The 72,089-nt window shown below is 41.8% G+C and overlaps 1 protein-coding gene across 3 annotated transcripts; it reads left to right on the top strand.

Moving 5' to 3' along the window:
- The first annotated feature begins 24,444 nt into the window (after nt 1-24,444).
- Nucleotides 24,445-52,980, top strand: IRS2 (insulin receptor substrate 2). Of its 3 annotated transcripts, none has more exons than XM_054655058.2 (2): nt 24,445-27,946; nt 50,451-52,980. In XM_054655058.2, exons 1-2 carry the CDS (start codon nt 24,451-24,453, stop codon nt 50,453-50,455), a joined length of 3,501 nt encoding a protein of 1,166 aa, XP_054511033.1. In that variant the 5' UTR covers nt 24,445-24,450; the 3' UTR covers nt 50,456-52,980. The 3 variants fall into 3 exon arrangements, with proteins under 3 accessions (XP_054511033.1, XP_054511030.1, XP_054511032.1); XM_054655055.2 differs by lacking the exon at nt 50,451-52,980 and adding an exon at nt 29,894-33,155; XM_054655057.2 differs by lacking the exon at nt 50,451-52,980 and adding an exon at nt 29,194-33,155.
- Nucleotides 52,981-72,089: the final 19,109 nt, after the last annotated feature.

Here is a 72,089-nt window from a genome sequence, read left to right as displayed (position 1 = left end):
CTACTTGATAGTTTTAGAGAATATTTCTGATTTCTGTTAAGCAACATCTGGCTACAAACTTTCACCTTTCCTAAATGTGAAGAGAAGAAAATATATGATGTTCCTATCCAGGGAACTGGGTGGGAGCACTCAGTCTTCAACTTGAAGAAGGGATGAAACTCCTGAAATATGTTAAATACACCAGCTCAGCAGTGGCCACCATCTAGGCAACGCAGTAATTACAGATGGCCTACCAAAACCAAGTGTTTTCCTAGTGCTTCTCAGTCAAAACATACTGTGTAATGGACATAAGGCTTGTACTTCAGCTTATACCCCTGACTCCTAGGGAAGAAGATATTAAGATACCTTGTGCTGTGTCTCAGATGCACAGCTTCTCACTGCTATGGTGATGCTGGGAGCAGAGCAGCAGACCTGTGCCATTCACATTCTCTGAACATGATTCCTTCGCCCAGGGTTTTTCTCCTGGGAAGATGAAAGGCAGTGAGAGGCCTCAGAGAAAAGAAAAACAATTCTTATCTCATTTGCTTCTCCTGTGTTGTGCTCATGTGGAATATGGTTGGAGACTGTTTACCCATAGGTGATTGTTTCATTGGATTCTAGTGAGTTGTTTTGATTCATTGGCCAGTTGGGGCCAAGCTGTGTCGGGACTCTGGAAAGAGTCACTTGTTTTCATTATTATCTTTGTAGCATTCAGTAAGTATCTTTTCTGTATCCTTTAGTATAGTATAGTATTTTTTCATATAATATAGGATAATAAAGTAATAAATTAGCCTTCTGACAACATGGAATCAGATCATTGTTCTTCCCTGCCACGGGGCTCGCTGTGCATTTACAATACAGACCCACCTTCTGCCTTGGGTATGGCCGCACCACCGGGAGGAGCAGCAACAGAGATTACACAGATCACTTGGGAAAGGTAAGGGGTAGCAGCTGAAAATGCAGAATAACAACAAACAAAAGAAAAGCTGTACTTTAAAAAGAGCATAGCTAGGACAATCTAGAATCGTTTATAGCTCCTGCTGGCTGCTCTTCTTTTCTGGAAGAAACTGGAAAACCCCTTTGTAAACTTGAGAGAACAGACACTGGGTCTGCTCTTCAGCTGCCACTGCCTCAAGCTTGGCAGGCTGGCTTAAATGGCCATCAATCCCAGTTAAACCTAAAGTGCTGGACTGTGGGCTGGCGTGGCTGGGAAGCAAACACACTGGTTTTGCTTTGGGCGTGGTGATGTCCCCAGAGAGGTGCAGCAGATCCTGGGGGCACTACATGCTGAACTGTTCCAGCGGGAATCAACACAGGCTTACTGGTGTCACTCTAAGGCACCCTTATGCAGTTGGATTGCTATTGTTCATGGAGAAAAGAGCCTTTTTCTTAACTATTTTCTAAGGATTAAGTTAGCATTATAGAGCCTGAGGCTTGGTCTTGGGTGTTTCATGTGGGAAATGGTGTGTCTGGTGACCTGGACTAAAGATTTGCCTTCAGACAGTAATCTCATTTATTTTCTTGCCTCCACTGTCTTCTTCAGGGCCAGTAGCTCTATAGACTCTTTATGAGAAGGCTGCAATGTTTTCATAAGAACAGTCTTGTAAAAAGTCTATTTCTTAGTAAATGGATGAAAAATAAGACACAGAACAAAATTATCATTAACATTTTCTAGAGGCTGCCATCTAGTTCATCTTCCCTGTCAATTTAATCCATCCTGTTCATATATTACCTTTTCCAATAAGAAGTATTACCTGAGTTGCCAATTTACTCTTAATTCTAGGCTGCAGAAATCCATTCTGACTTGTCTAAAGTTACACTTAGAACCAAAATGTATACTTATTAAATTCAGGAAAAAAAATCTCAGTGGGTCTCAGCCTTTAGGCAAAGATATTTTATTTTCCAGAAATAAACCAAAGATGGTTTATTTTCAGCTGTATAACTATGTCCTATGTACAAGTTCCACTCTCCATTGAAAGCAGAGGGTGGATCTTCCACACTTACTGTGTAGTGTAAATTAGGACTCCTACACAGTCACATGATGTCCATTTGATCCTGCTCTTGCTATTGAAAATTTATAAAGAAGACAAGTGAATCCTAGCATCTAAAGAGATTGTCACCTGCAGCTATCTGCCTCTCTACTCCCCCTTTTCTCCCTGACCAAGGTTCCAACTGCCTCAGGCAAACAGCCATTCCCAACAGTGAGGGATCCTCAGCCACCCTACAGCAGAGTCTGGGAGCTCAGCATAAACTTTTAGTATAGGTGAACATAAACTGTCAGATTTTGGACCAACATGGTAACACATGTATTTGATCCACCTGGCTCCCAGCTAGGAGGTGATTTTCTGGCTGAACACAGGTCCTGACACTGTTTATAAGGGATTACTTGGAAACAGCAGCATACTCTGATAATGTTTTAATATCCTAGATTCTCAGTATCCTCTCAGGACAGACACCTCCCTCTTTCCCCCTATTACCTCTTTTAATCTTTCTTGGGTAAAACTGGCTCAGTTTTACCCAAGCACAACAATGATGGTTGTGTTAGCCATCTACAGATGGCAGTAATTTCAGATACCATGGGCAGCCCTTGAAGAGGATGCATGTCCTCAAGCTAATGTCTTAAAATGGTCACTAAAATGTGACCAACACTGGGCAAGAGAGAGCAATTCCCAGGTGCAGTTCTCCATCCCCACCTTTCATGCAGGGTGACTAAGTCATGAATGAAGCTGCTAATGGCCATGAATTAAAGAAGCACATATCAGTGCTGGTTTATTTTGACAAGCCTAAAATCTTTGGGGCTATTATGGCTGCTTCCCAAAGAGACTAGCCCATCTTGCAGTAGACTGAGTAAACTCAAAAAAGGGGAGAAAGCTAGACCAAAATAGATGACTATGAGCAGGGAATATTACAGCCACACAAGCATAAGCCATTCTAGCTCCTGAGTCAGAGTCCTGTGTGAGCATGAGTCAAGTCCCTTAATTGTATCAGCACAACCACAAGAAATTTCTAGCTATGGCACCTTGTTGGGGCCCCTAAGCCAAGCCTAAAGTAGGAAAAAGCCCTATGTTTTAAAATTAAATGGCTAACAGAACTAAACCATTTCAAACAAGATTAAGCCCAGGTTAACATCGAGAAAAACTGTTACCTGACAAGTATGCTTTAGCGAGGAAAAGTATCACAAAATGTTTGTTTGAAAACAGTCACTTTCCTGTATGCAACCTTTTTTTACTTTGCTGCTTTACTTTACTTTGTGCTGCTGGAAAATTCCTAAAGTTCCTGGCTTGTCCTTCAGTATTAGTAGTAATTTCAGACATACTCAGTGCACACAGTGAATTGCATACGTCAAACCTACTCAGTACTCAAACTAATATGATGAGCAGAAAACAAAAAAGAATAGTGTGGGGGGAAAATGGGATGGAAGAAATGTAGTAAATTTAGTAGGCACGCAAGAAATGTAGTAAATTTAATAGGCATGCAAGAAATGTAGTAAATTTAGTAGGCATGACTATATTTTCTGTAAAATATCAGGGACAAACACCCAGGGTTTTTTTTGTGGCTGTGGGTCACCCAAACCTGAATGAGTTTTTCATATTCTTGTGATTGTCTTTTGCATATGCAAACCCAACAGTTCTTAAAACATATGTAAATGAGTGTTATTTACAAAGTCAGTCCAGTCATAGATGTAAAGAACCCAAATAGATTTCCCCTTAACTCAGTTCAGTGTTATTTTCCAAGCTCCTCTCTCCACACATGCAAGAGTCTTGCATTTAGCACAGGCTGCCTGAGGTCACAGACAGGATTTAACAAGTGCAAGCCTGCTTAAGGAGGCCGATTTGAACTGAGTGGATACAGAGCCTTATTTATGACACAATCATAATCTGAATGAAATTGGTTTATGTCTTGTTCGTGTTTAAGAGTACTGTGCTACCCTTATGCAATATTTGCATTGGAAAATAAGAGATTTGCATGGGAGTGTATAACTAACATTATTCACAAGGCATTAGAGGATTTTACAGTGGATCTTTAAGAAGGAAATCAGGATGATACAGTGGCATTGATTTAAAAGTAAAATCTGGATGCTATGTGTGAAATCCTGTTGATTTCTTTTAGTGAAAAAGACTGTCTCACCATCACTTCAAATTTAAAATGCAAAATCTCTTACCTTTTAAATAATACCTTTTGCTCCAGAGCACTTGCAACCTATCTATCTGCATCATGGTGTTAATGCAGGCATGTTGAACATGGAGAAGTGACTTAGTCAGAATGAGAAAGCCCTGTTTGGAGCACATAAGGTCATCTCTTGAATAGGAGGATTTTCTGCTAGCAGCTGCCACTGCTGAATCTGACCAGACACTGGAAGGCATCATGCCAGAAGCTAGGAGATAAATAGATCTCCAGGCTGGGAAGCACAAAACTGAAATGGAGAGGAGCTGATCAGCTCTTTTTTCTAGTTTTAAAGATGAGTGTCAGGAAGGTGAGTGAAGCAATGACTGATGGGGTTGGCACCTGTGGGTTTGTCTATGGGGGAAAGATACACTAAGGTAAATTTAATTAGCTTTGAAGCCAGCATAGTTATTGCAGTGCCTGTCCCTGATATGCACCTCTTGGTATAGGAGGGCATTTTTCATTTTCAACCTGTCATTAATGGATTCAAAGTAAATGGGAAAAATCATGTTTACTCTGTCATAAAAATGCACATGTGAAACTTTACTCTGATAAAAAAAGTAGAGACAAATCCATGTCAGGAAAGGTTAATCAGAATAGCCTTTCCAGAAAGCTCTCTTAAGACGGGGACATCCTGTAGGGGCAGCGAAAGGCTTTGCCTGTGTAACATGCATAAAAACATGTGCAAAAGGGCCAAATAAGCTGTACCACTTCTGTGCAACAAGGAGTGGGTTTCACTTGGGGTCTTAGCAGTATAAAAAGGATGTAAGACAAAGCACCTTGCTGGCCACGTGTATGGCTACCAAGGCTACTTGTTATATCAACCTCTTCTTCTGTTGAAACTCACATCTATCTTATTTTATACCACATCTTATGTCATTTTTAAGACTGGTCTGGTTATGCATAAAGACACCACCAGACAGACTATTGTTCCATCCATACCAGGCTACTAATCAAGTTCTAATGCACTAGTGATCACATTGAAGAACATATTTAACACCTGATAACATATAACACACAGGTAATAACACATTGGTTTTGCAGAGGCACACATGGAAGATGACTGTATTGATTAGGACTTTACTGCTGAAAAGATTAACTACCTTTTTTTTAACCTTAGAGAAACATGTGCCAGCTCTCCTGTCATAAGAACATAGTCAAGATAAGGTGCTTTAATTTTGCACTGAGGGGAATTTTCCAAGGTCAGACCCAGCCTAAGAAGACAGGGCAGATCTTGCTAAACTAAACTTATGGTAAAGTATCCAGCACTTGGCTGTGTTTCCAGTTTGGCATATCATATATATCCAAGTGATTTTAGTGGAAAAACATTGGACTTTTTTTTTTTTTTTTCAGCAAATAACTAGTCTTTGTTCTCATGTTACTTCATGCAGCAGTTCTCTCCACATACCACAAAGCTTATAAAGGAGACCTAAATTCTACATGCAACTGAAATTTGCTGTGGACATCTATGTGTCTATGACAAGTCTCTGAAACAGGGAGCAGTATGTCCAGGGTGTTTCATTATCTTTGGTGATGCAATTTGTGTTTGGAATAGTCATGTCCACACACATGGAATTGCTATGCCTACACAGCTGTTGCAACACTGCTGCTTTGCATTCTTGGGAGATTCCATGGTTTATTGCCTTACCCTTCTGTTTTTTTCCATGCTTGCTCACTCTGAATACTCCAGTACAGAAAGTAGTGGAGTATTTTGTATGATTTTCTCTCATTTCATCAAAAGTTTGGAAATGAGCTCTGTTTTTAAAGGACTATTGATCATCAGACAAGAAGCACTGAAGACCACTGAGAGGCTCTTGGGCTACTTGCATACCTTTAGGGACAGGTGCACAGCTGAAGCTGAGAAGGGAACTGACTAAGAACTAATTCATGAAATGGTGAGGCTCAGTAGTGATGACATTTCAAAAGGTATGGGAATATTAACCTTCAAGAGCCTTAAATGGAGAAATTGCTCCACAACTGTAAGAAAGGAACATTTCATAAGGGTTTATCTTGGCTTGGTGAAATATACTCATCCATTTTCATCTGTAGAGTCACCATTCTCATTCGGTAACCATTTCTGCAGGCAGAAATCCACAGAAAATATGGTCAGGTTTATTGTGAATGGGAGTTCTTATTGTATGCAAGAACTGAAATCCTGGTTGTCATATATGAGTTGGCAACACACAAGAATTTATTGATGAGACTAAATATTTGAAACGAGTTAATTTTGTTTAGGTCATTAGGTAATTCTACCATTAATGTGACAGATAAGGTTATTCTCACTTCAGGTTGTACCTCATAGAAGGTGGCATTTTCCTATGATATAGCAGATGATCACTATGGGAAACTTATTAATGACATGGTGAGTAAGTCCAAGAAAGTTATATTTTTAGAAATACTAGATTATTTCATGCTATTTTTGCATTAAGGGCAAATATAGAAAATAATAATACTATGATTATTTTTGTCTGTTCTAAAGACTGAGCATACCCACACATCAATGCTTCCCCTGTTTTTGGAGACTTTCAAAGGATGCTTTATTCTCGACCAAGTGGGGAGATTTTAGATTGTGCATTAATAATACTCAAAAGCTGTATGCTTGATTGGAGAAATCTGCCTCATGAAAATCAATTTATCTGTAGAAAGAAAACCTGTAGATTCTTTCACAGCAAAGTAAACAGGAACACTGAGAAAATTTGAGAAGTAAATAAAACAGTGATGGTAAGCTCCTCTGTCTGATCAGAAAGACTAGAGTCAGTGATGCCCCACAATAAAGTTGTGAAATGAGTGCACATTTGTGAACAAAATGCCTGCCCTCTTGGGGCAGAAGTAGGGAAATTTTTATATATGGAGTTTTTTAATATATCACACAACAGGGATTTTATGGAATTCTGTAAAGCTTTTAATATAATCAAGCAAGGTTAGGAAAATAATTTCAGAAAGTATAAGTTAGGGCAAGAGAGCAGCAGAAATTATTCTTTGGAACTTCAGAAACACATTACCCCTTTGGGCAGATGAGTAAGTTTATGGGGTCCACCACAATCACATTTTATTTGCTGCTTTGCAATGCGGAAGGTGGCAGAACAAACCTGTATCTGCAAACTGCTACCTCAGTAGACACACTATTAGTGAGCGAGTTTTATCTCTGAAAAAAGAACATATTTAGATTTATCTGCTGTCTTCTGCAAAAGCTGTTTCTAAAGGATCAGACCATTCTCCTCTACTCTCCTCTTAATCATGCTAAATTTAACCTTTTTTCCCATTTCTCCATATTTTTTTCACTTTTTTTTCTGTACAGAGAATCAGTAAATATGCTACACTTTGATTTCTTTTCCTTTTTGTGTAGATTGGACAGGTGTTCATCCAGTGTAGGCACCTGTGGCTGTGGTTGCTGCAATGTAGCATGTATGAGAAAGATAAAAAGGAACAGGTAGTCATTACCAAGAAATGGCCTTTGTGCCAAAAATAATAAAATATAGCTCTTTCCTTAATTGCACAATATCCTTGCCAAAACAGGGAACTGTGTTTGCCTGAAGATTTCTTTTTTAATACCCAAGGGTCAGTATAAAGTAATCTGTTAAATAACTATGATTCTGCTGTCACTAAAGATATAAAATACTGAGAATCTCTGTAGTTATAATATTTGTGTAGTCAGAGTTGGGTGATCTGTAACAACTCAGTCTAAAGCTGAAGGTATAATAAAAAAAAGTCAGAATATTTATTCTATCCTCTTTTTTTCTGTTGTTATCCTTTTGTTTCTGCTCTTACAATTAACTTACCTTCTACTTATTAGGCCACACAATGTTGCCCTGTTACACATGCATGTCTCTGATGGAAATGGTAGAATGGGAAAGAACAGTAACCACGATGAAAGGCTGTTCAGCAGACTTAATCTAAAAGTTGTTTTACATAAGTGGGACTGAGGTCTTGCACCTTGAGGCACTTCAGTGTTCAACTCCAAAGCTGGTATAGAAAATTAATGGTTTAAAATGATTTTTGTATCTTGAAGATTTTGAGGCTCACTTGCTTCTTTTCCTCATGATTATATAACATTTTTTTAATTTTTTTTTTTTTAATCTCAGTGAGAAAAGAAAAATCCTGCATGGATGTCCAGATGTAGAAGTCTGCTCTGCAAAAGAACTGGATCAGGACTAATCACCACAGGCTTCTTTTACTGTCTGTGGGGGGAAAAATGGAGAAAGAAGAAACACTATAAGTCATGATTCATACCATCCTAATGTAGACATCTAAAATAGGTCAGGTTCATTGAGCTCTAAAATGTCTGCTTTTCTCTATGGACAGAAGCATGGTCACCCTGGGGAATCACTAGCTTAGATGTGGATATCTATGTTATCAAGTAAGGTGAGATGATTTCCACCCCATGTAACTTTTGTGACCAAGAATAAATATCTATAAAGAAAGAAACATTGCCTCTATAAAAAAAGGGCTTCTAATAGAATGATATGTGCTAAAGCTCTTGTTCCACATTGCCTACAATGACCTAGATCCTATAAAACTTAAAGATTGAAATCTCATCCCAGAGAAAAGCATGTTATAATACTGCATTATCCTTCATTCTGACTTGTGAAACTGATTTCTCACTCAGCTTAAAACACATGCCAAGAAGTACACAGCAATGATCTAATTAAAGATGTGCACACAGAATTCAGAGCTGATTATTACGTGTATTATAATTACTGCATACAGCAGTACATCAATATATTACTGTATACACACATATATATGTGTATATACATGCTAATAGAACACTTAAAAGACAATTATAGATAATGGTTGCAATTTCATACATTAATAAATGCACTATATTGGTATGCAAACTAAATAGATCTATGAAAATTTAGGGATAAAGACAACAAGAATATGTCCTTATTTTATTCTGAATTTCTGAAAGACTATTTAGCACAATAGAAATCTTAGTGCTGACATAGTTCCATCATTAATTGGGGAAAAGAAAAGCATTCATTGAATATTTCTGTTTTGCATTTAGAAAGAAAAGCAGTTTCTGCATCGCCAAACTATCATCTATTCTGACATTTTCTAAAGCAGATGGTAAAGAATGTCTATTAATTTTTTGAAATTGGCAGGTCCACATAACTTGATTGAAAGATTTTAAAAACAATTTGTACTGCTCTGCATTGGCAAAAAGCTTTGGCATACTGGAGAAGTCCAAGAGGCCTGGAAAAATCGAATGCTGTGTTTCAACAATATAAACAGGATGACCAGGGTAACTCTAGATGAGGTAACGTGACCTTGGTTCCGTGTGAAAGAATGGAACAGCTGATATGGGACTCTGTCCATAAGGAAATATAAAATGGTAACATAATTACTGCCAGTCAAAGGGACTTAATGCAAAACAGGTTAAGTTAAACAAACTGCATAGTACTTTTATGAGATAAGAATTTTGATTATTTGATTTGTTTAATAAAGGTAACTATGTTGACAAAACAATGCCTTTCAGACTTCTGTTAAGCATTGATACCACATGACACTCTGATTAAATGTTACACCAGAATACAACCAAGACAACATATAATAAATGAGACTAAACTGTAGAACTCAGAATTTCAATGTGTAATTGTTAACTAAAATTTACCAAGTATTACCAGTGCGTTGCTACAAAGATTCTTCCATGCCTTAGACAATTATTCAGTCCTATAGGATGACAAAAAAAAAAAAAAGGACATAAACTGTAATAATATCTCTAAATTCTGAAAATGACAAGAGGAGAGAAATTTTGAGGACAGATTACAAACAGGAAGTGATTTATACAATGGTAGCTCAGTAAAAATTATATGGGTATAAATTTTGCCAATTAAAAGCTGTTTTGGGAGGAGAACATAGAGATTACACTTGCAGGACTGAGTGGAGTGGGTTTAAAAAATGGGTAGGCGATGGTTGATGGTTAATTTTTTAGTGCAAAAGAGCACTAAGTTGGTTAATGTGATCCATGGTTTTACACTGGAAGGGGTGAGAACTGGTCTTTTTATGGCTGTTGTAGTCAGACCAAATTGAGCTCTCCATAGAGAAAGACAGAAGCAATGAAAGCTACCACCCTACAGACACATATTACTCTGTTTTGAACTATAAAACCAAGCAGTTTCCTTGGGATATATTGCAAACGAAGCAGATGAAGAAATAGTTAGCAGGGGTTATGTACATCTGCATAAATAAGGCACAAGAAGAACAGCAGGGAGTTTTTCCTTGTTGTGTTTGGGGAAACCAGACTTTGGCTACATTATTTGTAAATAAAGTTGCACAACTTTGCTAGCCTTTGTGGTGTTTGTGGTTTTGTTTTGGGTTTTTTTGATTTCAGTACGTACAAAACAAGTCTCAGAGTGAATCAAGAAGCTTGAGGCTGTGATGAAATTTTCAAGAATTTTACAGGGAAACTTATCCTGACCATGTCCTGCTTATTTTCCTGTATTCTGGTCCCCAGGGATTTGCTGTGTAAGCGCTGGAATTCTTTCCTGGTCCCTCCCTGGGGCAGCCATCACTGGCATGGAAGGACAGAGCTGTCTGTGACACACACACACACACACACCATCCACAGTTACCCTGCTTCCTCCAGTCTCTCTTTTCCAGGAACACCAGAGAAAGACACTGATTTTCCACTCTTTGTTTTCCTTCCTGGCATGTTTTTTTTAAAGGGAAAGGTGATAAAGACAGATTCTCTGCAGGTCTCACCTCACTCTTGCAGTTCAGAAAGGAGAGAGCATGTATAAAAGAAGTTTGATGGGGATTTGAGGAGCTGTATGAGATTGCATGCAGCCAGCCAAGGGGCCCTGATCTCTTAGTCCTCTCCAGTCTCCAGGGCCAGGGTTTTGGGTGGAAACCATGGAGCAGGAAAAGGGGACACTCAATATTTAAGTTCCATTTGTGTATGGTGTCAAACCTGAAGTTTGAAGAAACTGCTTGGGATTTGGTAATCTGGTAGAGTTCAGTAGGCTGCTGAAGGGAAGCAGAGGTGAAGCTGCAGAGAAAAAAGGTGGGGAGAGGTGAAGCTGAAGAGAAAAAAAAACAACTGGGGACATGCATATCTCTTGGTATTAGTCAGTGTCTGTGGATAAGACAGAAATAATGGCTGATAATGTGATGGGGAATCAGACTGGTGCATCAGGCCATGTGAGGGAGCAGCCCTGCAGCACAGGCATACCCCACACACCTCAGGGTGCAGAGTACCTTTGGTGACTCAATACCTTGCAGTCCTGCAGCCTTTCTCTCTGATCTGACACATAACCCTCCAATACATCAGTTCATGGAACAGAAGAGCTTGCAGCAAAAATAAGCACAAAGTGGGCCAAATGGGGAGAAGTTTGGCAGGAGCAAGGGTACAAATCTCATTGTTAATGCATGAAATTCAACAGATTGGGAACCAAGAGGCAAATGGGGGGCAGGACTGAGAGTGGTGCTGGGACACTGTAGGAGTCAAAAAAATCACCTAATCTAATCTAATCATTGCTGATATTCATATGGGATGTGAAGATCAATAATGATGAAAAGGGATAAAATTGATAGGTTATAAATAAAGCACTGATGAACAACATCCCTGCCCCTCAGCATCTTCACCATCAAGGATATTATGGGCTTCTGTCTTTAATCCCTCTTCTAAATAGCCTGTAATTCTACCCTTTCTAAAACAATGACCCAACAGCTGGTGTCTTCCTTCTTTCTTTACCATCATCAACAAACCATCTGTGAGAAGAGAGAGGGAAAAAATGAAATGTCTATATTTTGCTCTCACTGGCCTCCCTTGCTGGCTAAGCATCTGTCCCACAGCTGTCACACAGCACTTAGAGAGCAATGAGTAACCTTAAAGTCCAAATGTCTTCCCATTTCCTGGTTTTCAGGAAAATCATCTGTGTTGTGCTCTGTAATGCCTAAAATGTTTTCTGAAAATTTCCAATAAATTCCAAAGTGGTCATATTGTATCCAGGCAGGCAAGCAATCAAATATATTCGTCTTGGCCTTGTAAAAGAGAGGGGGCAAGTGTTAGCTAGTTCTCTAGAGTCCCTTTACAGCAAATGGAGGAAAATTATTCTCTAATGGAAATACATCACACTTTTTTTAATGCATTGTTTTCTGATTGCTGACACCAAAACTGTATACAACTAAACATAAGGGTCTTTCAAATTAATGCTTTTATTAAGTGAGCCGAGCACACAATGTTGAGTCCATCAGGGTTTTATGCTACAGAAGCTCTAAAAATGCCCTAACTGGCAAGAAGATGAAGTGTGGCATGGTAAGAGGGGATGATATCTGTCAGGACATAAACTTCCTGCTACAAAGTTAATGCCTTAATTCTTTTTAAAAATTTGAATTAGTAGTTGCAATTGTAGGAATCAACACCTACATAATCTGGCTACACATTATCTCCTTCATTATTAAAACACATTAACCAGATTCACTATGCTTAATGTTAAACTTCAGAACTACCCGAAGAAAGGATTAATAACCTTCCCTTCATTACTTTGGAGGAACTCTAGAGGCTAAAATGCATTAGTCATTGAACTTTTAGATAGCTGTGGTTAGCTGAGATGAAACCACCTCACCAAACATGCAGGCACAGCCAATCCAGCCAAGTTTACAGCATGTCTTCACTCACCCCATCACTTATGGATATAACCTAATGGCCCCTCAAGGCCTGTACAGGAAGACTTAAATATCATAATTGAGTTTGATCACAAGTTGTTTGCCTGCAGAGGACATCAGATCTGAAACCTCCATAGCTGGCTTTAAAATTCATGCTGCTATAATAAATACAACTTAAATTGTGGATATCTATTCTTAAGTGACTTGTTAAACCTGCAAAAAAGTACAAAAATTATCCAAGAAAAAACAACAAAGTAGAATAAGGTTGTTGAGAGAAAATATGTCTTGTGGATTGTGATGGCTTTCTTCAGATATGACATCTCTTCTGGAAATGCAGAGTACAGCTGCTGCACTTCTGTAATACACCCCGGTCTACTGTGGTGGTTTAAAACCAGGCGGAATTAAACTCCAAATAATTTGTTCCTTTTCCCCCTGCCTCTACTTCAGTGAGAGAGAAACAAAGGAAGAGACTGTGTTGAGACAATTTATTAAAACCAAACAGCCATGGAGTAAGAAATGCACAATAATAGCAACGGCATTAACAACAGAAGTGTACAAAGGAGAAAGTGCTTACACACAGAGGTGTTCGCCACCTTGGCCCTGTTCTGCATGGCTGCTGAGACAAAGACAAGATGGCAAGCGCTCTCCACAGCTGCCATTCCCTGTCCCAGAGCCCAAGACAACAAAAAACAGTGATGGACAAACACCCAAAGAGCTGGATGGCCTGCACTGTGCCACCCACTTCCCAGGCTGCTGGCTCGGTTGCTGTTGGCAGTCTTCAGCTCAGCTCCTCTGCACTCGGCTTGGGATTGGCTGGGCTTGGGCTCAGCTCAGGCTCAGCCCAGGCTCGGCTCAGGCTCAGCCCAGGCTCGGCTCACCTCTGCTGCTCTGTTCCTGTGGCTGCTTCCTACACCAGCCCCACAGCCTGTGCACTCTGCTGGGCTCAGCTGTGTTTGCCACCTGGAGTTGTATTCTTCCTGAGGGATGGGAAGGGATGGGCAACAATGAGAGAGGGACAAAGTCTGCAGGTCCCAGCGACTTCCCCAGGAAGAAATGGAACAAAATGGCCCCACTTCCAGAGTGTGCTCCCCTTTTCTTCCCCCCAAGCCACTCTCCCCAGAGAGGATGCACAAGGTATAGAATAGCAGCCTAGCTCCACCCCTTTATCAGCAGCTGCAAGAAAATCTAAGACATCTATTCAGCACTTAAAGTTTAAAACGAGGGACAGGAATTAATTTATTGAAACTATTGAACTTGAGATAAAATATTGTCAGTTCTGTGAGGTCATTTTCGAATAGAAGGGAGCCTTGTCAATTGATGTGTGCTCCTCATTCTTGCTGAAACAATTTAGAGGGAACAGAAACACAGGAGTTCCACATGAAGATAGACAAGAACTTCTTAACTGTGCAGGTGACAAAGTACTGGAACAGGCTTCCCAGAGAGATTGTGGAGTCTCCTTTCCAGCAGATATTCATGAGACATCTGGACACAATCTTAAGTAGCATTCTCTAGGGTACCCTATTTGAAGGGGGAGATTTGTGTAGATAACCTCAAGTGATCCCTTCCAACCTTACTCACATTGTGATTCTCAGTCAGTGACTGGTTTGTAAGATTTTCAGGTTTTTCTGAATATTAAAATCCAAGTGAAGGCAACGTTTACAGTAGTGTATCAATTTGATTTGTGTGTGCAGTGTGGTTACAAAGTTGTACTTGCACTTGGAAAAAGAAAATAAAAATTAATTAATTACAGAGAGCCTTCAAAAATGAGAAATATGAAAACTCGCTAGTTTTTTTCAATCTGAAAGTAAAAAAACCCAAAACACTAAATCAACAAGTCATTAAATGGTGTAGTAAGATTACTTCAGTATTACCTGCCTAAAGGATTGGTAAGGTAAGGATGTCTCAAAGCATGAATATTTCGGGGACTGTGATTTTTACCTTGTAAGTATTTCTTTAAACATAGACAACAACCGTTGTTTTTAAACTTGATTATCCTGCAAGAATAACAAGATCAGTTCCCCACAGGCATTTTTCAGCAAATGTTCAATTAACAACTTTACAGCCAACTACTGACTTTAAAACTATTTGATCTTTCCACAAGCTATAAATTGTACCAGTGGAATAGTTACAGTTTTAGAACACTGGTTGCGTTTATCCATTCCTGAACAAAGCAAAAACATCATTTTATGACAAAGAAGGACACCTTCTCAGGAAATAGTTGCAGAGGAGAGCTCTGTAAATAAGTGCTGGCAAGGGAAACCCAAAGGCCAAACTGCAGTGCAGCCCAGGGATCTTTCACTACGTTCAATTTAGTTGGGACAGAGGTTTCTGTTAGCAAACAAACTCAGAACACTTTGTACCAGAAATGCAAGGTCCTTTCAGCTCACTGGAAGGTATAAGAAAAAGATACCCCTAGGAAGCTTCATTTCCAAGGCATCTTTCAGGTCCTTACACAACATCAGCTGAAGAGAGGGTTTGCTTTGGTTTGGTCACTTCAAGGTAGTGAACTGAATCTCAGCTCACTGATCCACTTCCATACCAGCTGCATCCAGGAGGCAACAGCAGCTCTTGCAATGTCTGCATTTGGAATTATTCTTCTTTAAAAAAATCTACTTCTGTAACCTTGAAAATTTTTACAAGTCGGGAAAGAGTCTCTCAAAAAAGAAGTGTGTAGGAATGAAGCGAGGCACCCAGAAGCATTCCCTTATTGTATGATTAAATGCAATAGATGAAATTAAAAACATGTTCATGTGCCATGATTACCTCATTCTCTTCTGTTACATATGCTGTTCCTTTGCTTAATCAGCAGTTTAACTGAAAGCACACTCTTCACTTGTATTTCATCTTGTGGTCTCACACTTTAGTAATGAACATGTCACATTCACGTGAATATTTAAAAAATATTTAGTGACCATTTCATTTTGCATCCATGCCCACATAGCAGAACGGGCAAGAATCTTTTCTTTTTCCTTCCTGTGAAATTTACTTGACAGCAACTTTTTAATCAAGTTATTATTATTAGACATGCAGATTGCCTCCAACCATGGTAGTGCTAGATACAACAAGTATCTTGGACATGCTGCCTCCTCCTTCTTATGCCCCACAATCCATGAGAGAGTCTCTAGCATGGGTGGGGTGTTTGAGCCCGTATGCCCAAGAACTGGGAGCAGGTTTCATTCAACCTTTTTCATAAACACATGAAACTGCATGTATTTCTGGTGCCAAGAGTTTTGTACTCATCTTGTTGTGATGCTTAACTTTCCTGAAATTAATAGTTGCACTTAATCTGCATACCCGAAAAAACATGTTTCCAAAAATATATTTTAAAAAGATCCTCCACCTCTTCCCTCAGGACATATGTTGCCTTTGTGCTTCCCCCATGCATATAAGCCCATCAAAATATGGAAGACTGACACTTTTTAGTTCTTTACATGCTGAGCGTGCCTGAAGTGTCCATTTGTTAGGAAATGGTTGAGCTGAAGCTGCTGCTTGTCAGTCAGCCACAGCATTCACGGGACTGCAGAACTGCATTTGCCTCCCCACACTGGCAATACTCCTCAAGTCACTGCATATGTACAACATATACATTAAACAAAACAGAAGGAGGCCCACTATTAATTACCCATCTACACAGTGTCTAACACAATGGAAGCCTGAGGCTTCAGTGAGTTTCCCAGACACTGCCTAAATAATGCAGATAGATGATAATTTTCCTTGAAAGCAGTCAGCCTACTCTGAGCACAAGCCTTCCTCACCTTACTCACATAAAACTTCCACTGAAGGGGTACACTGAGAAAAGCAGGCAAGATTTTCCTCTGCAGTGTCTCTATTTCCCCAAATGTCTCTCCATATTGCCAGTGGTCCTGTGCATGCACAAATGAGATCAGCAAATGTCCTGCACAAGTAAGAATTGCAGCAAAAGTGTATCCCAAACAATAAGAGATGATTCATAATCACAGTTTTACACTCTTTATTTTGCGCAGTTAAATTAGCAGACAGAAAAAGAAAAGAAAAAAATTAATAGAGAGAGAGAGAGAGAAAGTGAAGATTGTTTTTTTCTCTTTCAACAGTAATAATCCTGGAGCTATTTATAGGTATATATATCACAGAAATCCAACAAAATAGCACTTGAAGTAAACATGAGATCATCTAGACTATCACACTGCCCTGAGTCAGGACAACTGTACTTGTGTCATTCCTGAGTAATATTTGCACATCTTAAAATGCTCTAGTGATAGGGACTCTATAAAAATCCCTTGACAGTCTACTCCAGAATTGCATTACCCCTGCTGTTAGGAAAATTATCTTGATGTCAAGATAAATGATGGAGGAAGTTAGGCTACCTTCTGAAGTTTGTTTTTTTTTGTAAAGGCTAGAGGAAAAAAAGCTACTACCTAAAGCAGATGCAAAGGCCAGATGCAAATAGGCAAATGAATTGTAAGGCAGAGGGGAAAGCTGAATGACTGGAATGATTTTGCTGGGGAACAGCCTTCAAGAGCATTCAGAAAAGAACAGAAAAAGTGGCTAGAGTAACCTGCCTTGGGAAGAAAAAGTAAACAAATAGACTTTCAAACAGAATACTACTAGTAAGAAAGAGAATTGAAAAAGCAGAAAACAGACAAACAAACAAGCCCTCTCCTGTTCAAGTCCTATGGTGTTTGGGCAAATGAGGCTTTGCAAATTTTCTGTAAACATTGCATCAAAGAAATATTGAATTATATCATTCATTCTCATATTGGAGAGAAAAATACCCTAAAGGACTGTAGATCTTGACTATCTATACAGGTCAGAAAAGTACATTACAAAATCTCTTAAAAAAAACCAAAACAAAGCAAAAAAGGGCTGTATGTTCTCAGAGGCAAGAGGGGTATTGACTTCAATTACTGCTTAAAAATAACTGCTTAAAAATATTTGTCTCTGTTGCTTCACGATCACTTTGTTTTTTCCCCTAGGATAGAACTGGTTATATTCTATCAGGCACTTTTCTTTAAATAACAATATTTTTTAAAATCAGTGATCAATCCAGTAGGAATGAAAGACAGCATTTCCCCCGCAGGGGGAGGGGGGGGAAAATGCTGTCTTTCATCCCTACTGGATTGATTGGAATCCGAACTAACAGAAACCAGCAAACCATCAACAACAACAACATAAGGTGTTTGGGAGCCCGTGCGTTGCTGCTCCGGCAGCGCGCCCGCGGCCCCAGCGCGGTGCCCCCACCGGGAACGGCCCCGGAGCGGTGCCACCACCGGGTACGGCCCCGGCGCGGTGCCCCCACCGGGAGCGGCCCCAGCGCGGTGCCCCCACGGGTACGGCCCCAGCGCGGTGCCCCCACCGGGTACGACCCCAGCGCGGTGCCCCCACCGGGAGCGGCCCCAGCGCGGTGCCCCCACCGGGAGCGGCCCCGGCGCGGTGCCCCCACCGGGAGCGGCCCCGGAGTGGTGCCACCACCGGGGGCGGCGCGGGCGCGTCCCGAGGCTGCCCCGCGGCCCTGCTGCTCCGCCATCTCCGCCCACCACGCATAAAGGAAAAAAAAATAAAAAAAAACATTAAAAAACGCAAACCAAACGCGAACCAAAATAAAACCCGCAACCAACAAAAATAGATGTTCCAGGAAGAAAATCCTGGTGATTGCGAAGCGCTGACGCATATCAGCCCCCAGTGCGTAATTTTCGCACCGGCAGCGGAGGGGCGGGAGCGGGGCCGGAGCTGATCCACACCCCCCGCACGCCCCCAGCCCTTCCCCAGGCTCGCCCCGGGAGCTTTACCAAAAGCGGCCATTTCCGCGGGACGCGCGCAGCCCCCGCACCGGGCGGCGCTACCGAGCGGCGGAGCCCCGCGGCGGGAGGGGCCGGGGCCGGCCCGAGGAGCCCCCGCCGGGCCCGGGACAGGCTGCTGAGACCTGGTCCCGAATCGGCCTTTTGCGGGTTCACCTGTCACAGGAAGAGGGACTGACTCCTTGTTCGGACCCCGGGAGCTTGCGCAGGGCTTTCCCCAAACACCACCAGCGTATCGGCCAGCCCGGGGACTCCGGGGTTCTGAATCTGCCCCTTGAGATATAAATTTGAGGAAGAAATGATCCAAATGGAGAAAAATATCCAAATCGTAGCAAAAAAAAAAAAAAAAAACCAAACCAAAGCAAAAAAAACCAGTAAATAAGGATGCTCCAGATTTTCCTCAGCTTAATCTCCCCTCCCATATAAGGTAGTGGCATCAACAATATTTCTGTGTATATTTCAAAGAATTAATAAAAATATTATTGCTTCAAGAATTACTGAATATGCACAAAGTTGCATAACTGTAACCCCTATTTATTTAACCTGGAATTCTCTGGAAAACTGTGGGTGCTATATTCACTGAAGCAAGTAACCCTTACTTAAGAAAGAAGTATTTTTAGAATCTGTGATTTCTGAATATCTTTCCCTCTTGTACAAAACCACCCATAGTTGTTTACACAGGACCGGGGGAAAAAAATTGACAGCCTCTATTTAAGGGTAAGGGCAACTGTATCATTTAGCATTAGTCTCGCTATAAAGGAATAAACCCTGCTGTTAGGAGTTACTAAATGAGTAGTATCAACAAAGTCTTTTGTAAAACTATCTGGAAAGATGACCTGTCCTTCCTCCCAAATAACACAGACTTCTTAACTGGATAGTAGCACAGTCATGGTACATTAGCACTCAAAGGAGTTGAGAAAGGTTAGAGAGAAACAAGTTCATCAGAGTTCATGTCCTCTTACACTCAGGTTATGAAATGTATAACCAGAATGACACTGTATCAGGAATATGCAAATAAATGTACCAGGGAATAAACTGACTTCACCTGTTTATGTAGAAGTTCAAGGACATCAAAATATAAATCACTCTGTTTTGTTGGAACAGATAACTGTACTCTTGATAGTATAAGAAAATGTTGCTGACGCACATAATCTTTCTCTGCACCTTTTTCCCATGGCTTCACTACCATCAGCTCTGTGAACCTGGCAACAGGTAGAAGGCAACAGCCAAGCCAAACATCAAACACATCCCTTTCAACTGATACTCTTTATCCTGATATTGAAAGATATTTCAAAATGATATTTAGAATAAGAACAAAGGAAAAACATTTTTAAAGGATGTCACAAATTTTGAAATCCAACCTACTCATGCACCCAGTTTTTCAGAAAGTGTCTTTTGAGTAACTGTGAATTTGGGTAGTATTTAAATATAGCTACATATTCATAGGGCCTCATGCTTCAGTCCTGCTAAGGGAGGTGGAGGGCAGAGGGACAGGGAACAAACAAAAAACCCCAACTGGACCCTGTATGTGCTGGGCTTGTAGAATCAAACTTCCAGATGTAACTAAAACCAGTTGCATGCCCCTAGAAGTAATAAATTCAATCATTTAACTATTATCAGACAAACAGCCTTCCCAAGCAAAAATCATTGATGGCTTGACAAGTTCATTGCTTGCAAAACAGTGCTGTTGGCCAGTGTTTAGCATCCATCCATATAGCTCAGTAATGAAAACATGAAGTTTAAATACAGTTATACATAAATGAAACGATCACAACATTTTTTTCTTTTTTGTTTTTGTTTTTTTTTTAATACAGCTAAGGAACCCCAAGTACTTGAAGCATGGAAATGTGCAATCAGTAGGGCTCTGTGCTGACAAAACTGTATTTGCTACATCTAAACTTCATTGCCAAAAGCAAGGTCTATAATTTTCTAGGCATGCCTCAGTCATTTTAGGGTGGACAGAGGTAACATTTTATGACTGACATAACTGATGGCAAATGCCCCTCACACAGATAGTATATTTTGATAAATCTGACCATTACCCAACACAGTTTATTTTTCTTGGAGGAAAAAGGAGATGGCTGAAGCCTGGTATGCTGGCAAAAGCATAGTTTAGCAGGCAGGAAAGATGCTAATATTAGAACTATTTGGTTGGTGTACTTAAATACTAGCAAAGCATTCCTAGTCAAGATCTCAAACTGGAAAGTGATGTGGTGAAATAGAGTTAGGGTAGGGTAATATGACAGAAGCAAAGGAATGGGAAGGTAAAACAGGATCATTTTTTTTCTTTCAGGATGATGAAATTGTTCTACAGACATGATTTAAGCAAACATCCTCTGGCAAATCTGTTGCATTACCAAAGATTCTGTCACCCCTATGTTGTGCATGAAGTTGTTGGGTGGAAAAAGAGTGCATGTGTTGTGCTTAACCATCCCAATTCATGGCTCTCGGTATCTCTGAAACCCCACTTATTTCAGAAATTAAAGCAAACATTGCTACACAATGCACAGGAATAGCTAAATCATAAGACATGCCAGCCTGCAGGACCAGTGAATTTTAGCTGAAAGGTGGGATGGAGGAATGGTATTAGCACATTTATTGTAGTTAAATGTCCTGTAATTACATTGAAATCACTGTAAACATTTTTCAGAAGGAATATAGTGTTGAAAAACAATTCAGAGGAGTTCAGAGAAAACTCTGAATAAGACAGATCATTTATGTGAACTAAGAACATTCATTCCAGAGTGTTGGTCATGAAATAATTTACTTTTTAACCTGAATTTTACACGTGCCTAGGTCCCACTTCTATGTTCAGTACCCCAGTTATGCATTAAAAAAGCCCCAAACATAACTATGGAAAAATAATGCTTTTTATGAATCAACCCCTGCTAAAAATGAGCTGCTGAATATATATCAATGCCAATATAGAAGTAAAAACTATAAACTGCAAACTTGGATTCTAGTCTATCCTAATGTCTTTGTCACAGAAATTGTTTGCAAACAAAGCTGTGCTGCTATAGCCAGTATATTGAATCTGTTTTACCCACATGGTCAAGAATAACATATATGACAGTGTCGAGTAGATGAAATAATATTTATCTGTTTGACATTTCAGACCTAAGAATGCTTGCTCAAGGTCACCAATATATTTTATAAATGTCTGGGGAAAATATTTTCAAATTCCCAAAGGGTTTGCAGAAAAAAGTTTGACTTTATAGGCCCAGATCACCCAGTGGCAAGAAACTTTTAGTTAGATAACTAACTCCCTTATGACTTTGGTAGAGTGGATATAGGAGATAGTTTGGCCCGCTACAGTCATAGCTAGAAAATCAAGTATTCCTGAGTTTTCATAAGATGCTGTCCTCACTGAGATTTCTTATAAAATCATTACAAAAAATCTAAGTTTACAATTACCAATTCTATGCATTTTTTTAGATACAGAAATCAAAGCACATTGCCAGGACAGTAGAGATTGTCAGCATAATTTTCTGTGAAGAATCACACAGGTACAGAGAGGTCACAGGTACCTTGCCTAAGGTTACACTCTTTTCTTGATTCTGCGAAGAGGTTGGTGCCTCTGATCTCAAATTAGTCTCTAACTCCGTTGACCCCCCCAAAATTTAATAAACCCTGCTAAGTACTAGTTAATGTTAATGTTATTATTTTCCCATAAAATGATCGGAGAGTTCTTCCTTCATAAGATGCTTACTGCAGCATACCGGTATTTACAGTGAAGTCTTTTCCAATCCTCTCTCCCCTGTTACAGCTGTTAATTTCTAAATGAGTTATTATGACCCAAACCGCGGAGAATTCCGTGCAGGACGGAGCTGAGCTGCAAGCGCGGTCTGTGCGGGCTGCGGGCGGCCCCGCCGCTTCCCCGTCGGGAACGCGGGGAGAGCTCGGCCACGGCCCCGCACGGCGGCAGCTGGAAGCGCCGCATCACTTTCGTCTTTTTTTTTCCCTTGCTTGTTTGTTTGTGGTGTTGGTTTTGTGGGTTTTTTTTTTCCCTCGCCTTTACTCGCAAACTTGGCTGTTTCAGCTTCGGCGCAAGCCGACAAATGAGAGCGTGTCCGAAGGCACTCCAGGGAGAGACGGGAAAACACGGATGGATGTTTGCGTGACCCCAGCCTCACTTTTCTTCCCGGGCATGTGCAAAGGGAGGCTTCCCCAGCCGCTCCCGGGGCGGCGGAGATGCGGCTGTGGTTAGGAACCGGCTGGACGGTGTCAGTACAGCTTCTTCCCTTCATCCCTCGACTTTTACTATCGCTGCCCTCCCCGCACCACTCTGCGCGCTGGGTGACGCGCCGCGACCGCCCTCATCGGGGGGCGAGAGCCCGGCATCCCCGCCCTGCAGCCCCCTCCTGGGCCCCTGCGCTCCCCCTTCCTTCCCCCGCTCCGCCTCACACAGGAAAATGCGGGCTGGACAGACCCCCGCCCCTCCTGCCGCCCACCCCGGCCGGGGCCCCTCCGCCCCCCCTCGCCGTTCACCTCCCCCGGTGGAGGGGAGAGAAAGGCGCTCATTGATCCCGGGCGCGGCCCGCCCGGTGACGAGCGTGCGGGTCCCGGTAAACAAGCGCGGCACCTCGCACCCCCCCCGCCCCCGCCGTTCCCCGCCACGCGGAGCCCCCGCGCGCCCAGTGAGGGAGCGGCGGAAGCGGCGGCGGGGAGGGGGAGCAGGGGGCGGGGTGCCCGGGGCAGGCGGGAGGCCCTGGGGCCGCTTTGCCCCCGCCGCCGCTTGTTCCGTAATCACCGCGCCGCGATCCCCCAGCGGGGCCGGGATCGTTTGCAGAGGAAACGCGGACGCAGCCCTTATTCTCCACTATAAAGCGAAGCGCCCGGATAAATGAGCGCTGTTTAATGAATACGGACGAACAGCGGCAGCCCCTGCCCCCGGCCCTCCCTGGGTGGCATTTCCCGCCCCGCGGGGAGCGGGCGCTGCGGGCGGGGCGCGGGGGCGGCCGCGCGGCGTGGGCGCTGTGACACAGCGCGCGGAGGAGCGCGCGGGGCCGCCGCGCGTGTGCGGGCAGGGCTGACGCACTCGCGCGTGTGTGCGGGGGCGTGCGGGGGGCGCCCGGCGCTCACGCACGGCCGGAAGCTCCGCCCGGCGGGTCCGCAGCACCTGATATGGCCTCGGCGAGCTCCGCCGGCGCCCCGCCGTGTCCGAGAGATGGCGAGGGCCAGCACCGGGGCTCGCCGGATGTGCCGGATCTCCCCGCCGTGCCCGCGCCCCCAGCACGTTCCGCGCTGTGTGCGCTGAGGGCAGCGGCGACAGCGACCGGGCGCGCTGCGCCCGAGGGGGGCCGGAGGCTGGGGGCGGGAACGCGGAGGGGCGGGAAAGGGGCGGGGGGGCGAGGCTCCCGCCGTCCAACGGCGTCGCGCCGCCTCGCTGCCGAGAGCCCGCCCCGCCGCCCCATTGAGGGCCGCGGCCGTCCTTCGCGCTGCCCGGCGGCCAATGCGGGGCGGTGCCGGCGGCGGCGGCGCCCCGCCCCGTCTCGGTGTGTGAGCGCCTCGGTGAGGCGGCGGTCACGTGTTGTTTTGCTCTTTAGTTGGGGCACTCGGTGCGCGATGTGTTACTTACGGCGAAACTCCCGCCGGCGCCGGCAGCACCAGCGGCAGCAGCGGCGGTCGGGGAGCCTTAGCGGCGTCGCCGGTACTCGAGCCGGGGAAGACGCCGGGCGGCCGCCAGCAGCACCCGCTGCCTAGAGGTGACAGCGGAGGATCCCGCTGCGGCTCCGAGCACTGCGCTCTTCTACGAAGGAATAACTTTATTTTACCTGCTTCCCTCCGTCCTTCCTTTTTTCTTTCTTTTTTTTTTTTTTTTTTTTTTTTTTTTTTCTCGCCGCGGCGCTCGGGCTCCGGATCCGCTCAGCGTCGGCGACAGCAGCGAGAGGAGCCGGGCGGCGCTCCCGCCGCGGGGCTGGGGATGGCGAGCCCTGCCGTGCTGGGGCTGCTGCCCCCCCTGAGCTCCCCGCCCGGCCCCAACCTGAACAACAACAACAACAACAACCAGGGCGTCAGGAAGTGCGGGTACCTGCGCAAGCAGAAGCACGGCCACAAGCGCTTCTTCGTGCTGCGCGGCCCGGGCGGCGGCGGGGAGGAGGCGGGGGGCGCCCGGCTGGAGTACTACGAGAGCGAGAAGAAATGGAGGAACAAGTCTGGGGCGCCCAAGCGGGTGATCGCCCTGGACTCCTGCCTCAACATCAACAAGCGGGCGGACGCCAAGCACAAGTACCTCATCGCCCTCTACACCAAGGACGAGTACTTCGCTGTGGCGGCCGAGAACGAGCAGGAGCAGGAGGGCTGGTACAGGGCTCTCACCGACCTGCTCAACGAGGGCAAGGCGGCCTCCCAGGGGTCCCCCTACCGCCACCTCGCCTCCCCCTTCTCCGCCTCCTGCGGCGCGGCCGCCGCCTCCCTGGCCGCGGCCGGCGAAGACCTTAACTACGGGCTGATCGCGCCGGCCACCGCTGCCTACCGAGAGGTCTGGCAGGTGACGCTGAAGCCCAAGGGCTTGGGTCAGAGTAAAAACCTCACCGGCGTCCACCGGCTCTGCCTCTCGGCCCGCACCATTGGGTTCGTGCGCCTCAATTGCGAGCTGCCCTCGGTCACGCTGCAGCTGATGAACATCCGCCGCTGCGGCCACTCCGACAGCTTCTTCTTCATCGAGGTGGGGCGCTCGGCCGCCACCGGCCCCGGCGAGCTCTGGATGCAAGCGGACGACTCGGTGGTGGCCCAGAACATCCACGAGACCATCCTGGAGGCCATGAAGGCGCTGAAGGAGCTGTCCGAGTTCCGGCCCCGCAGCAAGAGCCAGTCCTCCTCCTCCTCTTCCTCCGGGGGGGCCGGCGGGCCCGGGGGCAGCGGCGCCTCCGCCACCCATCCCATCACCGTGCCCGGTCGCCGGCACCACCACCTGGTCAACCTGCCTCCCAGCCAGACCGGCCTCCTCCGCCGTTCCCGCACCGACAGCCTCGCCGCCGGCGCCAGCACCAAATGCACGCCGTGCCGGGTGAGAACGGCCAGCGAGGGTGACGGCTGCCGGATGGGCTCCGTGGCCGGCAGCCCTATGAGCCCGGGACCTGTGCGGACCCCCCTGAGCCGCTCGCACACGCTCAGCGGCGTCGGAGGGCGGCAGGCGGGGAAGCTGCTCCCGGTGCTGGCCGGCGGTGGCGGCGGCGGGCTGCAGAGCAGCCGTTCCATGTCCATGCCCGCCTCCCACTCGCCCCCCTCCGCCACCAGCCCCATCAGCCTCTCCTCCAGTAGCGGCCTCGGCTCCGAGCCTGCCCACCCGCATCACCCGCAGCGCCCGTCCAGCGGCAGCGCCTCCGTGTCCGGCTCCCCCAGCGACGCCGGCTTTATGTCCTTCGATGAGTACGGCTCCAGCCCAGGCGGCGACCTCCGGCCCTTCTCCTCCTCCTCCACTGCCAGCAACCGCAGCAACACCCCCGAGTCGGTGGCCGAGACACCCCCAGTGCGTGACCCGGGGGGCGGCACCGACCTCTATGGCTACATGGCGATGGAGCGGCCCCCGAGTGGCCGCCTGTGCTACCGGCCCTGCCCCGACGCTGCCAGCGACAGGTGCCATCGGAAGCGGACCTACTCCCTGACCACGCCGTGCCGGCAGCGACCCGCCGCGCCGCAGGTTTCCTCCGCCTCCCTCGACGAGTACACGCTGATGCGCGCCACCTTCGCCGGCAGCGCCGGCCGCCTCTTCTCCTCCTGCCAAGCCGGGGCTTCCCCCAAAGTGACCTACACCCCCTACCCGGAGGACTACGGGGACATCGAGATCGGTTCTCACCGCAGCTCCGGCAGCAGCAGCACCAATCTGGGCCCGCCGGCAGTGGGGGGAGGAGCGGGAGATGATGACGGCTACATGCCCATGACCCCCGGTGTAGCCGCAGCCTTAGGGCAGGGAAGCCGGGGCAGTGATGATTACATGCCCATGAGCCCCACCAGCGTGTCTGCCCCCAAGCAGATCCTGCAGCCCCGGGCAGGGGTGGGTAGCGGGTCCCCGGGGAACGGGAGCAGCTACAAGACCAGCTCGCCTGGGGAGAGCTCCCCTGACGATAGCGGGTACATGCGTATGTGGTGCGGCTCCAAGTTGTCCATGGAGAGCTCAGACGGAAGGCTGAGTAACGGCGACTATATCAATATGTCCCCTCGGGACCCCCAGAATGGGCCCCAAGCTCCCTCCCTCACCCCCCCGGACTTCTTTTTTGCCCCTTCAGGGCATGGGTCCAATGAGCCCCCAAAGCCCAGCTGCTATTCGTACAGTTCCTTACCCCGCTCCTACAAGAGCCAGGGCTTGGCAAAGGACAGCGACCAGTACGTCTTCATGAACTCCCCGGGGAGGATGATCCCGGAGGAGGCGGTGTGTGGAGCAGGCACCTTCGTCCCCTCCAGCCACACGGTGCCTTCGCCCCTGCGGCACAGCCGGACCGAGAGCTTCCTTAGCCAGCGGTGCCAGCGGGCGGCCCGGCCCAGCCGCCTCTCCTTGGAGACCTTGCGGACGGTGCTGCCCAGCATGAATGAGCACCCTCTGCCGCCGGAGCCCAAGAGCCCCGGTGAATACATCAACATTGACTTTGGGGACGCTGCCGTCTATTCTCCCCCCTCGCTGCCTGCTGACAGCCCAGCCTCCTCCCTGGGCTCAGGCACGGGGCAGAGGCGCTCCCCTCTCTCTGACTACATGAACATTGACTTCGGGTCACAGTCACCCTCCCAGTCGGGCACAGTCTCAGTGGGCTCCTTAGAAGCTCTCTCTCCGGGTTCTTCCTCCAGTGCCAGCCAGCCCAATGGGCGCTACCTGAAGGCGGCTGTGGGGATGGCTTGTTCGTCCAGCCCGTCGGATGGTGGTGACTACACCGAGATGACCTTTGGCATGGCCACTACCCCACCTCAACCCATTGTTCAGAAACCAGAAAGTGCCCGGGTCACCAGCCCCACGTCTGGCGTGAAGAGGCTCACCCTCTCTGGGGTGGAGGCTTTCATTCTCTCCAGCCCTCCCCCAGACCCGAATCGGGGGGCCAAAGTAATCCGGGCAGATCCCCAGGGGCGGAGGAGGCACAGCTCAGAAACTTTCTCCTCCACCACCACTGTGACCCCAGTGTCCCCCTCCTTCGCACACAACCCCAAACGACACAACTCAGCCTCGGTGGAGAACGTGTCCCTCAGGAAAAGCGAAGGCCTGGAGGAGGAGCAGGGTAGCAGTCCCATGTGCCGGGAGACCTCGGCTGGCTTCCAGAATGGCCTCAACTACATCGCCATTGATGTGGTGGATGGGTCCTTGGCAAACTGTGACAAATCCAGGTTGAAAGCTAGGCACCTCCTGAATGGGGGCATCAATGGAGTAGAGATGAGCACCTATGCCAGCATAGACTTTCTGTCTCACAACCTGAAAGAAGCCAGTGCTGTGAAAGGTGAGTAGCTACACCTGACAGTGCCTGCTGTGTGTGTTTGTGCTTGTGTTTACCATCACAAGGTTGTGTGTTGTTGTGTAGAGCACTATCCCTCTTCGCTTCCTTAGAAATCACTTTTATCCCTTTTTACATGTCCTGCCGTAAGCAGTCTTGGAGGAACTTAGTGGGCTCTTTGTATGAGGAAAAAGGTTTAATTTTGGAATATTTATTCATGTTTCAGTACTACAGTGCTGTTATTATGTGTTTATACTTCTGGGTACCCCATGAGAAGCTGCTGTTGACACAATTTCTATGTTTGGGCTGCATTCAGAGTTTTCTTAAGATTTTGGAAAGTGTTTGGAAAATGTGACCTAAATAGTTTATGTTAATGCAACTTCTAAATACTATTTAAAAATGTAAAATGATTGAGTTAAAACCAGCATTGTTTGATTGAGGACATCAGATTACAGAAACAATCCTTGGCTCCCTAACTGAGAAGGTCTGGAATATCAAATTGAGAAGGATAAATTTAATATCATGGTTTTGAAATACCTTTTCTCTTGCAAAAGTTTAACAGTAAATCATAGTGAGCATGAAATGTGAAATTTTAAAATGGTATAGAAGTCACTATATGCTTGAGCTGTTGTATGCTGTATTGCATATTTCACTTAAGGGCCCAGCCTGTGTTGGTGTGTAACAGTGTTCCAGTTGAGGGCTTGTGGATTGCAAATGTTGGGTGTTAAACTGAAGAAATCTGAAACGTAGGGTGAGAGAGAATTTTGATTTTCAGTATGTAGCTATTCCTTTAATTAGGTGCTGGTTATGCTGGGAAAAAAAAGGAAAGAAACAAATACCCTTCCTTCTTCCCTGAAATAGAACTCCACCCTCTCTCAGTGAGTGAGGGTTTGTACAGAACTGGGGGCTGGTTGAGGAGGGCGCAGAGCAGCCAGGCTGTCGAGGAGGAAAAGTTAATAATGAGACACTTGTAAGGATTCTCTTGGCTCTTGGATTTATGCAAGACATGGTAGTCAAAGCCTTATGCATGGATAGCTGTAATATGTGTTTATGGGTATAGCTGGGGGAAGTGACAAGCCGTGTAGTAGCTGCTTGGAGGAGAGTAGGTATTGCTTCTCTGTTCACACTGCTCATAGAGGCATCCATAACAAGTGAGCAGCAAAAGCTTGTAAGAGCCACTTGCAGGGTTTTTTCCTTGTGTTTCCTTAGTAGCTAGTCGATTTTGAAGAAGAAAATATTTTCTCTTTTGATAGGAAGTACAGGAAGATGGAAAAGATGAGAGATCCCACCGTTTGCAGAGCAAGCTCTGAACCTAATTAAGACGAGAGGATTGTTGAATGCAATGTCAGAGTTTGAAAAGATGAAGGCTTATTCTGAATGACTGGAAGGGTTGAGGGCCGAACCTTATTTGTCTCTTGCGTTTAGTTTTGCTGGGGTCGCTTTCAGGATCCTTGCGGCTTGCCCGAGCCCGGCGCGGATGCTGCAGCCCCCGCTCTCCTTGCCCGGCCTGGGGACGGCGGTCCCGGGCGCCCCAGACCATCACGCCCCTTTGCTTTGCAAACGGATTTTTCGCAGAAACGAGGAGCTTGTGTTGAGGCAGCTAGAGCCCCGATTGCAGATGAAGCCCGGTGTTGGGAAAGAGCTGTTTCCACAGCACTCCCCGAGCTGCTGACCCACAGGGGGGAGGGGGGCGGCACCGGTCACCGGGAAAACCCGGCACGGGAGCGCGGGAATGGGAGCGGCGGCGGTCAGATAAGGAGAGGGAAACGAGCGCTGTCCTTCCCAGCCTGTAAACAAAAGGATAATGCAGAGAACGCAGCCGTGTTAATGTGGTTTTACGGCGGAGAGGGCTCAGTGCTGCTGCTGCGTGTGTTTGTCCAAGGACGGTTATAGGCTTGTCTTTATTTTAATATTTAATCTGCATGTGTGTTTGTTTTTCCTCTTTCCCGTAAGCTTCTAAACGCAGATCACATGGAGGAGTGGTGCGGGGAGGCTCGTTGGGATTGACCCTATCTGTAGGAGGTGGGCTGTCTTCTCCAGCACCTCGCTTCCCTGAGAAGGGTGCCAGCCTGTAGGGTGCACTCAGAGGTACGGGATGCAGGGATGGATGGATGGAACCAGAGTCAGGTCCAGGTAGTAAGGAAGAACCTCACACCACCAGCATCCTCAGCCGACAGTGGGGTGGGTACCAAAAACAGGGCATCAGGTTAATTGCACTTGTGGCAGTCAATCTGGGAAAGTCACGCTATGGGGAAGGAGAAATACATCGTAAAGGACTTCATTGGATAAACTTCTGCAAATTTCCTAGTTTCCCTTTTCGTTTTCATTGGGATTTCACACTAAAGTTTGTTTATGCTAGGTCTTCTGCCAGTGCTTAAAAAGGTCATCCAGAAGTTTGCTAATGTATTTGAGTTTCAAACATTGTGATTTGGGAGACTACTGAGAATTTTATGTTTTACTGAGAAACATATTCTGTTTAAAGAAAACTGTATTTTGTGCATAGAAAAGATTACTTCAACAAAAGTATTTTGGGTAGGTTTGAGAAAATATAATTCTGTAAAAATTGTCGATTTGCACAAGAGAGAGCTTATATAATCAGCATTGTTTGTTTAGTTTGCACTTTTTTCAAACTTTGTTTCTAACTACGTTAGAAAACTGAGAAGTTTTACTTCGAGAGTGGTTTGCAGTTATTTCGAAATGATGGAGAATCCATTTCTGTTTAATATTTAGAACAGAAGACTCTTGAGTATACAAACAAGCTTCTTGTAATTACCTTCTCAGAAAATAAGTATTTTGATTTGTGCAAATACATGTAAAAAACCATGCATTGAGTTATTCTTTAAGGATTTTGATTTGTGCAAAACACATGTTAAAAATCAGTCTGACTTCTTTCTTAAGGTCTGTAGCAGTAGTTATATTTTCATGTGGATAACTGCTTTAAGGAAAATTATCTGTATAATTTAAAGGTGGCTAGCTTCCATGTGTCATGTATTTCTCTGCTATTAGTAACTTGCCTCTGCTGTAGGAGTGCTTTGCTTTTGGAAGTCTCTGTCCATATTGTTCTGTCATGGCAAGAGACAGGAGTGCATCCTCAGCCACTGTCAAAACAGAACAGTTAAAATGTTGCTTGAAATTATCACTTCGTTTAGTTCTACTGTGTTCTGAAAATGTTCTGTTGCAAATATTTAGGAGTTGGAGAAACAATTGCCTTCATCTGATATGTAAATAAAATAATACTGTTATTGGTGGGTTAAAATTTGTTACTTGCTAATAACTAGCTTTTGTTCTTAAACTATGACTTTTTTGCTTAGAAATATGGACTGTGAATGGATTTAATTATTTATGGAGATGTTTACACTAATTTTTCTCATAAAGTATGAATTATTTATTCCAGTATATTTATGACAGATTAATCAACAATGATGTGACTTTTTATGGTGGATCTTAGTTCTGAAGTCAAAGTTGAAGTCAGATAGGAGTTTTGTTTCTGTTTCAGTGAGGTTAAGATTTTACCCTTTGCGTGTAATCCTGGAATTCTTAATTAATATTACCATTAAATTTAGTGGGTGTATAATAGGGAATTTTCTTTAATCTAAATCACCAGAGTGGGTTATCTTTAATTTTGTTTCCTTTTCCATTCACAGAGTGCTCTGTAGCTTCAACTTGCAGATGTTTCTAGTAGTTGGCCTAGTTTTCTAAAATTGAACAGATACTATATGTAATAATGCAAAAGACCTTGAGGGTTCTTTCCCTCATCTGTCAGTTTCTTTTGCCTTGATTTGTTTGAAGAAGTCATCATCTGTAATGCAGCTGCTTAAAATCATAATAAGGTGATTTTTGATAATAATGTTCTCCCTTTGCACTTGCCTTGTCAATTAGCTTTCAGTTTTGTGAGGGTTTTATGGTTGTACCTAAATAAAAAGCCTATCTTAAGAAATCTCTTTCTCTGTCTTTCTGATGGTGTTTTAGATTGTGGAAGACATAAACTTTGTTTCCTTTTTCTTTGGGATTACTTTACACAATGAATTGTATTATTAAGTTGTTTTTTTGACCTCCTCTTCATATGCCTACTGCCAAAAAGTTTTGGTTCTCAGAGCAACATGACAATGCTTGTCTCTTTAACAAAATTAATGCTCATTTTAAAATAACTTCTTGAAAGTATTAAAAGAACTATATGCTTTGTTAGAAATTTATACATCTTTTAAAGTCGTCTTTGAATAAATCCATTGTAGTAGTTTCTCTTACTGCTAAGTTCTGTAAGAACATCAAACCAACCGCAGAAAGAACTGAGCTACTTTTAATAACTTACATAGCTTGAATCTTTAACTCACACTTAAAATTAAAAATTTAAGGTTTTCTTTTAAATGTCTCAAAATTTACTTACTGTCTTTCAGATGGCACTTTGCAGGTGACCAAACCAAAATGGTTGGATCTGATCCTAGCAGTGCCACTAGTGAAACACAAAATGTAAACTGAAATTATCTAGGATTAAATGAAGCTTTAAATACTTTAAATTTTGCTGATTATATGGGTGTCAGCTTGTTACAAACAAATAGAATATCAAGACATCTATTAGAATATCAAGACATCTATTAGACTTTTTTTTTGCTTTATACTTAAAATTATGTTTAGCTATACTGCTCATAGGAAGAATGTCATGGTTTCTTTCAGTCATTTAAGATAAATTGTTATAGACCAAAATGAATGGTGGGTTTGTTCTAAAATGAACCAGTACAGTCATTGCTCAAGGCAGAGGAAATGCTTAGGTTGATGATTGCTTCTGATTACTTGATTTCTTTCAAGATAGCTACAGAGAGTAATGTTCGTTTTTAAGTAAGAAGAATAAAGGAGTGTTTGAGCAGAAAGAGTATTAGGGCTTGTTTTATATGGTGGGGTTGGTCTGTTTTTGTTGGGTTTTTTTTTGTTTTTTTTTTGTTTTTAAAGAGAGTCTAACATGGGTTTCTTTACACTTGGTTTACTCTTATTTTTAAGTAGTGTTAATTACACTGGAATGCTGAAGTGGTTTATAAGCTGAAACACAGCAAGCATCCACTGAAAAATTTAGCCAGTTACTGTATGCAATCTAACTTCCCTCCCTATTCAGCAGTTAAATGACAGCATAACTACATTCAGGTATTTTCTGTCTATAAGTTTTTCTCTAAAAGCACTATTAATATGTTTCTTTTTAAAGTAATAAACATCTAAAAAATGGTTGTATCTGTGGCTTTTTTCTTCTGAATTTGTTGAAATATAGTATACTTTTTACACTGGTTGTCCATATGTTTTTGTTCTTTGTGTCTGTGTTCATTGTGTTAGTCATGATACAGCAAATTTTGTGGAAGTTTTAACATTAAGTTGATACACAATGTGTAATAGCAATTTCAAGTGTATACGGTGACTGATTTGTTGAATTAGGATGTGTAATTTTGAAAGTTTCATAACTCTCTGGGTTTTTCTGTAGTTTCTTACAATGTTTGCTTTGAAGTGATCTGTGTATTCATGGAAATCAGTATTATCCCTTGAGTTTTCAGAAGATAGTGTAGTGACCTCCAAAGTTCAGATATGTTTTCTTTGTGTCTGTTGTCTGGCATGTAGTTATTTTTAAAGTTTTGTGTGTATGTGTGTAGGGGGTCAAAAGTGGCAGCTTTGAAAAGCCAAGTTCAGCTCAATAGTCCCGTTGTTACTGGTTGTTGAAAACACTGACTCTCCTGTAGCAGTTTTCAAAGGAAAACTTGTTTGTTTTTGTTGTTGTTTTGGTGTATTTTCATTTTTTTTGCACCTGTATTTGTGTCAACTGCCTTTAGCTATCTAGCACGTGTGTTTCTTGGATTAGTCAGTCTGCCAGGGCTCTGGAGAGCCAGCAGCAGTAAACAGAACCAGCAAAGGTGGCTCCCTCCCATTGTCTTTTAAATGCGAGCTATAAAGTAGCATGCATTTTCCACTTCATCTCTGTCAGCTTTGGAGGAAGCCAGGATTACTGGTTTAGATTGTATTTTCAGTTTCTACACTAATACATGTAGAATGAATCCCTTAGTTGTAAGGTCGTGTCAGTAGTTAGCACAAGCTTTTAAAACTTGGATATTACAAGCCTGATGCAAACCATAGAGAAACCAATGCAGAGATTGCTTACATCTTTACAGAGGGCCACTTGAAAGTATTTCCTAGTGTGTTAAAGTGCTAACACATCTAGTAATGTTTGAGGCTGGCTCAAAGACAGCAGTAGGTTGTAATCTCTGTGTAGCCAGTTAAACAGTAATGAGTAACTTTCCTGAAGAATAGGTGAGTGCCTGCTTATTTCCATGGAGTTATGCTATTGCTTGGTAGCTTAGGTGACAAATTGGATGCTAAACTGGGACTGTTTAGGAAAGATTTTCAATCTGATTATGAGAAATCCCTTTGGAAATTAATTTAAAAGACCAAGGACAATACTTGGAGTTCTGTTACTGTTTTTGCTTTTAAAAATACCTCAAAGCTTTCTTAATTGTTTTTATCAGTGATGATGACCCCAATTTGTGTATAGCTGTATCAGAAATAGTAATCTTAAAAAAACTAAGTTCTTGCTCACAGTGCAGGCAAATACTCTCTGGAAAGAGGCTTACTACAAGTGAACAGTGGGGAGATACTTTCCAAAATAAACATACTTGATGCTAGGATGATTTTTTTGTTTATTTTCAAATCCAGAATTGCCCATCTCAGTTAAACAAAAGTTACTTCAGAGTGTGTTTTTTATCTCAGTAAATCAATCACAAAAATAATTAGGGAAAAACAATTCAAGCCACAAACCTAAGCCCCCACCTCTGATGGTGACATCTACACTACAGAAGAGTAATGTAATAGCTTTATTGCATAGATTAGGAATGATTCAGTGTTTTGTTTACGTTATTTGTCAATCTCTTCAGCATCCTAGAGGAGAACACTTCCTTCCTGGCAGATGGCAGCCCCAGGGCCATGCACCTGCCATTACAAGCACTACACAGTAGTAATCTACCCCAGCATCGCTGTTGACAAGAGGCTAATGATTGGAGACTGTCTGCCTGACAGCCTAAACAAAGTAGGAACACATTTGTTCTTCAGTGAGGCTCTGAGAGATCTTAGGTAGGACAGGCAGGACAGTATGCTGAAGAATTATCACGGGACTTAGTTTAGGTCTCTTTGGTAGCGTGTGTAGCATGAGCCACTTGTAAGCTAATGATGTTTCCAAAAGCAGGCGGTGGTGTCTCAAGGAAGGGATTTTCTGTGTCTCTGGCAGTGTGATGTGCCACATGTCAGTGGCTCAGGGTTGGTCACTGCGGGGCTGTGTCCGTCCTCTGCAGCGCTGGCTGCCCTCGCTGCGAGTGCTTGGCTGCTACGTGGGGCCATGAGCACTCCTGGAAAGTCAGATTGTCTCTTGGTTTGAGTGGTGTGCTTGGTGTTTGCATAATGCATTCCTATTTCAATAATTTGATTTGTAATTTTACGTGTTTTCATTATGACACTAGACCACAGTCTCTTCTTCTATTTTTTGTTCAGTTCTATTATGCCTAAGTGTGCATTTGCTTTTCTTCTTTGGAACAAGTGTGGGCGATGTTTCTAGGGGACACTACCCAAGGCAAGGGTATCTTTGAACTAGGCCAGGATGTTCTTTGCTAAATTTAAAAACTACCCAAATATTACCCAGAGTTTGTAGGGTATTAAGCAGGATTACATGACGCACGGATTAGACATTGTTGAGCAGCTTGTTTTTGTTTGAAGGGGTCAGAAATGGAGGCACTGGGGCTCTAGTGTGATGCCAAAATAGCAAATTTGCTGAAAATCACAAACAGCAGAAGTTTCTTAGAAACAGTAGAGCACTTTGCAGAATTTTCCAAGCTTTTTCCAAGTGATGCTTTAGTAAAACTTGCTTGATATGTGCTGTGATATAAAACTCAGTGTTCTGTTGAGTTTCAGTTTCCAAATCTGTTTCACAGGTACTTTAAAGTAGACTAAGAAACACCACTGTAAGTGCAACTTGAGGCAGAGGACTTTGATTCTTTTCAGTCAAAGACAAATCAATAAATCATTCCAGTAACAGTGGGAAAATCATGTCAATGAAATAAGATCTAAGCTGGCTTTGATTAGTCTCTTGCATTGTGTCCACTGAGGCAGTATATTATTTTTAAAAGTGTTTATGACAGTCATGTCTACCTCATTAAATTGAGTGGCACTGTCAAGTTAAGGTAGGGAATCAGAATTATGAAGACTTTTTTTCTATGTTGGGTTGGTTTGGTTCTTGGTTTTTTTTTCTTTTTTTTTTTTTTGGTTGTTGTTTGTTTGCTTATTTGTGATTTTTTTTTTCTTTGTTTTGTTTGGTTTTGCTTTGAATCTAGACTTTTTCTCACTGGAATTCATTATATTGATTGAACAAGGCATAGACAATCTTTTGGGGCTGGGTTAGGCTTAACTCTTATGTAGAAGTCAGTGGTGTTGAATAGTTGCTCAAGAACAAGAAAACAATAATGTTTTTTGTTTAGTCTGCCTTCACTGACAGAGATAATTTAGGCTATAGAAACTTACTGGCAATAACTGGTAATGTTGCATTTTAGCATTATTTCAAAGAGTAAGAGTAGAATTGCCAGATGGATGCAAACCTCACCAGTTTTCTAGTTAATGCAAAACTTTTACATCACCACATTGACAGCTTCAAATACTGTGGTCTCTCCTGTGGTTGAATTACTGAGAAGTTATGGAGTGAATTTTTTATGCACTCTTTTTGCTAGTTCCTCTGGTAGTGATATTTCAAAAACTCCAGTGAGTTGTTTTTAGTTTACTCAAAAAGGCAAACCAAAATCAGGTGAAGTGTCTAACCAAAATTTTCACTTATACCTAAAAAAGTTTTCTTGTGATGGAATAATGAGATTTGGAATTGGAAGGTGGAGGTAGAGTTCTCCTGGAAGTCAGTTGCACTCAGTTGTGTTGTAACATCATTCATTTTTACATCATAAACATTTGGTAAAGTTTATAGGAGGGTGGACTTGCATCTTCTACAACAGCTTTCATTCCTGAGCAATTAGTTCTGCCAAAATGAATGAAATAGAACTATAATAATACCATCTCCTTAACATAGTGAAAGGAAAAATTACAATTTCATTGTAACAATCCTGTACGTAAACAATTAAGATTTGTCCTGGTGATTGCCAGGAAAGTTGTTTGTGAACTATGAAAAGTAATTTAATTAAAAATTGTTTACAACTATATTAGTTTTAATCTAGCATAAAACTTAAAGTATTTATGTTTGGATTTGGAGTCAGTCTTGTATAACAATACAAAGTTACATTATTTTCTGAATGTTGTAGTTGCAGAATTAGTGCTCATGACTTTAACAATAATTATAGAAAATTAACTATGTGGATGAGCATTAGGAATAAACATATATATATGTATGTATATAAATGACCCTGATGCACAGAATAATTGAAAGAATTTGCCATAAACTTAAAACTGTTAGTACTTACTGTTTTGCAATCCTAATAGTCTAGTAGTTACTCTCACAAATACCAGAGAAACTCTTAACATGCTCTAATGAGTGCTGGGATAATATTGCTTTCTTTTGGGTATCTGCAGAAAGGTGACTTATTATACAGTTCTGTTTTAATCTTCAAATGTCAAATGAAAATTCAGTAAAAATGAGCTTTTAACTGTAACCTTGAATGGTGTATTTTCATATAAATGGTAAATTGTGTGGTCTCTAAATAAATAAATAAATAGATGATAATTGGATGTTGAATGTTAGCCAATAGGATGATTTCCAACTACAAATGCACTGATGTATTTCAGCACTGTAAGTGATTCCTAGTTTAGGTCCTCTTTTCCCTCATACTACTCCTTCCTGCTGTAAGTGTGAATATTCAAGGGACAGTAAACCAAAGGGTTTGTAAGATGGGGTAGCATGAGATAGTGTATCTGTTAAAAAAAAAATAGAACTTGATAGTAGTGAAATATTATTGATTTTTAGTGGAGGTCAGATTCAGCCCTCAGGAAGTAAATTGATGGACATTTATTTTAGTACATGTGCACTTGACTCTGTGAGGAAGTTGAAACAACAGCTCAGATCTTGCAGCTTGAGCGAGCACAGTGGCACTGGTGTGGCTGAATGCAGAGGGAGCAGGGCTGTGCTGTGGATGAGCTGTCCATGTGGATGCTATCTTGTCACATTAAGAGAAAATGCTGCAGTATTTTCTATTTCTCTCATTTGCTTTCTCCTCATATTTTCAATTTTCTGTGTTCTCATAGATGGGCTGTTGTCGCTTTTACAGGGTGACAACATTTTAGCCTTACTGTTTTAAAAACACATACTGGGAGTTATTTCCATGATGTTTTGTGTCAAGTAGATTTGGGCTGGTATTCCTACTTTGCTAAAGTGTTCTACTCTACTTTGCTGAGAAATACTATTGAATTAGTGCAGCTTATGCTGTATCCTTATCACTTTCTTTGCAGTAAACTGTTAGATGGGAAGGATTCAGGGTGCATCCAGTGGAGCTGGCAACAATTGCATTCATTCAGTATAATCTGTGTTTCTTGCTTGAGAAAGAAAGTAAATATGGGTAAGAAGAGGACATAATTATATGCTTTTTGCTTTCACAAGTATCCTTAATAAGGCACAGGAGAAACAGAATTAAGGATTTATAACAATAACAAAGAAAAGGTGCTGGGACTTCAGAACATGTTCATAGGAAATAGTGAGTTATTTTGAGAAGTGATGCACAGGGAGACAACTTTAAACTCTCCACCCCTACTGGAATGAAGTTTGTGTATCCTGTCTTTAGTAGGGTGTCTTAACCCCTTTATCAGGCACTCATTTTTTGCCTGTCTTTTGAGGGATTTTCCAATTTGTTTTCTTTGGGTTACCTGAGTAGCTGATGCTTCATTCTACTCTGAAGACAAAGTTTTATTAAGTTCTGCTGAAGATGTCAAAACAGTGGACAAAGAAGTCTTTTATTGAATCCATATGTTTAATTTTTTTTGCAATCTTTTTTTTTTTTTTTTTTTTACCATGTAAACCCATTGTTTTATTGGGCTGTGAAGTGGCTTTATCTTATTCATTAGTGTAGCTAGGCTGTGTGTGTGTACCTGAGTAAGTTCTTAGGTTTGATTCCATAGTCAAACATTTTAGTATGTCTCAAAATACATTAACTTATTATTTGCATTAGATACACATTGTTTTCTTACTCCAGGTAAGAATTAACCTTGTTTGTGCTTGATACATAAAAACCTGTTGTTTCATATTTGGTAATTTTAAATTAATGCAGGAGCAAGAGGAACTTGTGTAAATTCTGATTTAGTTTAGGAAAAACATTGAAAATAAGTGGTACAGGATAGTATACAGTGGCTATGACTGTAATGGTTGGAATGAACAGCCTTACCATCTGTCTAAGTTTGAAATTCTGTTTCTTCATTGAATCATGAAGGTTTTTTCCTAGTAGGTGTGTCTTTATTCGTGTATATGGTGACAATATTCTTTAACTTCCCTGCTTCTGGAATGTGGTACTTTTAATTTGACAGAGATTTCCAAGATTTTTTGTAGTAGTGATGAGCTATTAATAGAGAAGCTCAGAACCATTTCTCCTCTTTGTCTTAGGTCATTTTTTTGGCCATTTGTAACCCCATAATAGTCTTTCTGGAATAGTAATAATTAATTTCTTCAATTAATTTTTAAGGTATTTTAGCTAAAAATAGCTGCTGGAAATAAGGACCTCTAATACAGTCCACAGAGTATGTTGTACTGTAATTTGAAAAGCTTTGATATCGAGAAGCTTGTTCATGCTGGGTTTATTTCCTATATCTTTTGTGGGCATGGTTATATAATTTTGTCCAAGACTTATTTCTGCTCTATACAAAAGTGTATCTGTGGTCTCAAACGTAGATTGAATCTGAATTTTATTTTTTTGATGATGATTGTTGGAGAGGCTGAGGCATCAAAGGGAAAGACACTCAAAATTGCTGTATCTTTTATTAGTGCCTCAGGTTGCTTGATTTTTTTTTCCTTATTGTAAACAAGCAGCTTGTGTTTGCTGTAGAAATGTTGTGGTAGGATTGTTTAGCCCAGACGGGATGGGATTATTTGCAAGCTGAGGGAGGATATTCCAGAGGAGGCAATTTATCTGTGTTTTTCTTAATAGGTTTTGTGAAATTCAGCTGTGCTGGGATCCTGTTTTGGTCTGGTGGACATGACTCTAATTAAAAAGGGAGAGAGGCTATAGGTTAACCCCAGGACATGGGAATCTTAAGGGACCTTCATGTATATGTCATAAGTGAAGCTGCTTCATGTCTTCTATATTGCAGATTGCAACTCAAATGTCTCCTGTATGTCCTAAGGGTCTGTGTTCCTGGTTTAGATTTCCAGGTATATGGTGGTTGTTTTTAATCTAGCCAATGCTGTTGCACTTTATGCAGAACTGTAGTAATAACTGTGTAATGCCCACATTTGCACCTTAGGAGTCTACCAAAAGACTCCTCTTCAGAGAAGGATCTGTCTTCTTCCATAAGTAGTCATTAAAAGGATACAGGTGTATTTTCAGCATTGAAGAGGCTGGTCAAAGCCTCTCGAGATTGGAGATGGGCACAAAACCACCCCCTTGATCATAGAGGGAGCCTGTATGCTTGGCATAATGGAGCATCTAACTTAGAGAGATCTGCAGCTTGTGAGATCAGCCTTGCTGTGCAGTGTCTTATTTTAAGCAGAAAGACTTGAAATAAGACTGATACTTGTATGTGGATCAGCTAACATAGTTATGTGTTCTTGTTTGACCTGGACTGTACTTTAGTTAGTTGATGATATATTGTACTTGTTAAGTAAATGTGAAATTAAAAGGGATTTGTGTTCTCTCCAGCTGTGCAGCTTCTGCACTGTTGACTGAACACTTTTCAGTATATTTCCTGGTCAATCACAATATGTGATTTATGCAACAGTATCAGGGCTTTGGCACTTGCAGGCAAACTTGGGCTTTAAAGGTGCAGATGCCTTGGGGGGGAAGTACTGGTGTTCTGCAAAGCATTTCTTCTGGCAGTGCCTGTGATCTTTCTGTTGTTCTAGAACAGCATCATAGCTTTATAAAATCTCAGCTACTGCATTATAGCCTACAGGAAATCATAGTTCCTTACTATGATATCCTGGGGTGTTCATTGCACCTATTACAGATGTCCTAAGCAGCTTTAAAGAGCTGGAGTGTTGGCAGTAGGAGAAAATGCATGCAGGTCTTGATGTGCTGGAAAGTCTCCCTGAAATTATGGGGAATTCTCTGCTAAGCATCGTGGGACTAGAGCCAATCTCTAAAGTATTCCATCTTAAGTGACAAAGATGGGTTTTAATCTGTTTTATAGAAACAGTCCTGGCAGCATAATAAAATTTCAAAAAGATGTGAGTGTCAGTTGTATAGTTGTGTGATCAGACATATTGCTGTAAGTAAAATGTATTTTTAAAAAATGCTATATTGGTACTAGTGAGCCTTTCTTAGAAAATTGAGTGTAATAATTGGTTGCTTATAAATATATTTTCTGGCAGCAAATGCAGGGAATCATAAAACGAATAATACACCTGTGTAAGAGCACTTGGGAGAGGAGGAAAAACCTGGTGAAACAGTCGAGTACACCTCTGTTTCTGTAAATACTTACTGAGAGCTCTTATTACAGACAAAAGTGTATTTTGCACTGGAACTAGTAATGTTGAAAGTAATTGACATGAATTTTTTGGATCTTTTTAAAGAAATCCCTTTGAAGCTTTGAGAAAAGTGCTGTGAAAGCACACTGCTCTGAGAGCATAGTATTTTTCATACTTTAACAGATTGGGGTTTTTTTTTGGTTTTTTTTTTGCTTGTTTCTTCTTGAGGGAGGTAGTATTTTCTACTGCAGTCTCATGGCTGAAAAAAATAATGGAATAAGTGCTGTTTTCTGAACTGAGATTGATTGCATGTCTCACATATTCTTGTTCCTGAGGGTGGGTAAACTTGGTGCTTTGCATTCACCTTGCCTTTCTTAAAAATGCAGAGCTTTAGTATCTGCTCTGTCTTGCAGAGCAAATCATTCTGGGCTTCACTTTCCTTCACTTTCTTTGCAGTAAACTATTAGATGAGGAGGATTTAAGGTGCATCCAGTGGAGCTGGCTACAATTGCATTCATTCAGTATAATCTGTGTTTCTTGCTTGAGAAAGAAAGTAAAATATGGGTCAGAAAGAGGACATAATTATATGCTTTCTGCTTTCACAAATTATTTTCTGACCAGTGTCCAGTTTCAAAACTTGTGTTCTCAGAAGATTTAACCACCTAAATTACTTTTCTAAACAGCTCACTAAGCTTTTTGCCTCTGCTTTCCAACAAAGTATTAGTTAGCATCTGTGAGTGATATGTAGATGATATTTATCATTTCCGTATGACAAAAATACATCTTTTCCTTTCATGTCTTAATATAATACCAACTTCTTTATGCAATGAAATCCTTGTCAACTACAGAAAGAAATGCTAATTCATCTCTGGATTAAAGTCAGAGTAAGAAGTTACAGATGCCCATATTTGTTTTTAAAATGCAACATAAAACTATTTTAAAATTTTTTTCTGTAATTTTTAGCAAAGTATTTCCTGCAAAGGAGAATAGAAGAAAATTTGTAAATAACAAATCCAAGTATCATTCTTGAGACATCATTTTGGTTTGGTTACTGAGACTGTTTGTTGAAGGAATAGAGGGGAATGTCTGCTGGGGGATTGTGTTAGAGTGGCTGCTTTTGAGAAGACTCATAGAGTGATAAGTATTAAGGCTGAAAAATGTGAAGGTGTTGAAATCAACAGGGTTGGGGCACCCTGCTAAATTTGTGATTCTGGCTTTCAGAAAGTATGCACTGTGCCAAATGCTGATAGTCTACAGTAGCAAAGAAGTTTAGAAGAGCTTGGCTCATGGTCTTTAACAGTCTGGCTTGTCCTTATAGGTAAATCATTAGAAAGTAAAGAGAACTTTGGGTAGTACCTCCATTTGCAAAATCCAAATCTTGGATTTTGTATGCAGCTGCTTTTGACCCACTGTCAGAGAGAGGAAACTGGATTAGGGGAGAGTGTAACCTGCTTCAATGCAGCACTTCTGTGTTGCATTGCTCACTTCACTAAATGGTTTCAGGGAGTGGTGATGTATTTTCATCATGGAACATGATGAAACTTCTTGCCTAGCTTCATCTTTTCCTCACTTCTCTGTTACTGACAGATTCACATTGACAAGGGTAAGACCATAAAAGATCTCTAGAAAAGTATTGTCAAAATTGGAAAACAGTCCTTTAAAATGTTTATCCTACTTTAGTTTGCTCAAGAGTTTTAAGTGGGGATGTGGCAAGAAGAGAAAGCTGTAGGGAAAAAGTTGCCTTCCTGTGCATGCCAGGTCATTCCTCTTATGCTTTCCCTGCTTTCTTTTTCTCTCACTTCTCTCCCTGTGTATCTTTTCTGCAAGAAGATGCATTCCTCTGGACATGTCTCCTAACCTGAAAGTCCAAAAGCTGCAGTAGCCAGCTACCCTTTAGTGTGTGAGCATCCAGTGTGTTTGGGTGGCAGGTGAGATGCCTAAGTGAATGTGTGTCCTGCCAGGGGTGTTTGTCTCCTTGGTAAGGCACCTGAAGGTCAGTTTACAGAACAGGAGGGGGGTTGACTGTGAAAGCTGGAGAGCCCTGTGTTTTAAAACATGCTGCTCTCTGGAAGATAAATGTCTTCCTCTAGGATTCTCTTGTAAATCTGAAGCCTCTTTTGATACTGAGTGCCTAAGCCCATTTGGCAGTGATGGAGGCAGGGATTAGTCTTTGAAAGAGTGCCTGGATGTAGTGTTTCTGTTCCCTCGCCACAATATTTATGCAGCAAGAGCACTTACCTGGGACTGACCAGTGTCCAGTACCTTTCTGACTGAAAAAAGATCTCAGTCCTCTTTTCCCCTTCACCACCTTATGGCATGTCTTAACCATATATTGTTGGGTGGAGTGCTCTTGTTCTTTCTTACTGCAGCTGTTTTTATGGAATAATTAGATATCCACTGTAATGGAAAGAGAGACTGAACATGAGTTCCCACAACTTACATGAGTCCTTATCCCGGTTCCTATGAATATTTAAATTTTTAATGTGAATATTTCTTCAATTTAACCAGTGGAAAAAATTACTTTTTATCCCAAGTCGGAGAGGGGGAAAAAGCATACTTTTAAGCTCTTTGAGAACACTCTAATGTTGTGTTTTAGGCATGTGTTTTCAGCCTAGTGGCTCAGGAGCAGTTCTTGAACTTTGGTATTTGTCCAATGTTACCTAGAATGGCAGTCAAGCTCTCACTTGTGGATCTCAACCAGAAGTTTGATTGTAGTGTTTTGTTTTTTTCCCCATCTCACTGTTACCTGCTGGAAATAGGACAATTAAGTTTGATGGCATTTCAGTTGGCAGTTGTGTGAGAATATCAAGCTCTGGTTCACAAGAGCTCTTCTTCCTTGTCAAAACTTGTTGATCTTGTTAATGACTACTGATATAAATTAGAACGGGCACAAATATGCCTTTGACATCCCAGCTGAGCAAACTTCCCAGCAGCTGTAAAGGTGTGTAAAAGGGTATCATCTCTGTTCCTAAAAGGTATACCAAGTTGTGTACCTCACAGAGTTTGAGACCTTTCAGAACTCTTATTTGTCAGAGCCCAATATAAAATAGGGCAGAAAAATTGTTGCTTAAAAGTCACTGTTTCTTTTCCTTGACTCTGAGGAGTTGGAATGGCTCACTCCTCATAGGGTGAGTAGGTCTGAAATGCAGAGGTACACACGGTTTGGTTGAATTTAGCTGAGTATTGCCCAGTATATGCTTTTGGGGCAGGCATGCTGATTCAGTTGCTGTTGTGTCTTCAGAGATGGGGTTGGTAGGTAGTTGTGTGCTAGTCACTGATCCCTTCCAGCCTTGCTCTTCGTCACTTGGAAGGTAAGCATGTTGTTTTGCAAGAATTCTGTCTCTTAAGAAACTTCCAGCCACACTTTGTGTGCAAAGTGGCATTGCTGGAGTTCCCACGTTGCTGGCAGGCTGCACCTGGGAGAAGCTGTGCTTTCTCCTTGGTGTAGTGAACAGAGCTGTGAATTCAAGCCAACAGCCCCACTGAGGCCATGCTTGTAGTGTTGGGTGGTGAATCTGCACTGATACGGGAAGAGGGTGATGGTTGTAAGGTGGGAGGCAATTTCACATGTATGATAATGGTGATCAACCAGGAGCATGACTTCTTGTTCCACCATGGCTAAAAGCTGTGTGTGTACTGTGGAGTGGCTCTTTGACTGGCTGCCACAGACACATCTCTCCAGTGGCAATTTTTCTGTGTATCTTCCACATCTGCTGCTGCTGCGTATGTGTTTCTGTCCTCCCAGTGGAAGGGCAGAAGGACTAAACATTTTTGTTGTCTAGCATTTTGTTTACTCAGAGAAAGCTGCTTGATTTTGTTTCATTTCATGTAATGCTTTTGAATGATTGTGTACGCAGCTGGCAAGGGAGAGGATAATTGAACGTATTTCAGATAGTACTATGTTGAGGGGTTTCTGTCCAATTTATTTTATCCCTAAGCATGGGATTAAATCCCATCTATACAAACTTGTTTAAAAGTAGACATTGGCTGTGGCTGTGAAATGAAGAGATATGATCACAGCTGTATTAAATTAATTCTGGGAAAAGTGAGCATGTCTAGTTTCTTAATTTTAAATTAGAAGTGCCTATATTTATTATAATTTACATGGAAAATGTATTTCTGGACCAGCACTAGAAATTCATTACAATTACATTTGTAAGTTTAATAGTTTTATTTTCCACATAATTACATTTGAATGTTTAGTTATTAGTACTACAAAATCTATAAGAACCTTGACAAAATTATATGAAACACAAATTATATCAAATTCTGAAGTCAACTAAGCATAGCCCACATTCTCATCTATACTTCTGCTATAGACTCAACTGCTTAAACTCCAATGCAAGATCATAGGTAAAATAAGTATTTATCATGTAAATATATGGCATCAAATACAAATAATTCTGGTTTTTAGTACCTTTGGTTGAAAATTGATGCTGATTAGAAATTCTGGGGGATTTGTCCATGAGTGCAGATGAGGATTTTGACCTCTTGACAGTATGCTTGGGCATACAAACCCAAAAGGTATTTGCAGGTGGTGACATGCAACATCTTTTTTCCAGACAATCTAGCAGTTTGTTTCCCACTTTAAAAGTTAATCTCTCCCCATGGTTATATTAATGCAGTTCAAAGTGATACTATTCTAACCATTTGACACAAGAGTTAAAAGTACTGTCAAGCTCATTTTAATATAGGTTACTGTGGATGCAGAATCCCTACTTTAACACTCTAAAGAAATTTAGTGATTTTTTTATTATTTGTCATGAAGAATCTGTGTTGACCAGATGCTCGCATTTTTAAATTCATAAAACAAGAGACATATCTGAACAACATCATGTACTGTTTCTTAGTGGAATAACATATCAAAAGAGCCTGGTTGCTTCGTGCAGCGTGTTTCAATTACAATCTACCATGACTTGTTTAAAAAAATAAAAATAATGTTGATTTTTCATTTCATGGTTTAACTTGTTTTTCTCATCAAATGTGGAAACATTTTACTTTGGATGGATATTATTTGTGAGCTTTGTAAACTTTCAGAGCACACTACTTCATGTTTTTCTGCAAAGTGTTGGTAAAGTGAATGTTTAAGCTCTGATTGAAACCTGTTCCTCTGAAAGTGTCTGTGCTCAGCTTTATTTGGTAAGAGTAGTCCTGCTAAGTGGAGCATGGGTTCTCTGGAATTACTTCTGGAGAGCCTTAGCTCAGCACATGAGTTGTTCTGTTATCTTTAGCAGGGTTACCTATGATGTTAAGTACAGTATTCATTGCATTGCTTAATGGGCCTTGGAGCCAGGTCAGGATTTGGTTCCCACTGTGTGCTTCCCAGTAGTACCCTGGGCTGCATCTGCGTTTGGGTGCTTGGCCAAGTTTGTGACCTTATGATGAGTGTGGCTCCTGTGATGCCTCAGTAAGGAAGCCCTTGGAGGCTGCGGTTCAGACCCCGTCTGGTTTCTGTCAGTGCCTGCTCAGCAGGGGTTTATTTCCATCAGGCCTGTTCCTTCCCTCTGCTCCACTCTGCCTGCAGACACAGGCTGCTGTGGGCATGGGCATGGTGCTGCCAAGGCACCAGGCTCCAACCTGTGGGGTGCCTTTGACCAATCTCCTGCCAGGAGCCCAGCCAGACAGTGGAAGCTTGAGTGCTGGGAAGGCAGTGTAACCTGCTGGTGGAGGCTGCACTGGCCCTTTCTGGGTGGCCAGCAGCTTTGCCCAGGGTCATCCATCTACTCTCAGGTGTCTGGTGTACCAAAGAGACCTCTCTGTGAGTGGGATTCAGTTCCTTGGGTTGTGCTGTCTAATGGCCTGGCCTGATGCCTGCAGATGTACGTGATGTTAGCCTCCAGCTTGGTTGTATCAATAGGATTGCTCTTCCAGGAAAAGTTAGTTAGCAGAATCACAGCCTTAATCGATTTGGCAGATGACATGGGGAGGAGGAACAAAGGGATAAAGCCACTGAGTGATTTGCCTGGAGTCAGGGCAGAAGCCTGCAGCAGAGCTGGGGGTTCTGTGTCCAATGCCTGATGTGCTCTGGCAGTCACACTGCCAGTGGAATAAATTTACTGATTACGAATAACTAGCAACGTGTTTTGCCACAAGCCACATGAATAACTGTTTCTGCCTGCGTGCTTGTTAGCAGATGAGAATTATTTTTAGAAATTAAAAAAAAATTAGTTTTGCTGCTTACTGACTTTGAAAATTAATAGGCAGAGTAGATTTTTAATTGACTAACCATTGTATTCTCTTCACAGTGTATTTAGCAAGTCTGTGAGTATTTGGTAGTTTCATAGCAGTTTGTGTGTGTGTTTATACTGTGATTTATTCTCTGAGAAGCACTGGTAGAATCAAATGACTTAAGTAGTTTTGGAAACTCGGCAGTGATCATGGATGCTTTATTAAGAAAAACTCAAAACCAAGAGGAAACCTCAGTATTGACACAGTGCTGGACTTTGTGTTTTGATTAGTGCATGCCCATGGGGAGTGAAGATACCAAAGAGTATGTTTGTGTGCTGTAGGAATTTTGAGTTCCTGTATTAAAGATGGTGTGTACTGCCGTGACTTGCTGTGTGAGCGGAAGGTTGACATGAGGCTTGAAATAAATAAAAGATAGTAGTCATTGAGGTAAAAATAAACATGATGTAGATTTTTTTTTTGTTTGGTTAGTTGTTTTATTTTTACTTTGGTATGGAACTTGCAATTTTCTTTTTCCAAGTAGGCTTCCTCTGAAGGTGGCATTGTTATTACATTGGTCAAGTGGTAACAGTAGTTATTTTTCCTTTATTGATTCAAAGCTTATTCAAAACATGATTCAAAGCTTATTGAAGTTGGAGGAAATAGTTTTATTATTGAAGACTATGTTTGAGGTGTTTTTTTGAGTTATAGGTCATCTTTATAGACTCATTGGATGATGTGTTTATTGCATCATAAGGTTTTAGGCTTGTGCCCACAATCCTATCATCTGCCTACAAAACCATGTCAGCTAAGTAGGGAAGTGCTTTGAAGCATCAGCCACTCCACCTCCTCCAGTTTAATTCTGCCTGGAGAGTACCTGCTGTACTGTAAGATCAATATCAGATGTACTCAGCTGCTCTTCCTTCATGTCTGCCCTACCCTGGCATACTTCTGGGACCATACTTGTTTGTATCCTTTGCGTTTTCCAGCAATTTCTCTACCTGAAGATCAGGATTTTTAGTTTTTTAAAAAATATTTTATTTGGCTTTCATTCTCACTTTGGGGAATGTAAATTTAGTTGCTGTGTTGGTTTCCATTTGAAGGAGGAAAGCAATAACACAGAGTTAGCAGGTACCTTTGAACACTCACTTGTTTGCCTACATGATGCATCTGTGGTACTTCCCTGGACAAAAATGGGAACAAAGTGGTTTGTTCAGTGTTTCTTCCTCAAATGAGGAATTGCTGCTGCCACCTAAGAGCTGTCCATCCTTTCCCCATGTTCACCCATACAGCCCTTTGGGATGGTGTTGGCAGATTTGGAGCTCCCCCCCAGATGCATCATAAGCCAGTTCTTGAGAACAAACAATGAAAACTCATTTACTGAAGATTGGACGGATAGATTTGACTTAGTTTCTGATCAGAAAAGGGGCATCAAGTAGGTGGCAGTGGGTGGGGACAATGAGGCACTTTCCTTTTGGTCTTGGCAAGCTATTAATTCATCTCAAGATGTGGCATGAAATAAAATCCCAAGTAATATCCCAAGTATTTGATCATATAGTGGCTCCAGTTGACTCCAGCAGGACTAATGCCTTGAGTAAACTTTAGCTGTCAGAGATTCAAAGCAATTTAGCAAGGCTTATGTGTGTTTCCAAGACATGTCAGCCTTTGTTTTTGTGTAAACTTGAAGGAAAAGGCTTTGTATTGGTTTATCAGAGCCTTACATGGATTGAAACTTGCACTGATAAGTGCTGGGCTTACTTTGACGTCCATGTTTTGTATCTAATTTATTTTGGTTCTGTGGTCCCAAAGGAATTAAAATATATAGGAATACTGACTTCCTGTATCAATACAGTCAAAGCTACAGACTTTTCTAAGTAACAGTGTTCCCAAAATGTTCCAAATAATTTGTTTTTAGAAAAACTCATGTAATACATCATCTAACTAAAATTTTCATTTAACTTGTAAACTTGGGGACCACATACAACAAAGAAAATTGCTAGAACTATTAAATTTTGATTTTTAATGGCTATGTTATCAAATCATTTTAATGCTGTGAGTTAATAAATAATAATGTTCCTTTGTGTGGTAGGCACATGCTATCCATTAATTCTTTGCAGTGAAGAAACACTACAAGAGTCAACTGCATTTTTTTAAAATAGAATGGGTCTCATTGTAATCAGTTTCTGTTTCACTGCATAATTCACCTTGACTGTTTAAAGCAGCTTTGTAGTCAGTAATTGGGAGAAGCCTCTTTCCTTTTACATACCTATTCATTTTTTTACTTCTGGAATAATAGTTGTTTAGTAAATCAAATAACTAAATTAAAAGAAGGTTCTTTCTATCCTTTGCTTATGTTTAAAAAAAAAAAAAAAGAGTTAAGCTTGTACCTAATTTCTCCAACCCCTTTTCCTTCCCACTGATGCAAAAAACTGTGATGGTTGCAATTTGAGTGGGGGAGAATTTGTGTCCTGCAGTTTGCTGACCTGAAGAGCCTTAGGTGAAAGGTTCTTAAAAATAGGGGGTGGTGTTGGATTGGGGAATACTCCCTTTATGGCCTTTGCAATCCCTTATGGTGTATACAAATATGAAAGCAATTATTGAACATCTGCTTTTTTTTTCAACGTGAAAACCCATTCTGAATCATCTCTCTGTGGTATTTTTTGTGTTGTCTGTATCATATATGAAGGAATTTTTTTGCAGTTTTGATTGACTTTCTTTCATTTTTCTTTTCAGAGTGAAGGAATTAGTTTTCTCATCATGACCTCAAACAACAGAGTACAACATTCAAAGAAGCTGCTCGGCATATACCTTTTTGTTTATTTGTTTTTTTGGTTTCTGTTTTTGGGAACTGAAGCTGCTTAACGTTTACTTTTTATTGTTGTTAGTGTTGGTCCTAGCAGTTGCATAACTGTTGTGGGCTAAACCATACAACAAATCTGGGAGGAAGGGAAGGCAACCTGCCTAACTCATTACCTGTCATGGCATCTGTGTTATCATTTTGCTGCTGTTTCGGCAGAAGTTGGAGATGCTCTTCAAATCATAGGAACTTTTCTGCCGGCCTCTTTAACTAATGGCCAATGCCTTCATTTTCTTTTTCTTCAAAGACAAACTGTATTTCTTCTCTGGCATATTAGGGGATTCTGTAACACCTGCTGAAGCAGCAAGATCTGGTATTTACTGGCATAATTTCAAGCCTACGACAGTACTACCTCAGTTCAAAGTAAAGCCGGATTTGCAGAGTTGGTGTCGACAGGAACTCCTTTATCTCTGTGCTGAGTCTCTCAAGAACGGTCGCCAGCCTTACTGAACTTGCAACTTGTACAGCTGCTGCTGCTGCTGGGTTTTGAATCACTAGCCCCAGGGTTTACTTCTCAGACAAAGCCTAAACAGGGCACTGAAAAGTCTAAAATGGGATGAAACTCTGTGAATCAGACTTGGACAGAGGATTCAGAGTAGTTAAAAAGTATAAAATGTGTAACTGAAGTAACATAAGTTAAAAACATCAACCTGTATTAGGGGTATCTCTGTACCTTTGACACACTTGTTTAATCCTCTCTATGTAGGTGTTTATGTAGGTACTTCAGATTGCAAAAGCCTTTTCTTCTATTTACAAGCTCACTTTTGTCAGCTAACTGTTCTTAGCTGCATTTCTTGTAACCAAAAATCCACATAAGCATGCTAGGAATGCAGGGATGATAATGGGTATCAGGCAGATTCAAGAGCTAATGTTAACACAGTATTATCTTGCCATCCATAGAGTCCTGATATTTGCCTTTTAGCAAGAAAGCACCATTGTAGCTGCAGGCACTACTACAGGGAAGAAGAACCATTGCAGTCACTTATCCTGAGTTTTTTTCAAGGCTAACTGCATCACATTTCCAGTGGCCTGAAAATCTGAGTGGTGTGGCAGCAACTGTCACAAAAGTGCATACAGCTGTTGCACCAGACTAGCAGAATGTCATGCCACCTTAGTTCTCCTTTGCTTGAAGTGTTTGTGTACATTTTAAGGGTACCCCACCAGTGCCTGCTCTGATAGACATGTAAGTATTACTAAGTTATGAGTTATGCGAGGCTCTTTCATTTTTTTTTTTCTTTAATCATTGTGCTTGGTGGACCCTGTACTTCACTTTTGACAATGCATTATCTTCTTTTGGGATTTTTTTTTTCTGAGGAAGACAAGAGTCAATGTCTTACAAATACAGCGAACGGCAATGCAGTCTTCCTGCTTACATGCTGAATTTTTAGAACTGAGGATTGTATTACAAGACAAAGATGAATGTAAACTAATTCCTTCCCTACTCCATGGCACACTTTATTTTTCAGTGTAATTTTTGGGGTCTTAAATCACAGCAGTGCATAGGTTAATACAATGTTAGATCTAAAATCAATTTAAATATCTGATCTGATGAGTTTTTATCTAATACTAATGCTATAAATGGTTCTAAGACATTCTAAAATGCTGCTTGTTCAAGTCTGGAACTAAAAAAATCCTGCATACCTTTGACATTTTCTGTCTGACCCCTCTCCACCCCCCACCAGCACTGAGTGTGGTACCTGCTGAATTCAGTGTTTTGAATGCCTCTATTTTCAAATATCCCTCTGAATCAATTAAGAAATCATGCCACTAAAACAAATGGCTAAACTGCATACAACAACTTAAAAAAAACCAACTTGACAAAATAATAAAATATTCTCTATCCTGTATATTTCACAAAGGCATATGCAATACTTACATTCTTAATTTAGTTTACAGAATGGAACCAAAATGTATAAATGTTATGTTTGCTAAAACTTCACAATGTATATTGGGTCTTTGTACATTTTGCCTGACTTACCTTAAATTTAAAATATTTTTTGCTATATAACGTTAACAGTTATTAAGCAGTGTTTTCTTTTTGGGTACATATTGTTTCTGGATATCAAGATGTTAAATATATTTCTTGCTATTGTGATATGACAAGAGACTTAACTTATCTTGCTGTGTCTTCCAATGTACACGCTGTATATAAGGATAAATGTGATGCTGCTGGAGACCAGAATAAATGGAACTAGAGTAGTGTATTGTATTTAGTCTGTATTGTTCATGGATGCTCTCCTTAATAGCCATATGCAATAAAATACATTATTTATGAAAGAAGTAAAGTACTTGTGTGCCTATTTTCTCTAGGGGTGAAGTGGTTTTTTCTGGTTGTTTACATAAAATCAGTTTTTCTCTCTTTTGAATGGAAACATGCTTTCTGTAAATAAATCTTACTGCACTGCACATACTTGTTTTGCTTTTAATTCCTAAAACATCATGGAATCATTTAAAATATTGTTTCAGTATAAAACAGTTGGTTTTATAAAAGTGAAGTTTGTGTATTGGAGGAAATAACTAGGAGCAGAAATCATCTCAATTTTTAATTCCAGTTTTAAAAGTGAGTGGAAGATTGTGGCAGTCTTTCTGGCAGCCTATGTAGTGAGAACAGGCTTGCCCTATGGAAGCTGTGTAGTCACTGCTGCTGGTACAAGGAGAGTGGGAACTGATGCTGTTTGGAGTTATCTCCTGCTGCTGGTTTGTGTGTAGGGAACCTGGGCTGCAGTCTGAGACACCACGGGCTCACTGTAGCCTGACTTGGTCAGTAGGAATGTCCCTCACACCTGACAGGACACCCTTTTTCTGTGTTCCTTGCATCCAGGAAAGTGATGGGTATGGGTCAGGCTCCCGACAGGGAATGTGGCAATGAGGGGCAGGGACACCAATAGTAGCTTCATAAAAAGCTTGATGTCTGTTTTGCAGCTCTCTTGGTGAGAACTCCTTTGCTTAAGCTCAAGAGTGTCTGAGTGACATATCTTTGATCAGATGCAAGGCCTGCTGGTGCAAGTAGGAGACAAGATCTCACTGTCTTTCATGTTTAAACTCATTTGAGGTGAAGTCCTGCCTTGGGATAGGTATGCTATATTATGTTATGTATGTGTGTTATAGTCTTCTGGCCACATCTGCTGCTAAAGGGCTGGTACTGTCATGGTTGCCTGATGTTTTGGGGATGGTTCAAGGACCATGCTTGTACACCTTGGCCTTTAAAGGGCAAAACCTGTCTCACTGTGGTGAGTGCCTTCCTCTGAAAGTGGCTTGAATGGAAAAGAGCATTTCTCTTTCTTGCAGCAGTAGGATCATCCTGTGGCTGCTGGAATGTCCATAAAAGCCACAAAGTGCAGAAATAAATGTAAATGCTCCCCAAGAGAGAATGTTCAGTTCCTTCTCTTGTATGTCCTGACCTTCTTGTCTGTAGGCTTCTCTAGGGGAGAGAAAATGGGACACTCTGAGTTTCATGGTGCCTACATCCTTGGCAAGAAAAAGCAGTTGTTTCAGTCTTTGAAATTGCTCTGGAGAAATACAGCTATCCAAAAAAACTTCCTAATTTTTCTGCTGTCAACAGGGTATGAGAGTGGTACCTTACAATACCATAGGAGAACAATGTCTTTGATAAGACATCTGGAAATCCAGTATTAGATTCTCTGGAAGGAACAATTTCTGATAAGCAGAAAATAAAAGAAACCTTTGGATATTTGTTTCACTCAGCAGTTTAATGTGTGTAGGATGCTTTGAAACAGAGCAACATTTGCACTGACTTAGAGGTTGTGCTCTTCATTCATTTTCTAGTGACTGTACTTCTCCAGGATAAGGGGTCCATGGCTTCCAGCCTCCTTGAGAACCTGCACTTACTCTTTGTGGTAAATGGTTCAGACAAGGGTTGATACATGTCCAAGTGTCATCCCAGCTTGTTTCTGTTCTCAAACACCATGGGAATATGAAAAGGTTTAGGTCCTTAAAGTAATCTATGGGTGTTTTGGGGTTTGCTTTTGGGAGAGCCATTGCTGAATAGCATAAAGGGAACAAATTTGGCTGGAGGTACAGGCCTTAATGCTCTGTGGGAGGCAAATGACCGACCAAATCTTTTAGTATATTACTACAGCTTCAGTCTTTCCCAGATGGCTTTTCTACCTTGAGAAACTTCAGCTTCAGCCAGCTCTTGCAGAGTTAAAAAAGTAATAGGGATAGAAAATGTCATCATTCATTTTTGAAAAAGATAGATTCCAGTTGGGCTTTTTTTTCAATTTTTTTAAAATTTATCATTGTAATGTATCTTATCTATTTATCAGACTAAACATATGTTTTATAATGTTCAGTGTAGGGATGGGGAAACCATGGCCTGTGGAATGAATGTGGCACATAACATTGCTTCACATGAGCTATGGCCTCATTTTTTTCATTTTATTAGGCAACATAGTGTCATGTGTTGAATAAATGGCTGCCAAAGGTTTTTCAAAAGTCCACTTGATCTTCAGTATTTCTTCACGGGGCCTCCTTGTGTTCTCTCTTTTCATGTCCTCTTTCCCCCTTTGTTAAAAGTGAGTAATAAATACAATTGTAAAAAAGCATCGGTAAGTGCTGAAGTGAATGTAGAAGGTGCCTCTAGAAGGTGCGGAGCACTAGGGCTAAAATAGGAGCTCTTGCATAAGAAGAGGATGTAAGCATCAGGCTATGTTTACATGTCTCGAATGGAGGAGGCAAAAGGTGGAATTAGACACACATTGAAACATCCATTAATATGAATTTGAGGAGGGACTAGATAAAGGAACAAGATTCCCTTAGTTAGAAGCATGCTTTCTGCAGATGGACCAGTTCAATTTATCTACCACATTTGACAGCAGTTAAGCACTGCTATATTATTCTGTCTCAACCTTTAAAACTTCTGCTACTGCTCATTAAAGCAGCTTTCCTTCTCATTAAATAATGATCCTCTCTGAAAATGTGGGTGTACAGAACAATTCATTCATTGGTGTGAATAAGCTGTGTTGCAGAGCTGAACATCCAGGCCTACCGTTCTACCTCAGACAAACTTCAGTGTGGAAATTTTGCTCAAGCAAAAGGGTCCAGACCTTGTAATATGACTTAGATTTCTCCCCACAGAAAGTGAACTGAAGTGTGTGTGTAATTCAAAATATAAGATCAATTGATGAAACTTATAAGGGATGAACTAACTACATCTCCACTAGAATATTATAGTGAAAAAGTCTTAAAAAGTGTAGAGTTAAAAGTGTAGAGTTAATACATGCTCTTATGCTCCTAATTACTTTTAAAAGATTTCTTTCACCAAGTATAATGGCTTTTTGAACAAGTACACTAAATGACTGTGAAAAGGTATAGTCTATTTATCTGATGCAACAATATATTACAACTGTATTTGACAGAGCAGTTACTCCTGGGGGAAAAAATAATTTCTGTATCATTGGCCCTTTACTGGCAATTTAGCTGATTTAGATGCAGATGTTGAAGAGAGAGGACCATCCTGCAAAAGGACAAGAAAGTGCAGAGACAGAGGATGTATTATGCCTTTACTTGAGCTGTGTGATAAACATAGGTGAAGGTATCATGGTTCATGTACATGAGTATAGACTTAAACAAGCTACCTAGATACAGGAGAAATAAGGGATACAAGGCAATTATGTTGCTATATCTATTGCTTTATTTAATCCAGTCCAGAGGTAACTATGAGGTATTTACCCCTTCCCTATGGAGCAGCGATTGCCTTAAATTAATCTCACACTTGGTGTTGTGACGACCCAGACACTGGGGAGTAAGTTCACTCTGGTCAGCTACAACGTGACCACCAGCTGCCCTTTTACTGCTGCCAGTTTGTAGTTTAAATATCACAAGCTGTTGCACTAAGATAAACTCTGGAGCCCTAGTCCCAGTGGCCACTGATTAGGAATAAGCCACCATTGCATTCATGGTGATTTACTACAGCTGCAGCTCTGATTCAGAGTCATTTGGGAGGTTGTTTATGTATTTCTGATACTTTTTTTTTTAACCTTACGTCCTCTAAAGGCTGTTCTGCATTGTGATATAAGATTGCCTTTGAGCAGCACTTCAGCAAATGTAATTATAGTCAGTTATTTATCATGTCTATCAAGCTGTTCCATGTAAATATCTTAGTTCTTAAGTGGGATACATGAAGGATATTTTCTTTCCTAGAAGGCCAAACCTCACAATGACTGCCCATTTTTTCAAGGCTAAACTGCTTTTAACTGACTTTTTTTTTTTTTTTTAATTCTGGTACAATGTGTCAATGGAAGCAGAGTGGAATTTTCACAACTAGTCTATGCCTTTAGCCAATGAATCAATAAAGCAATCCAGTATTTATTTCACCTGCAGATAAATGAATGTTTCTCTAAAGGTTTCATAAGAGTAAAGGTTAAATTTTAATCTTATTTATCTAAGAACTAATATTAAAGTGCTTCTACTTTGAGTAGAGTCTTTTCTTAGTAACAGACTTGACAGAAGAGGAGTAATGTTTTCCTTCTTTGCCTGTGATGCATCATGTTTAATATCCCAGTGCTGGGTTCTGTATTATTTTAATCAAATAATGGTTTTACTATTTTACAGGAAAGACTTTCACTGGATAAACATTTAACTTTTTTACTGACTATGCCTGTATTTCTCAGATGGTAACAGACCCCAGGATTTTTCTGTTCTAATGGAATAAAAACCAAAGGAAATTTCTAATTTGGCAGCTGTAGTCCATTGCCTTCAAAACTAGAGAAGAGGCACCACAAAAAAATTCAAGACAGCATAATTTTCATTTTGAAAACTTGCTTTTTTGTTTTTGGACAATCATACTTACACGATGTACCTGGAGTGAACTATTTGCCAGCTTATTTCCATGATCTTTGCTCTTCATTTACAGATTAGAGGAAACATCCAGGGGCCATGGAAGAACCTCATTTATGCTTGGCCTTTCAGCCATTGAACTCCCTGTCCTGTGACAAATTATATGTCCCAGAAATTCTCTTGTTCTACACTGTGATTGTCCTCAATTTGATATATAAAGCAGTGATGTACCATCTCAGTTTGAGGTGCACCATCACTCTGTGTGTGGAGTTCTCCCACACTGTTCAGAAAAATGCTCTGGTTCTCCTCTTATGCAGCAGCAGCACAAGAATATCAATGGATACTCTTGAAAAAGGCCTAATTATACTTATTACTGCTCAAGAAATATCATGCTTTGTGTGTGTTCAAATAGAGTTTGTCAGATGTCGGTGTATTTGGAGGACATTGGTTGTTGGTTGGTTGGTGGTTGGTTGGTTGGTTGGTGGTTGGTTGTTGGTTGGTTGGTTGGTTGGTGGTTGGTTGGTTTGTTGGTGGTTGGTTGGTTGGTGGTTGGTTGTTTGGTTGGTTGTTTGGTTGGTTGGTTGGTGGTTGGTTGGTTGGTTGGTGGTTGGTTGGTTGGTTGGTTGGTTGGTGGTTGGTTGGTTGTTGGTTGGTGGTTGGTTGGTGGTTGGTTGGTGGTTGGTTGGTGGTTGGTTGGTTGGTTGTTGGTTGGTTGGTTGTTGGTTGGTGGTTGGTTGGTTGGTGGTTGGTTGTTTGGTTGGTTGGTGGTTGGTTGGTTGGTTGTTGGTTGGTGGTTGGTTGGTTGTTGGTTGGTTGGTTGTTAGTTGGTTGGTTGGTTGGTTGGTTGGTGGTTGGTTGGTTGGTTGGTTGGTGGTTGGTTGGTGGTTGGTTGGTTGGTTGGTTGGTTGTTGGTTGGTGGTTGGTTGGTTGGTGGTTGGTTGTTTGGTTGGTTGGTTGGTTGGTGGTTGGTTGGTTGGTTGTTGCATTTTGCTAATGAGTGGGTGACTATTTTACTTGTCCTCAAGCACAGAAGATCTACAGGGTGATGTCTCTGAATGTTCCCTGAAGGGTAATTCAAATGAGCCTGCAACTTTTGTCAGCCACCAGACTTCGTCTTCCTGCCTCAGAGCCTGAACCACAGGCTGTGCCCCTCTTTTTGTGTGCTGTAAATCATCACATTGATCAGTGGGACTGAGATGTAGCAAAGGCAAGAGGTCTGCAAAGCTCTTTTTGAACCCCTGTCTCACTACATCAATTTGCAAGGAGGCTTTGGAAGGTGTTGACTTGGGCAAGAGAAAAGTGGGGCTTTTTGTATCTCCTTTAGCATTTTAGGTTTTTCAGGAGCCTTACAAGGGAAGAAATAACCCCCACAGCTAAGTACAGAGCTGTGTGCATCATTAAGCAGGAAAGCTCCATGGTGGTGGGGATGGAAGCAGGATAATACTGAATGCACCTTCCCCTTAGGGTGAGCTGTGGCATGGATGCATCACCTGCCCGCTCTGCTCCTGCTGCTCCCGCTCCAGCCCACACCGCCTGGGAATGCCCCAAAACATCAAACTCAGCCTTGCCGTCATGCTCTCCCCAGGGAGGGGGCAGGACCGGGACACTCCAGGTATTTTAGCCCCTTCCCCAAAGGGAGGTGCCCGGGGCAGCCCCGGGCCGCCCCTCGCAGGTGTGTGCGGCACGGCCACCGCTCGCATTGTGCCTGCCCCACTGACAGAGCTTTGTCCGCTGCTCGGCGGCGCTCGCAGGCATCCCCCACCAATTTCCATGCCTGCCTCCTTGGCGAGAAGCCAGCGTTTTGTTTACCTCATAAAAGAAGATTCATTAATGTGTTTTTCCTGTTCAAATTTATTTGTGTGTCGTTTACCCTGCATAGACAATTTTGCTTTTCTAGTACTGTTTATATTTTCTGTTGGCTGGGGAATATGGGAGGTTTGTTTTTATCATTAATATATTGGTGAGCTAAGTAATTGTTTGCAAAATGAACCATTTGTGGTTAAAAGGGGTTTTCTGGTTTGTTTTTTATTTTTTTTTAATTAAATTTTTTAGGTTTCTGAACCGAGTTTGGCTAGCAGTCATTTTTATGCAGCCCCACTGAAGTCAGTACAATTCCTTAGTTAGAACTGAGCATCATACTCAGCCTGCTGTAGTTTTCTCTCAAGCCTTGTAGAAAGGATGTATTTATGTGAATATCCAGGGTTGCAGAACCAGTGGCCCTGCAAAAGGACTAGATGCAATCTGAATGTTAGCAAATGAAGCCCCTTGGTTCTAAACTGCCAGGATAAGATAACCTGACAAATTTAAAGAAGCAATGCTCAAGATATTGATCTGCATTAATATTACACTACTGCCAAAAGAGGTGATGCTATTTTAGCAGGGAAATCAGATTCAGGGTTTTTGATAATGTAGACAAGCACATCAAACAAAGTGGTGAGAAAGCAGTAATTTCACAACTTTCACTGCACAGTGTGTATTCTACAGAGTGTGTAGCTTTTTTTTCTTTTGCATTTTTAAATGATAAGACAACAATGAAATTAGCAGAGTCCCTTCCCTTCTTGTTACATGCATCAAATGATTTTTCAAGGTTTCTGTGGTCACTTTGTGTATTCTTTATGGGCTGTGAAATGAGAAGATGCTAAAGAGTGACTCTGCTCACAGTGCACTCTGCTCCCTTCACTCTGCTTTTAGGGGAGGGAGTGGTGCCTGGGGCAGTGAGACAGGTAGGGAGCAGTAACCTGAGGCTGCCTGGGCCCTGAGAGCCCACCAGATAGAGGGGAATCAGGGAGGCCACATGTCCAACATATTGCAGGGGTTTACAATGGTCCTCATGTGATTATTTAAGCATTATTTAAGGAGTTCATACAAAGCAAGAATCGTAGCACGAGCTTTTCCATTCCTCTCTCCTGGAGCTTAATTAAGTTTGTCCTACAAACTGTCATTTTGGGATGAAATTATCTTAATCATTTAATCAAATGAATTCAAGGTCAGATTGAGAGAAGGAACTAATGAACACATTCTGAAAGAAAGGTACTTTCTGTTCAGTGCCACTCTGCCAGGGAATAGCTGAGATCAATTTCCTCTTCCTATAAAGACATAGCACTGAGGCTTAAAAGATTTATGTTAAAAAAAAATAAATCTCCTCCTTTCAGGATGGAAAAAATGTGATTGATTGGCTCCCTCGAAGAAAGGAAGCCTTTGTCTAATTAACACCCCCATTTGCTTTTTTTTTAAGGTAAAGCATTAAGTGATGATGTGTAATGATCTTTTGTTCCATATTCTGTTTCCAATTCTGCTAGACCAGTGAGTCAGGGTCAGCAATGCAACATTTTCCACTGGCCTCAGGACCACAGCGAGGAGGATTTTGAAAGCCAGCTTCCACATTCACTCCTCAAAAGAGAGACATGTTCCAAAAAACTGTAAGATCTCTGTCATCATGAATACCTATGTTTCAAGTTTAAAAACCTGTTTCCTTGGTAACTAGACTTGTTAGGCTGGTCTGCTCATACCATGCATGCAGAGGCCACCACATACCATAAAAAGCTTATCGAGCCATTTAGCAAAAACATGTAATGCATTAGAATTTTCTACTAATTTTAAAGAATTCCTGAGACAAAAGAGAAAATTTCTCTGCTGCTTGTCTTGTGCTGTATAAAATCTTCTCCTGTGATGCTGGAAGGTATCATGGCAGAGGATGGCAACAGTGACTTTGTGAAAGTCATTCCTCTCTGGACTCGCCTCTCCATCACAATTCCTTCCTGGATTCCTCCCAAGCATGGTCAGCTGTGACACCCATTTATTGTATTTTTTCTGTCTGTGAATGCTGCTGTTACAGAAGACATTTTAAACTTGGCTATTGGGGGCATATCTCTGTGCTGTCGTCACAGAGCTGTGTGATGGGCATTAACTTGGATATCCCTGACTGGCAATTTGACTCCCCACACCCAGACAATGTACATTCATAGCATCTTGGTAGCCTGCCATTTAGCCCATCTGTTGGATTGACTCTTTGCCCATTTAAAAGTCAGTCAGACAGGGGTGTAGGTGCCAAGAAATGTGAATTGAGAAGAGGAGTCTGCATAACGCTGCTGGCAGAGCATCTTCAGTAAGAGCCTCCTCCTTTGTGGCAGCCATCACTGCCAGATGCCTCCCTACAGTGGGTTACAACTGCTGACATTTACGTACCCAGAAAAGGATGCAGGAGCAGAGAAAAGGAGGGAAGAGTTTCCAGGCTAGCCTTGGCAACTTTCAAGGCAAGCTGTGCTCTTGCAGGTACTCGGTTCACAGCACAAGTAAGAGACGCGTGGAGATTGCAGGGTATTAAAAAGTTACTCAGTAGGAAGGGGAGCACATTGTTGTGTGCTAAGGTGAACCTGAGGTAGCCCATTACACTTAAGGACAGAGCCAATGACCCAGCAGAGGTAGCTGCAGGAGCCCAGTAAAGGTATTTCTCCTCCTGTTCTGTGTAGGAGATCTGTATGAGAGTGTTAGCCCTGCCTGGGGCGTGTTTCTGAATGTGGAGCAGATCCAACCATGCCTTAAGGTCATCTCCCTCTTAGCCAAAATTGGGTTGTGTAGGGAATTAACTCATCTGTGTCTAAAATTCATAATCCAAATCTGGAGTGTTGGGCACACACATGTTTGCAATAATGTCCATAAATGCATGTTTCACTTCAAGACTGGCTCACCAGAATTACTTTATCTGTGACACTAACTTGTATATCTGTCTTCTTTGCCTGGACAGCCCTTCATTTCAGCTGAATAGCTGTTATTGCTGCTGCCCTTTATACCAGAAGCACAGTAGCTACTTTCCATCATCATTATTATACTTGAATATAGCAGAGAAATATCTCCAGTCTGTCAGTGGCTATGGTTCAGCAGTGCATTGCAACCTAACTAGTATTTAATGGATAGTTTTATTTTCTGATCAAAATTGAAACATAAATAGATGTGTGAGGTCAGTCTGAACTTCCGATTGTTTTAGATAATTCTTTTTATTGATGAAAATAATCATCCCAAGCCAGGTGAACAGTCTGATTTCAATTACTTTATTATGTTTCCAGACTTTTTTCAGCTTGTTGTTTGAGTTTTTTGCTTCTTTTTGTGTCAAACAAAGATGTGGCTTTCCCAGTTACCTTCATGAAATACAGTATGGCACAAGGAGCCCATAGTTAGTGCAGAGATGGTGTCTGTCTTCTCATGAACCTGAGGAAGAAGTTCGTGGAGGGCACTGAAACAAAGAATTGCCCAGTTTTTTTATTTGAAAAAAAATATTAGAGGGAGCTTTCAGGCACCAGAAAAGACTATTTTTGTGATCATCCAACTCCTTTTCCATCTTTTGTTATTTTCTGTTCTTGATATCTTTTGCCCAATGTCTAATCACAAGCAGAGAACGCCAATTCCTGCAAGCCTGAGCTAAAGTGCTGATGAAGCAGCACACCAAAAGTGATGTCTGATGCTCTGCTCCACTTTCCTTGATGTCAGCAAGTAACACTGAGGAATCTGGTGTTCAGCATGTAGTCTCTGAGCCAAGAATTAGGGACCACTGCCTGAGGGGACAAGAAGCAGATTTAGTATGCCTACTTGTCAGTTAATAGTCAGCCTTATGTTGTACAGCAACGACTCTACTTGCTCATTACAAGGAAGATAACAACCAGTTAGAATACAGGAAAAATTCCAAGCAAGAGTAACAATTCTCCTCCATACCCTATTTACATCACTGTTAGGCAGCTTGCTGCAATTCTAAACACACATGGTATCAAGTAGTACCAAAATTATTAGGTGCTGATGCATGTGTAGCTTTTGCAACACCAGTCAGCTGTTCTGTGGTGTGCTAGCCATGTGACCCACCTTCCGTGCCTCTTTCCCCATGCTTTTCCCCTCTGATCTTACACTCTTGATCTGTAAGATGTAGCCTGCACAGTCCTCTGCCTGCAGGGTGTAGATACGTGATGGGGAAGTGAGGGCTCTTGCTTGTCCCCAGCCGTGTCACTGATCCATATTCCAGGAGGGTGCTGTGGGGGGATGAGTTTGGAAAAGGACCAGGGCTTTGGGGATACAGGGACTGGTGTGGATAAGGTAAGCCATGTTTCCAGAAAAGGGAGAAAAGCAGAAAGCCAGGTTTGAAGGGAGGAGTTCAGTAAGCCATGGGATGAGAGAAAAAAAGAGAAAAGAGGAGGAGACAGGAAGAAGAGAAGGTGCTGGAGGTGCAGGTGTCATGGTGCTGCTTTCCTTGTGTCTATTCCAGAGTGCTCTGCTGGGAAAGTCCCATTATCTGGAAAACAGAGATGTTAAATATTTAGTGCAAGGCTCTGCACCTGAGTTTGGGCAATCACAGACTGGGAGAAGTCATTGAAAACAGCCTTGTGAAAGAAGAACTTGGGAGTTCACCTAGAGGAAAAGCTGGCAATGAACCAAAAATGTGCTCAGAACCCAGAAAGCCAATTGTGTCCTGGGCTCAAAGCAGCATGGCCAGTGGGTTGAGCAAGGTGATTCAAATGGCAATGAGTAAATCAAGCAGTCCAATCCAAGTAGTTTCTTGTCAATAGATCAATCCATCCTGGGGAAAGAAAAAAGCACATAAGAATAATCTGCATCATATACAAAAAATTTAATATTTGGTCTGACTGGTACTAGGAAATATGAAAGTTGTAAGAACTGATAAAAAAGTAAAATACCCTCCTAGTGTTAAAGTGCTACATCCCAATAATAGTTCCAGTCAATGAAAGCAGCCTTTTAAAATAGCATAGCCTAATTCCTCACTCTTCTTCCATGTACTCTACAGGTAGTCTTGCTAGAAGACTGCTGCTTTTTGGTCCCAGAAAAATATTGGGTTTTTTTCCCCTTGTTAAAAATTATTCAGAACTCAGCTGAGAAAAACAGATATTATTTATTTAAACTGTTTGTTAAAACCAGATTAATTCTTTTGGCATTTATTTTTCCCTAGGTCTTTTTCAGCCAGAGATTGCAAGTGTCCTAACCTAGGTCCCTTTCCCATTTTGGAACATGTGTTGTTATCCAGTGTTTGTAAAATGCATCCTTTTGAGTTCTAGTGGATATCTAATGGATATTCAACATTAACAGAGTTAAACCCATTTATAAACCTGTGTAATACATGTATGCTGCATGTTCTATATATTTTCTTTGTGTAAGCTTTATGCCTTCACTTTTATAAATATCCTGTATAAGTAACAGCCTCTTAACACTTTTATGGCACGTTGCTGTGGAGGAGGTACTTCCAAAACAGGTCAGTGAATTTGGAGGCTACAGCAAGAAGGAAGGGAATGACTCTGGTGCCACAGTCATTCCCAGCCAAGTTAAACTAGCAGACAGCACTGCCATGGAATAGGCAGGCCTGCGTTCTCTTTGCCTATTGAGTGGTCTGGATTGGAAGGAACATTAAAGATCATCTTGTTCCAACACCCTGCCATGGGTTTTCCCCTTGAACTTATGCAATTCCTGGTGCCACCTGAGGTTTCATGCAGCTGCACAGCACACTAGGCAGGGAAACCCACCCAGCAGAAAGCTCTGTCAGGCAGAGGAGCTTGGATAGCACAAATGTGGGTCTGGTCCCCACTCTGGTCCACTGCATCAACATGCGCCTTTTGAATGCCAGAAAAAGGGAGAGGGCAATGTTGAATCAGAAAAAAAAATGGGATTGCTTCTTTTGGCCTTAATGTTGGACCAAAGTGTTCATGAAATTAGTCTCTGAGTGGTTAAACCATGAATAAAATTTTATTCTGGCTGAGATTTTTCTCTGGTCAGTGGTAAGCAGCATCCATTCCATGAGGCTCCTGGAATACAGGGAATAAATCTATGTATTTTTTACTGGATTTTTTTGTGTAACTTTGTATATTAATGCTTGACTGCAGCAAGTCCTTTCCAGTCTGAGTTAGGCTTTCCCTTTGCTTGCACTCCAAACTGAGATATAAGGGACTGACACAGTTTTGCACTTTTGGGGAGGCCTTCCTTGTCTCTATGACAGCAGTGCCCTTCAGCAGTCACTGTGGGGTCTTGAGTCCTTCCAGGCATAAGGCCTACACTGTGGTGCTCCTGCATGTGTGTAGTTAGCAGGAGACACCCAGAGAGCAGTAGGAATGACGACTGCCCTTCGGAAAGGCGATCTGGCTGCTGCTCCCTCCCGCAGCCTTCCGATCCAAAAGGCAGATGAGGTTAATGAAACAGTCTGCAGTAAAAGACACTTTTTCAGGTACTTGTGGGGGGTTGTCTGAGACCTTCACCAGTCTCATTTATGTGAGCAAGCCCAGCTTTTGCCCCACACTTGGACTACAGCTGTTTGCACAATGTGTCTGAGTGAGGTAACCATGTATGAAGCAAGGTCCAGCATGACCAGCAGTCCTCAGTGAAAATATGTGCAGTTCAGCACAAAAACTAAAGTCTTCCAAACATTGCACAATCTCTCACTCAGAAATCACAATTTTAAGAAAATCAATCCAGATACCCTAGATTTAGGGAGGGACCATGTGTTTTGTGGGCTGTGTAAGGGATTCAGAAAGCAGCACAGGGGGTCTCCATTGACAAGAGTGCCAAGGGTAGGTGACACACAGCCCCCAACAAAACCAGGCTGAGTGATGGGCAAGAGGTGCAGCTCAGCTGAAGCACAGGCATCTCAGGTGTTTGGAGGAGATATGTTAGAAGGCTAATGATCTTGGGACTCTGCAGATAGCTCTAGGTGGACTGTGTAGCAATGGGAGACTGTTTTTGTCCTCTACCCTTGTTAAATAAGACCAACATATGGATATTTGAGGTTGGAGAAAAACACTTCTATTGATATCTAAAAATAGTGGCATAGTAAGATAAAAATACAAGTTCTTTTATCAAACACATTGGTCAATATTGTGGTTGTGAAATGCTGAGAATATATAAGTATTCTTATATAAGTACCAGTGAAATATCAGGAAATAAAAGTGCTTTCCATCTTTACAGCCTTTCCCACCCCTTTATAAACATCTTTTTATTTGTTTTCATTTACAGGGTAATGCATTTCTTCCTTCCTTCCTGCTTCACCTCTGCTCCCCCAACCTTTTGTTTTACTATATTTGTGTTGGGAAACATCTCCTTTATTGTCAGTATCGCTTTCATTTGTAGTTCTACTTTGTTTTGCAAAATAATCCAGGAATTCTTGATCCAAAGGCATTTGTTTGAAAGCATTTCAGTAAAGTCTGTAAGGAGAAAATCATCTATTCTTCTGCTGTTCATTTTCTCTATAATTTTTTCTTCTCTCCTTGCTTTTGACAATGGCCACTAATTCGTCCACTTTGAACCCAGGGAAAAACACACTTTTACATTTTTTGAAAAAGCCAGTGTTATTTTCTGTCCTTTGCAAGATGCCACATGTGCAATTTCCTTCCTGCCTGGAGGTCTGAAATCACCACAACAATGCCTTCTGCATCAAGGGCTCAGGGGCTCCTCTGCAGCCAAACACTTGAGCAAATCCTTAAAGTTAAGCCTCTGCATAGGCTCATTGAAGGGGGTGAAGAAGCATGAATGTACCTTGAAATGCACTGAGTTCTTGTATAAACATTTGGATGATTTGCATTCAAAAGTGAACTGATGATATTTTTACACCAGAAGTTGCTTTTCACTTGAAATGTCATTTCCATTGACAGCAAAATCATTTGACTTTTCACAAGAATGAAAACAACAAACTCCTCAAAGCCAAGACTCCAACAGGAATAATTATTGTTTTTTTGAATTCTCACATAACATGAAAAATTACAGAAATTTTAGCTGGTCTCTTTTTTTTTACTCAGAGGGAAAAAATCGAAGATCATTGACCCTAGGTCTGAATTTAAGAAATGACATGAAAATAAAGATAAAAAAATATGTGGAGTTTTGTTTGTTTGTTTCTCCTGCTTTGTGGTATATAAACCAACCTGAATGTTTTGAAGATTAGATATGGTCCTGAGTCAGAGTCCACTTCCCCATGTTCAGCATGATTGAATTTGACATTCAGGTTTGTTCAGACTGTTCTCTTCTTTGGAAAGGGAATTTGCAATCCCTGCTCTCTGGGGCTGTAAATGACTGTGTAAGGTGTAAAGTGCTGGAAAGCCCACCTGAAATACCTATTCCTTTTTACTTGGCACAGTCAGATATGTGTCAGGGATTGCTGTACATCCCTAGAGGTGCTTCCAACATCACCATGCAGATTAGGGTATCTTGAAATCTGATAAAATGTCCAAGGAGTGGACCTGCCTAATAAAGAACTGTAATTACTTGCATCAGACAAATGCACTTGAAAATAGATGAATAACCTGGTTCTGATGCAGGGGATGAATCAGGAATTCTTCACACAAAGAGTCTGAAAGATCAGGCCCCATGTCATTTGGATTAAGATGTTGCTATGTTGTTATCTGGGATGAAGTGTGGGATTTATATAAACATCATCTTCCCCTTGCTAGGATCAGCCAAAACAACCTGCATAAGTGGTTTCCATGTTAAAGAGGACTATGTTTACATCTTGAGCAGTTGTTGCTGTGGTTTGGTCCTGTACAAACCCAAAAGAAGCCCCTGTTTAATGTCACATATGTTACTGCGTTTCCATTCTTCTTGCATATACTGCTGGTTTTGCTCATCTGTCAGCATAAGGCCCAGGCAATTTGGCCAGGAAAGGAATAATCCTGCCTAGTGGGACCACCAGGTTTTGGGAAGTGCTGTTGTGCTTCCTCTGCCACCTTCCAGGGTTGAGAAAAGAAGGGAGACAGAAGGGGAAGTGATTTGTTTTCCTTCTGTCTTTGTGTATGTGAGCTGTGTAGAGACATCCTCTATTGACATCCAACTTAGCCATTGCAGCTCATTTTCTGCTTTTTTGGTGACACAGGGGAAGGGGTGATATGGAGCAGCCTCAAATAGCAGGGCTCTGGGTTGAAAATCACTCTTTTGCTATTAAATGCTGAGTGGTTGTCACAGCTTCATTAGGCATCTCCAATGGGATGACTTGGAGAGTGCCATTGAGATCAGGGATTAGGGACTCATAATCAGTAACTTCAGACCAGTTTCTGATGACCCTAATCAACTACACCAAGTTTCCTGAGAGAACATCAGGGTCCTTATTTCACTTACTGTTTGTTTTCCTTCCATATACAAATCCCTTGCTGAGTAACTCTGAAAGCTTTAGTACTTTAAACAAATACAAACATAAGGAAGAACACAGCTCTTTATAGCTTACTCATTTTGCATTCATACGGCCCTCAAAAGAATTTTTTTGCTTTAAAATTTTGAACCTGCATGTTAATGCACTTTATCTTGCCTAGCTAGTTCAAACCAGGTCTGATGAAAGCCACCTTTGAGTTGATTTTCGTTTGCATTAAATGCCTATTTGAACTTTGGTGTGGGTGGCTGACCTTTAGAATCAAAAGCTATACTGGTGCAATGCAGCTAGAAGCACTAAAACAAGTGTCCTGACAGTTAAATAAAAAGTGATTGGCTGGGGTGAGGTACACTGGTCATGTTAATGCTGCCAGGACAGCTCGGTGCCCACGTGATGTTTTGTTGTTATTTTTCTTTTTCCCCTATAAATCTCAGTTACATAAATTTGCTAGGGGGATTTACATCTATGACTCTGGCTTCAGAGGCACCTTGCATGAAATTTAAAGCAACTCTAGGTCCTTTTCTCTGGAATGCAGGATCAGGAGAGTGCTTACACATTAAAAATAAAAAACTAAATCAAACAGCAGTATTTTATTCTTTAAAGTAAACAGAGCAAAGGCTATCAGTGTCAGACACAGCAGCAGTCAGGTGTGTGCTGACAAAAGAGACTGAAGAAATTTTTCCTAACAGAGAAATTATTGGTGTTTATTTACTTTTTCCAGGGAGAAAAAGATATTTTTTAAAGGATGCAGGATACTGCTACTTATAATAATAAATCAGAAGGCAAACTTGTTTACACCAAAACCGTTGAAGGTCTCCAGCTTTTAGGCCCTTTTTGGAAAACTACTGATCACTCTAAGTTCAAAGAGGTCAGTAGAAAATCAGGTAATGCTCACAGAATCCATCCCAGTGGCAGTGCTTTGGGGAATGACTCCCTGATTTATCATTAATACGCTGTAGGCGAGGAACTCTGGACTCATGCACAATTTTGCCAATAGGTAAATATTTTTTGCATAGTCATGTTAAAGCAATTTCCTGGCAATGCAGCTGTTTACCTTGCTTCTTCATGAAAGCAGAACTCAGGTTTGTTTCTTAGGCTGCCTGGATTCTGTCATCTATTTTGGATTTCCTAATACCAGGCTAAATTTACTGTGTGCTTGATTTGCAAATTAGTAAATTTAGTTTGCTCCATCAAGCATTAACTCCAATGCAATGGAGTACAAAAATTGAGCATGCCATTGAAAACCAGTCTCAGAAAACCAAAAAATCAGAAAGAGCTGTATTTTCAAGTATGTAACAGTCAGAGATTTTAGTTACTTATCAATGATAACATTTTGTCACTGGAGTTGCTGATTTCAGGGTTCTCAGTCCTTTTTCCCTTGTAAGTCTGTTACTCTTGAAAAGAAACTGGTCTATCCTTATTTTGACTCATGTAGGTATTGCAAAGAAGACAAAACCTGCCTCAAAAGCAGCACTGCAGTGACTTTTGGCAATGACACCCTGCTATCCTTTCTTGCTTTGGAGCCAGGTGCAGCAAGTGCTGCTGGGTTAAATAAAGTTTAGGAGGAGTTGAAGGAAGCGCACGGTGTGTGTTGGAGGTTCTGGAAGGAAGAGGAGTCCCTGAAAGTCCCTCTCAGACAGTTTTAAAAATTATATCAGACAATGGACATGTTTACAGCTTCATTGTATTTCCTACTCTGAAGCCCAGTCTGGCAAGCTTGGGGTGCAGCCCCTTGCCCCCACCTGTTGAAGTTCCAATAGAACAGCCCCACATCTGTGACAATAACATCACACAGAGGAATTTTGGTTACTAATGATGATCCATTTCTGTTGTATATACAGGAAACCTGCAAGAGAATAACTACTGTTGGTTGCAATGGGTATCTTATTAGTGCTACTTTTTCTTTTTTTTTTTTTAAAGAATAATAGCTAATTTTCCCGACACAGCTGAGCCAAATTGATAACTGCTACCCTTGAAGGAACAAATTCCATTCTTGTCCTTCTCCACTTTTTGTTTCTGATTCTTCAACACATCTCATTTCTTTTCCCACTCACAAGGATAATTCCCTTTCCTTCTTCTTTAAGCTATCTCCATCATTTGGGGAAGAAAACCCCAAACCCACCACCCCAAATTTCTGTTTCCACTGAATATTCATATCATTTTGAAGAATGGAATTCACCAAACTTCTTGGTTGTCCCTCTGTGCTGCCAGACAACCAGCACAGCTGGCACAAGGTGAGTGACAGACAGATGTGTCCAATGCACATGACAAAGGTGTGTAGGCTTCCTCTTTTTCTGTAACAAAACAGATATTTGGCTCATCCTGCAGAACAAAGCCATACTCCAAAAACTTCATTCCAGTGACATGCTCCAGTAATATTTTTACTGCTATCAAAATCATCTTAGGAGGTTCTGATTTTCTAATTCCTCTGCCTGATCCCACTGCACAATGTTTCTCCTGCACATTTCTTAGCTGTGCTGATACAACTATTTGTATAGATGTGTTGCGAGCTGGATCATTGAATTATCAAAATCCCTTTCAGAAGGTTGTTTTTTGGTTTTTTTTTAAAAAAAAGAAACTTCATCTCTGATCCTTCTGGTGACTGTGGTCAGAGTGCAGCCCAAAGAGCCCAAGGCAGCCCTGCAGCCCTTTCAGTCAGCAGAGCTGGGAGGGCACTGAGCTGCAGCAGTGAGCCAGGTGGATTTGCAAAGAAGGGAACCAAATGTCCAGGAACAGGGAAGCAAGAAACTATTTTACAATGCTTTGTCAATAGAGAAAGCAAATGTCTAAGTTATGTGGATTTAGGTTTTGTTTCCAGTAAAGGCTGCAGGGAACATGACCAGGTAATGTTCAGCAGCAGATGAAGCAGAACTTCTAACCACTGATGTAAGTATAAATTTTTACAGTGAAAAGAAAAGGCTAAGGACATCAAGGTGACAGCTGTGTTTTCAGCTTTGATCATACAAATTGAGACCTGGTGCCAGCTGGGAATAGTTCAGCCTTTCCTGGGATCCAGCTTTAACAAAGAAGCAATTTTGTAGGCCTTTTTTGTTACACCTGACTGACCCATACTTAAAAATATATATAATAAAGAACATTTTCTAGGTTTGAAATGAAAGTAATGCTCATCATCACCGTGGCTGTGGTTGCTTGGCAGAGGAGAATGTGAAGTAGAATGTAATATTCTGCAAAGTCCAGGTAAAGGAAACCTACTATTTCCTAATAGATCTTTGTCTAGTGTTAGACAAACCTTAATAAACAATATGTAATGAGCACCTCATTCTGTAATTTATAGGCTTGTATAAAATACCATTGTCATCTTTTGTGTTTATATGGGATACAGATTTTTGGTTTTAAAGTCTATATACACTGAGAGCTGAGTTCTTTGAATACCAGGTATGAGGGAACATTGTCTCCCCAGGGTGTCAATGACTTGCTTATATTAAGTACGTAGTCCCTAACAAGTTTCTGTTTATGGGGAGAGGACTTCACCTGAAAGGGACCTTATTAACTCCCCAAGTTAAATGGGGGGAGCAAATAACTCTCCTGTGTCACAATTATCAGTCTGATTAAATTATAGATCACAGGTGTCTGTGATAGGGTAAAG

Source organism: Agelaius phoeniceus, chromosome 2 (assembly GCF_051311805.1).
Source record: "Agelaius phoeniceus isolate bAgePho1 chromosome 2, bAgePho1.hap1, whole genome shotgun sequence".
Lineage (NCBI taxonomy): Eukaryota > Metazoa > Chordata > Aves > Passeriformes > Icteridae > Agelaius > Agelaius phoeniceus.
The sequence above is the reverse complement of the archived record's forward strand: the minus strand, read 5'-3'. Positions and strand labels throughout refer to the sequence as shown.

What these genes read in the sequence shown, in the direction of transcription:
- IRS2 (XM_054655055.2), top strand. Translation starts at nt 24,451, where the DNA reads ATGGCGAGCCCTGCCGTGCTGGGGCTGCTGCCCCCCCTGAGCTCCCCG. An exon ending in AGAAGCCAGTGCTGTGAAAG is followed by an intron (nt 27,947 to 29,893) that starts GTGAGTAGCTAC and finishes CTTTCCCGTAAG; the next exon opens with CTTCTAAACGCAGATCACAT.